This window comes from Rhinoraja longicauda, unplaced genomic scaffold (assembly GCF_053455715.1).
Source record: "Rhinoraja longicauda isolate Sanriku21f unplaced genomic scaffold, sRhiLon1.1 Scf000529, whole genome shotgun sequence".
In the NCBI taxonomy this organism is placed as follows: Eukaryota; Metazoa; Chordata; class Chondrichthyes; order Rajiformes; family Arhynchobatidae; genus Rhinoraja; species Rhinoraja longicauda.
Genome location: NW_027601746.1, coordinates 832 through 71,785, shown reverse-complemented (window position 1 = coordinate 71,785; position 70,954 = coordinate 832). Strand labels below are relative to the sequence as shown.

General features: G+C 47.6%; 3 protein-coding genes across 4 annotated transcripts in view; all 3 read left to right on the top strand.

Annotated features, from left to right (window-relative positions):
* Nucleotides 1-6,713, top strand: part of LOC144591055 (zinc-binding protein A33-like) — a 7,577-nt gene extending 864 nt beyond the window's left edge. Inside the window, exons 3-6 of the mRNA XM_078395389.1 lie at nucleotides 3,299-3,532; nucleotides 4,193-4,215; nucleotides 4,303-4,421; nucleotides 6,018-6,713. Coding sequence (XP_078251515.1) covers nucleotides 3,425-3,532; nucleotides 4,193-4,215; nucleotides 4,303-4,421; nucleotides 6,018-6,553 — 786 coding nt within the window. The 5' untranslated portion in view covers nucleotides 3,299-3,424 and the 3' untranslated portion in view covers nucleotides 6,554-6,713. The remainder of the gene's footprint in view (nucleotides 1-3,298; nucleotides 3,533-4,192; nucleotides 4,216-4,302; nucleotides 4,422-6,017) is intronic.
* Nucleotides 6,714-12,713: 6,000 nt separating this feature from the next.
* Nucleotides 12,714-36,214, top strand: LOC144591054 (zinc-binding protein A33-like). The gene is made up of 7 exons (XM_078395388.1): nucleotides 12,714-12,784; nucleotides 17,456-17,982; nucleotides 18,074-18,169; nucleotides 19,466-19,699; nucleotides 20,860-20,882; nucleotides 20,980-21,098; nucleotides 35,480-36,214. Exons 2-7 carry the CDS (start codon nucleotides 17,572-17,574, stop codon nucleotides 36,010-36,012), a joined length of 1,416 nt encoding a protein of 471 aa, XP_078251514.1. The 5' UTR covers nucleotides 12,714-12,784; nucleotides 17,456-17,571; the 3' UTR covers nucleotides 36,013-36,214.
* Nucleotides 36,215-40,469: 4,255 nt separating this feature from the next.
* LOC144591053 (zinc-binding protein A33-like) lies at nucleotides 40,470-58,607 on the top strand. 2 transcript variants are annotated; one of them, XM_078395387.1, is made up of 7 exons: nucleotides 40,470-40,585; nucleotides 47,135-47,608; nucleotides 47,700-47,795; nucleotides 51,656-51,889; nucleotides 53,067-53,089; nucleotides 53,187-53,305; nucleotides 57,586-58,607. In XM_078395387.1, exons 2-7 carry the CDS (start codon nucleotides 47,165-47,167, stop codon nucleotides 58,116-58,118), a joined length of 1,449 nt encoding a protein of 482 aa, XP_078251513.1. In that variant the 5' UTR covers nucleotides 40,470-40,585; nucleotides 47,135-47,164; the 3' UTR covers nucleotides 58,119-58,607. The 2 variants fall into 2 exon arrangements, with proteins under 2 accessions (XP_078251513.1, XP_078251512.1); XM_078395386.1 differs by having other exon boundaries at nucleotides 40,486-40,585; nucleotides 47,107-47,608.
* The last annotated feature ends 12,347 nt before the right edge of the window (nucleotides 58,608-70,954 follow it).

Genomic DNA, 70,954 nt, shown 5'->3' with positions numbered 1-70,954 from the left:
GATTCCACAGATTCACAACTCTCTGACTGACTGATTCACAACTCTCTGACTGGACGGTGGCGCAGTGGTAGAGTTGCTGCCTTACAGCGAATGCTGCGCCGGAGACTCAGGTTCGATCCTGACTACGGGCGCCGTCTGTACGGAGTTTGACATCTTGTTGTACATCCCCTTTTCCTAACTTGACACCATTCAGATAATAATCTGCCTTCCTAATCTTATCAGCAAAGTGGATAACCTCACACTTATCCACATTAAACTGCATCTGCCATGCATCCGCTCACTCACACAACTTGTCCAAGTCACCCTGCAACCTCATAGCATCTTCCTCACAGTTCACACTGCCACCCAGCTTTGTATCATCTGCAGATTTGGTAATGGTACTTTTAATCCCTTCATCCAAGTCATTGATGTATATTGTAAATAGTTGCGGTCCCAGCACCGAGCCTTGCGGTACCCCACTAGTCACTGCCTGCCATTCTGAAAGGGACCCATTTATCCCCACTCTTTGGTTTCTGTCTGTCAACCAATTTTCTATCCATGTCAGTACCCTACCTCCAATACCATGTGCTCTAATTTTGCCCACCAATCTCCTATGTGGGACCTTGTCGAAGGCTTTCTGAAAGTCGAGGTACACCACATCCACCGGCTCTCCCCCGTCAATTTTCCTAGTTACATCCTCAAAAAATTCCAGTAGATTAGTCAAGCATGATTTCCCCTTCGTAAATCCATGCTGACTCGGAACAAGGGGCCACAGTTTAAGGATAAGGGGGAAGTCTTTTAGGACCGAGATGAGAACGTTTTTTTTCACACAGAGTGGTGAATCTGTGGAATTCTCTGCCACAGAAGGTAGTGGAGGCCAGTTCATTGGCTATATGTAAGAGGGAGTTAGATCTGGCCCTTGTGGCTAAAGGGATCAGGGGCTATGGAGAGAAGGCAGGTACGGGATACTGAGTTGGATGATCAGCCATGATCATATTGAATGGCGGTGCAGGCTCGAAGGGCCGAATGGCCTACTCCTGCACCTATTTTCTATGTTTCTATGATCCTGTTACTGCTATCCAAATGCTCCGCAATTTTTTCTTTTATAATTGACTCCAGCATCTTCCCCACCACTGATGTCAGACTGACTGGTCTGTAATTTCCCATTTTCTCTCTCCCTCCTTTCTTAAAAAGTGGGATAACATTAGCTACCCTCCAATCCACAGGAACTGACCCTGAATCTATAGAACATTGGAAAATGATCACGAATGCATCCACAATATCTAGAGCCACCTCCTTAAGTACCCTGGGATGCAGACCATCAGGCCCTGGGGATTTATCAGCCTTCAGTCTCATTAGTCTACCCAAATCTTTTTCCTGCCTAATGTGGATTTCCTCCAGTTCCTCCGTCACCCTAGAATCTCTGGCCACTAGAACATCTGGGAGATTGTTTGTATCCTCCTTAGTGAAGACAGATCCAATGTACCGGTTCAACTCGTCTGCCATTTCCTTGTTCCCCACAATAAATTCCCCTGCTTCTGTCTTCAAGGAACCCACATTTGCGTTGGCTATTTTTTTTCCTCTTCACATACCTAAAAAAGCTTTTACTATCCTCCTTTTTTATTATTGGCTAGTTTACCCTCGTACCTCATCTTTTCTCCCCTTATTGCCTTTTTAGTTATCTTCTGTTGCTCTTTAAAAGAGTACCAATCCTCTGGCTTCCCACTCTTCTTTACTATGTTATACTTCTCTTTTATTTTTATGCTCTCCTTGACTTCCCTTGTCAACCACAGATGCCTTTTACTCCCGTTTAGAATCTTTCGTCCTCTTTGGGATAAATTGATCCTGCAACATCTGCATTATTGCCAGGAATACTTGCCATTGCTGCTCCACCGTCTTCCCTGCTAGGGCCTCCTTCCAGTCAATTTTGGCCAGATCCTGCCTCATGGCTCTGTAATCCCCATTGTTATACTGTAATACTGACACTTCCGTTTTTCCCTTCTCCCTCTCAATTTGTAGAGTAAAACATCATATTGTGGTCACTGCCTCCTAATGGCTCTTTTAACTCGAATCCCCTTATCAGATCAGGTTCATTACACATCACTACATCCAGAATTGCCTTCTCCCTGGTAGGCTCCAGTATAAGTTGTTCTAAGAATCCATCTCGGAGGCACTCCACAAACTCTCTTTCCTGGGGTCCATTACCAACCTGATTTTCCCAGTCTACCGCATATTGAAATCTCCCATAACCACCGGAGCATTACATTTACGACATGCCAATTTTAGCTCCTTATTCAACTTGCACCCTATGTCGAGGCTACTGTTTGGGGGCCTGTAGATGACTCCCATTAGGGTCTTTTTACCCTTGCAATTCCTCATTTCTATCCATACTGATTATACATCTCCTGATTCTATGTCACCCCTTACAAGGGAGTGAATATCATTCCTCACCAACAGAGCGACCCCACCCCCTCTTCCCACCTGTCTGTCTTTTCTATATGTTGTGTACCCCTGAATATTCAGTTCCCAGCGCTGTTTCTCTTGTAGCCATGTCTCAGTGATTCCCACAACATCATACTTGCCAATGTCCAACTGAGCCTCAAGCTCATCCACTTTATTTTTTCTTATGCGCTTTTCTGACTGACTACTCGCGTCCTCTTGGCGCTCTTTTTAAACTGTCTTTTCACACTGCAATTACCACTTACTTTGCTCTCAGCCAACGGTCGTCCTTGCCCTGCACCCTACCTTTTCTGACTGACAACTCGCGTCCTCTTGGCGCTCTACTGACTACAGTTAAAAAGTCTTTGAACAAATTCTTAGGAGAACTATTTTAGAACTATCTGGGCCAAATGCGGACTGTAGGAAATAGCGCAGATGGGGCGTCTTGGTCGGTATCTAACACCCCTTGCTGTATGACTCTGTGAAGTCTGTCATTCCAAGAGGTGCTGCTGTCTGCCAGTTCTGGTGACCTGGTTCTGTCCAGTGAGGGTTAATGGACACACGGAATGGAACAGGTTGCAGGGAATTGTACTGGGAAAATGGGAATGATGTGCTTGCACATTACTTTCACAAAATATTTCAGAATTATCAAGACGAGCTCTTGAATTGCCGTACATTAGGGAAATGAAAGCTACGGATTAAATAGAAGTAAATGGAGTTAGTGTAGATACCTACAGAGCCCAGCATGGACATGTTAGGGCCGAAGAGCCTATTTCTGCACTGCAGGACTTGACATTGACTAGCCAAATGTCACCTGCCATGCCATGTGGAAACACAGCAGAGTAACACAATATATTGATTCTCATCTTTCATCTGACAGAAAGAGTCACACAACCTTCAGTCACAGATCACATCCCAGTTTGCTGAACTGCACCAGATTCTCACTGAGAAAGAGCAGCGCTTACTGGGAGAGATCCGGGAGGAAGAGAAGAAGCTTGTAAAAACAATGGAGAAAAATCTTCAAGAGATTCAAGAGAATTTAAAGTCCATTCAGGAGGAACTCTCAAAGCTACAGGAACAGATAGATCACAAGGACGACGTGATATTTCTGAAGGTGAGGGGGTTACACTACAGTTTGGCGGTGAAAGTGCACAGTCACAAAATAGTGGGTTACATTTCTGAAATAAATGCCGCATTTACCAGTAATTCAGAACTGGGTCAATGTTCCGTCTGTTCCAACTACTCACCACTTCCGCCAACATTGCCCCAAATTCCAGGAATCCTCATGTATTCATCCCACTTCAACTTAAATTTATCTGCAATATTGTCTTCAGGCCGACCGGTGAGTTCCACGTTCTCTTTGCTGCATTTCTAATGGAATTTGTTAAAACGTCATCTTAAATTTCAGCTTTGATTTTTATTCCCCCCACAAGTAGTGATAATATTTCCATCCCCCACCCATTTAAATCCGACGCTGATCCTAAAATATTTCATCCCATTTTCTCTGACATCTTCTCCAGGTAAAATCCCATGACCTGCTCGGTCTTACTCGTAAGTTGCATGATCGTGCCCATTTTCATCGACACTCCTCATGCTTTGCCCCATGTTCGATGTCTTTACCATAATATCCACTTCCTGTCTGTGTGGCAGGGGCAAAGAGTTGGGAAATAGGAATTATCAGTGGGTTTTTTCCTAGCAATTTGGCGAAATACCCGCTGTCGGGATCATGACGATCCATCTCAGTCTATTAACATTTGTGTTTTGTTTATTTCAGGAGGTAGCTGGTCGCAAGACGAGGTAGGACATGCTTTTGACAGAAACAATGTATGTTTTCAAAGAACAGCTCAAATGCTCAGTTTATAACCAGCTGTTAAATATTTGCAGGTTTAGTGATGAAGCTAAACCAATGTTGGTGGCAGATGAAGCATTGATGATTGAAACGTTTGATCGCACCTTTTTCTACAACATGGCATTGAGAGAAACATCTGATATCATCAAGCGAGGTAAAACTGATACCTCTTCTGAACTCTTTGTGTGAAGAAAACTGCATTCTCCAGAATTGATATCCCCGCATGAAAATAATGTTTCGATGATCCAGCCGAGATCTTGTTGCAAATTTTGACAGACTTCCTCGCAACCCATAACATTTCCCATTCTCCACAAACGTACTATACACACCTCCTACATTCACATGCAAGCCACGAAAATATAAAATAAACAGCAAAGGTTGCAGCATCGATCTGTGATACCGTCGTGGTTACCGGTGTTCAAAAATGAAGCAGATGACACGGAGAATTCTTCAAGAAGTTATAAGCCTTTATTTGCAAACAACGGCTGGAACAATCAGGATGTCAACCATTTGACTGCCCACTTAGTACACCGGGCAGCCTATTTTTATAGGATTTTTCCAGCCTTATCTTCTTTACCTTATCTCGCACATACTCCTTTTTACAGTCATTCATCTCTTTGCAGTCACCCTGTCTACCCTGCCACCATTAAACCTCACTCATTGATGAATGTCTGTATTTATTCACATGTCACCTTTCACCCTGCCACCATTAAACTTCCAAGTAATCACCCCACTCATTGAGGAATGTCTGTATCTCTTCACATTCTGCCACACTTATCTTCTATTTTGGTTCATCCATCATTCCAACTCATATGTTTCTCCTCATCGCTCCACCATTAATTATCCGCCTGAGCAGTTACAGACAAGTGTCAAGGGTAAGGAATGTCTAGAGCGCCTTAATTAGTTACAGAGAGGCGCCTAATGCCTAAGTAGTTACAAACCTTAAACAACAATGTCTAATGTATAAAATAATATCGTAACAATGTCTAATGTATAAAATAATATCGTATGATCTCCCATAATACACACCACCAGTCACAGACCTCCAGGCAGAAAAATCATCCTTCTACCGCTACCTTCCACCTCCAACCACCAAGCCAATTATGGGTCCATTTTACCAACTCATCTTGGATCCCACCTGCCTTCCCTTTCTGGACCAGCCTTACATGTGGAACATTGTCAAGTCCCTCAGTGAAGTTCATATATTGGTTCACAACGAGATCAGAGTGTGCTTGGTTGCACTGACGCATCAAATCCACCCTCCAATAAATAAAGCAAGTAACCAGTAGCAGATTGCCTCATCCGTCCAGTCCACTCCCGTTCAGTGTGATCACGGCAACTCCACCCCACATATCTATCTCCTCTTTAACCATCTCCAATTACCCCTCATACCAGTCTCCTCAATTCCAATCTGCCTCTCCCTCGGAATCTACCGGTAAGATATTTGACTACCCTCCGTATTTCTCCATCCCCACCCGCAATCTCTCGTTCATCCTCACATTGCGCATTCGTTTCCCCGGTCCGTTTTCCCGGTAACCCACGGGATTTCCCCTCTCCAGTTCGGTTAAAAACTCCGGGGGAGATGTCTGTTGCCCACCCGATGTGGTTGTGGGTGAAACCCCGGGCAGGGTTCAGTTGTCCGCCCACCTGTGCCTGAGGCCGAGCGGCCTCTCCCCCGGTCCCGGGGCCGCGCTGCCCGAGTCTCCCCCCGACCCCCGGGGACTCTCTGATTCTCTGCTTCTCCCCCCAGTCTCCGTCACCCTGGATGTGGAAACAGCGGGTCCGGTGCTCGAGGTGTCTGAGGATCGGAAGAGGGTGAGATGGACCTGGACCTGGAGGAGTCTCCCTGACACCGGGAAGAGGTTTACAGGCAGTGTGTGTGTGCTGGGATCGGAGGGATTCACATCGGGGAGACATTACTGGGAGGTGGAGGTGGCGGGGAGTCGGGGCTGGAGTCTGGGAGTCGCCGCAGAGTCTGTGGAGAGAAAGAGACCGGTCACACTGACCCCGGAGACTGGAGTCTGGAGCATTTGTTCGAGTTATGACCAGTTTGATGCACTCACCTCCCCTCCATCCCGTCTCCCCGCCCGTCCCATCCCCGGGAGGGTGGGAGTTTATCTCAGTTACGAGTCCGGGACAGTTTCATTTTACGACGCGGACACCAAGTCCCATCTCCACACCTTCGGTGGGAATAAATTCACGGAGGAACTTTATCCTTTCTTCGGGCCTTATTGGCGTAAAGACCGCTGGCTAATAATCTGCTCCGGTTCCGCTCCGGGTGTGTAAAAGGGTCGGGTCCCGGGACCGGCGTCAGGAGCGGGGCTCAGGGGCTGTGGGGCAGAAACCCGGTGGACAACAGGTCGGCGCTGAACGGCTCCCATTTAATCCCCAAATTCCGGGCCGTAAAAACCCCAGTGAGCGCGGAAATAAAACCAGGGGGAATGTAAATGTGGGAAGAGAGAAATAAACAGCAAGTGGAATCAGAGCTGTCGATCCGTTCATTTCAACGCGTTAACTGCGTCACTTCTTGGTCCCGCCACTAGATGGCAGCAACGCCACGCGGTGCGACCACAGACCAGCTGTAACTTTGAGAATTAACTTTGACAATTGCAGAAACAGCGGGAATCCGATTTAATAAGTGACTTCTGTCACCTGTTACCACACCTGCGGCTCAAACCACATGCATGGCTTAAAATGGGGAATGAAAGCAGAAATTGCCCCAAATACTCAGCAGGTCAGGCAAGGTGAAACAGACTTTATATTTCAGGTCTAATACCGACGACGAATGGTGTTTCCATTTGGATTTTCAGGATCTGTGTTTTTTTTAACTTTATCCAGTTGATTGGGTGATTGGAATGTGTGACTGAGCATAAACTGCCAACAAAAAACTGAAAACATTGTCGGCATTCAGCAGGTTGGGCAGTATACTATGGGCACAGCGCTGTGGAGTTTAAATATAGCACAATGGCCACAGCGCTATGGGTCACAGACTGTTCACGAAAATTCACGTTTAGCAAGGGTGACCATCCCTGTGGGGTGCTGGGGGAATTAGATGCTGACGTTCAGATGAATTGTTAAACTCCAGTGACATCCGCACCATTGGATGAACTTAGTTTCGTATAGTTTAGTTCATTTCAGAGGTGCAGCTCGGAAACAGGCCCTTCAGCCCACCTAGTCCGTGGCAAACCATCAACACTATGACCATTACCATCAACACTATCATACACACTCAGGGGACATTTTAGAATTCGTAACGGAACCAATTAACCTACCAATCTGCACGTTTTTGAAATGTGGATGGATACCAGATCACCTGGAGGAAACCCATGTGGTCACACGGAGAATGTACAAACTGTGCAGACAGCACCCGTAGTCAGGATTGAACCCTGATGCTGTATATCTGAAATTTAAAAGATACTTGGACAGGAACATGGATAGGAAAGGTTTAGAGGGTCGTGGGCCAAATGTGGGGCGGGTAGGACTAGTATAGACGGGGCATGTTGGTTGAGATGGGCAAGTTGGGCTGTTGGGCCCGTTTCCACACTGTATGACTTAATTGGTGCATCAGGCTTGACTTGGTGTAAGGAATATTTGAATAATTGAATAGGCAGCATCACTGGAGAACCTCAATAGGTGATATTTCAGATTGAGTCTGAAACATCGCCTATCCGTGTTCTCCAGAGATGCTGCCTGATGAGCGTTTGACTGTACTGGGCCTGTGCTCGCTGGAGTTTAGAAGAATGCGGGGGGACCTCACCAAAACATACTAAATAATGAAAGGCTTGGATAGAGTGGAGATGATGTTTCCACCAGTGGGAGAGTCTAGGTCTAGAGGTCAATAGACAATAGACAATAGGTGCAGGAATAGGCCATTCAGCCCTTCGAGCCAGCACTGCCATTCAATGCGATCATGGCTGATCACTCTCAATCAGTACCCCGTTCCTGCCTTCTCCCCATACCCCCTCACTCCACTATCCTTAAGAGCTCTATCCAGCTCTCTCTTGAAAGCATCCAACGAACTGGCCTCCACTGCCTTCTGAGGCAGAGAATTACACACATTCACCACTCTCTGACTGAAAAAGTTCTTCCTCATCTCCGTTCTAAATGGCCTACCCCTTATTCTTAAACGGTGGGCCCTTGTTCTGGACTCCCCCAACATTGGGAACATGTTTCCTGCCTCTAATGTGTCCAATCCCCTAATTATCTTATATGTTTCAATAAGATCCCCCCTCATCCTTCTAAATTCCAGTGTATACAAGCCTAATTGCTCCAGCCTTTCAACATACGACTGTCCCGCCATTCCGGGAATCAACCTAGTGAACCTACGCTGCACAGCCTCAATGGCAACAATATCCTTCCTCAAATTTGGAGACCAAAACTGCACACAGTACTCCAGGTGCGGTCTCACCAGGGCCCGGTACAACTGTAGAAGGACCTCTTTGCTCCTATACTCAACTCCTCTTGTTACGAAGGCCAACATTCCATTGGCTTTCTTCACTGCCTGCTGTACCTGCATGCTTCCTTTCAGTGACTGATGCACTAGGACACCCAGATCTCGTTGAACATCCCCTCTTCCTAACTTGACACCATTCAGATAATAATCTGCCTTTCTATTCTTACTTCCAAAGTGAATAACCTCATACTTATCTACATTAAACTGCATCTGCCATGTATCCGCCCACTCACACAACCTGTCCAAGTACCCTGCAGCCTTATTGCATCTTCCTCACAATTCACACTACCCCCCAGCTTAGTATCATCTGCAAATTTGCTAATGGTACTTTTAATCCCTTCATCTAAGTCATTAATGTATATTGTAAATAGCTGGGGTCCCAGCACCGAACCTTGCGGTACTCCACTGGTCACTGCCTGCCATTCCGAAAGGGACCCATTTATCCCCACTCTTTGCTTTCTGTCTGTCAACCAATTTTCTATCCATGTCAGTACCCTACCCCCAATACCATGTGCTCTAATTTTGCCCACTAATCTCCTATGTGGGACCTTGTCGAAGGCTTTCTGAAAGTCGAGGTACACCACATCCACTGACTGTAATTTTCCTAGTTACATCCTCAAAAAATTCCAGTAGATTTGTCAAGCATGATTTCCCCTTCGTAAATCCAGATAGCAAAAGTTTTTTTAGGTACGTGAAGAGGAAAAAAATAGTCAAGGCAAATGTGGGTCCCTTGAAGACAGAAGCAGGGGAATTTATTATGGGGAACAAAGAAATGGCAGACGAGTTAAACCGTTACTTTCGATCTGTCTTCACTGAGGAAGATACACACAATCTCCCAAATGTTCTAGGGTGATGGAGGAACTGAAGGAAATCCACATTAGGCAGGAAATGGTTTTGGGTAGGCTGATGGGACTGAAGGCTGATAAATCCCCAGGGCCTGATGGTCTGCATCCCAGGGTACTTAAGGAGGTGGCTCTAGAAATAGTGGAAGCATTGGAGATCATTTTTCAATGTTCTATAGATTCAGGATCAGTTCCTGTGGATTGGAGGATAGCAAATGTTATCCCACTTTTTAAGAAAGGAGGGAGAGAGAAAACGGGTAATTATAGACCAGTTAGTCTGACATCAGTGGTGGGGAAGATGCTGGAGTCAATTATAAAAGACGAAATTGCTGAGCATTTGGATAGCAGTAACAGGATCATTCCGAGTCAGCATGGATTTACGAAGGGGAAATCATGCTTGACAAATCTACTGGAATTTTTTGAGGATGTAACTAGGAAAATTGACAGGGGAGAGTCAGTGGATGTGGTGTACCTCGACTTTCAGAAAGCCTTCGACAAGGTCCCACATAGGAGATTAGTGGGCAAAATTAGAGCACATGGTATTGGGGGTAGGGTATTGGACACATTAGAGGCAGGAAACATGTTCCCAATGTTGGGGGAGTCCAGAACAAGGGGCCACAGTTTAAGAATAAGGGGTAGGCCATTTAGAACGGAGATGAGGAAGAACTTTTTCAGTCAGAGAGTGGTGAAGGTGTGGAATTCTCTGCCTCAGAAGGCTGTGGAGGCCAGTTCGTTGGATGCTTTCAAGAGAGAGCTGGATAGAGCTCTTAAGGATAGCGGTGAGGGGGTATGGGGAGAAGGCAGGAACGGGGTACTGATTGAGAGTGTTCAGCCATGATCGCATTGAATTGAGGTGCTGGCTCGAAGGGCTGAATGACCTACTCCTGCACCTATTGTCTATTGTCATAGCCTCAGAATTAAAGAATTTTCTTCTGGGAAGGAGATGAGGAGGATTTCCATTTTGCCAGAGGGTAGTGAGTCTGTGGAATTCTTTGCCACACATGGCTGTGGAGGCCATCAGTGGATGTTTTTACGGCAGAAATAGATAGATACTTGATTATTTTGGATATCAGAGGGTATGGGGAGAAGGCAGGAGAACGGGGTTAGGAGGGAGAGAGAGATCAGCCATGATTCAATGGCGGAGTAGACAATGGGCCGAATGGTGGTGCAGTGGTAGAGTTGCTGCCTTACAGCGAATGCAGCGCCGGAGACTCAGGTTTGATCCTGACTACGGGTGCTGTACTAGAAACATAGAAACATAGAAAATAGGTGCAGGAGTAGGTCATTCGGCCCTTCGAGCCTGCACCGCGATTCAATATGATCATGGCTGATCATCCAGCAAAAAGGGCTACATCTAACTCCCTCTTAAATATAGCCAATGAACTGGCCTCAACTACCTTCTGTGGCAGAGAATTCCACAGACTTACCACTCTCTGTGTGAAGAAATGTTTTCTCATCTCGGTCCTAAAAGACTTCCCCCTTATCCTTAAGCTGTGACCCCTGGTTCTGGACTCCCCCAACATCGGGAACAATCTTCCCGCATCTAGCCTCTCGAACCCCTTAAGAATTTTATATGTTTCTATAAGATCCCCCCTCAGTCTTCTAAATTCCAGCGAGTACAAGCCCAATCTATCCAGTCTTTCCTCATATGCAAGTCCCGCCATCCCAGGGATTAATCTGGTGAACCTTCTCTGTACTCCCTCTAAGGCAAGAACGTCTTTCCTCAGGTTAGGAGACCAAAACTGCACACAATACTCCAGGTGTGGTCTCACCAATGCCCTGTACAACTGCAGCAGAACCTCCCTGCTCCTAAACTCAAATCCTCTTGCTATGAATGCCAACATACCATTCGCTTTCTTCACTGCCTGCTGCAACTGCATGCTTGCTTTCAATGACTGGTGCACCATGACACCCAGGTCACGTTGCATCTCCCCTTCTCCCAATCGGTCACCATTCAGGTAATACTCTGCTTTCCTGTTCTTGCCGCCAAAGTGGATAACCTCACATTTATCCACATTATATTGCATCTGCCATGCATTTGCCCACTCGCCTAATCTATCTGTACGGAGTTTGTACGTTCTCCCAGTGCCCTGCGTGGGGTTTCTCCGAGATCTTCGGTTTCCTCCCACACTCCAAAGACGTACGGGTTTGTAGGTTAATTGGCTGGGGAAATGTAAAAGTTGTCCCTAGTGGGTGTAAGAATAGTGTTAATTTGCGGGGATCACTGGGCGGCGCGGAGCCGGTGGGCCGAAGGGCCTGTTTCTGCGCTGTATCTCTAAATCTAAATGTCCCAATTCTGCTCCTATCACTTGTGACCCGCTGAGTTACTCCAGCACTTTGTGTCCTTTTGAACATAATATTCTCCAGTGCAGCCTCACCAATGAGTTGGACAAAGTGAGTGCTGTGGTCTTTGCAGATGGGACACTGAAACATGTGAAGCTCCCACTGTCAGTCCAGGCGTAGGTTGGGTGACCAAGTCAAGGGCTCCCAGGAGAATTTTTAATGAATGAACACGTTTAAACACGGCTGTTTGTCTATCCCTTTTCACTGAACAGAATGATTTAGAAATAAACACAACTGTTTTGTTGAATGGCACTGTGGATAACTTCCTGGAACTTCACTTCTGCAACTTATGTTCATCCCCATGACCAAAGCTTCAAAGAGTTGCCAATCTTTAAAGCCGGGATGAGACTGGGGGAACGGGGGCCCTTGTCACGTGCGGAGGGCAGGACAATGGGAGCGCCCTGAGAAACGTCACTGCTGTCACGTGCCGTGGGTGGGTGGTCGGATGAGCCTGTTGTCACGTGCCGGGGGGGGAAAGGGGTGTGGACGGAGACAACTGTCGGGGGCGGGTTGAATGGAGATTTGGTGTGACGTGTCGGGGGCGGGTTGAATGGAGATCTGCTGTCACGTGTCGGGGCGGGTTGAATGGGGTCTGCTGTCACGTGTCGGGGGAAAGGGGTCTGGTGTCTCGTGTCGGGGACGGGTGAATGGGGGTTTGGTGTCACTTATCGGGGCGGGGAATGGGGGTCTGGTGTCACGTATCGGGGCGGGAGAATGAAGATCTGGTGTCACGTGCCGGGGGCGGTTGAATGAGGTCTGGTGTCACGTGTCCGGGGCGGGTGAATGGCGGCCTTGTGTCACGTCTCGGGGGCGGAATAGCGGCGCCGGCTGGTGACGTGTGGTTGGGCGCGAAACCGGGCGGGCGCCGGAGCAGAGGGGGTGAGTAACAATGACGACCGGAGATGGGGGAGAGGGGGGCAACGGCGGGGCCCGTCTCCATGGAGACGCGGCCTGGTCCCAACCTGGACAGGGAAGAGGGAGGAAAAAGGGGAAGGGCGGGTTATGGGGGAGGGGGTGTTTGGGGAGGAGAAGTGACGGGGAAAATGAGGATGGGGGGTGAGGGGCGGGAAGGGAGGAGGGAGGAGGGGTGGGAAAGGATGGCAGGCAGAAGAGGAGAGGTTGAGGGGAGGGGGACAAGGTGGGATACATTGATAAATAGACAATAGGTGCAGGAGGAGGCCATTCGGCCCTTCGAGCCAGGACCGCCATTCAATGTGGTCATGGCTGATCATCCACAATCAGTGCCCTGTTCCTGCCTTCTCCCCATATCCCTTGGTTCCACGAGCCCCTAGAGCTCTATCTAACTCTCTCTTGGATATATCCGGTGAATCTACAGATTCACAACTCTCTGGGTGAAACGTTTTTCCTCATCTCAGTTCTAAATGGCCGACCCCTTATTCTTAAACTGTGTGTGACCCCTGGTTCTGGACTCCCCCAACACCGGGAACATGTTTCCTGCATCTAGCGTGTCCAATCCCTTCATCATTTTATGTGTTTCTATAAGATCCCCGCTCATCCTTCTAAATCCCAGTGAATACAAGCCCTGCAGCTCCATTCTTTCATCATATGACAGTCCCGCCATCCCGGGAATTAACCTTGTGAACCTGCGCTGCACTCCCTCAATAGGAAGACAGCTCGTTCAACGTACCTACCACCCTTTGTATTAAAAAAGTGACCCCTCAAGTTCCTGTGAAATCTTTCCCCCGTCTCACCTTAAACCTATGTCCTCTGGTTCTTGATTCCTCGACTCTGAGTAAAAGACTCTGTGCCTCTACCCTAGCTATTCCCCTCATGATCGTATACATCATCATAAGGTCACCCCTCAACCTCCTGCGCTCCAAGGAATAAAGTCCGAGCCTGTTCAACCTCAACCTATTGCTCAGGCCCTCAAGTCCTGGCAACATCTTTGTGAAACTTATCTGCAATCTTTCCGGTTTAACGACATGTATACATGAATGACACACAACATTCTACAAGAAGGACTGCTAAAAAGCGAGACTTTTATTCTGCAAATTCTGCAGGGGCATTGTAACTGTTCGTGCCAGCCCCAAACTGTGGTCCCAAATCGCCCCTTCCAGTTTTTAATCGTGTGATTTTTCTATTAACACAAGTTTGCTTGGAATGCAACTATTACATTACAGCAGGAATGTATATTTTAATTTAGTTTATTAATATAAACTGCAGATTCTGTTTCCAATATTGCAGCCATTTCAATGACAATTTTAATGTTCTTTGAAATATTTTTGTGGGTTTTGTTTGAATTATTCATTGGATGCAAATGACACAAAACAGACATCTAAAGAGGGGTATCGACCCAAAACATCACCCATTCCTTCCATCCGGAGATGCCGCCTGTCCCGCTGAGTTACTCCAGCAATTTGTGTCTTTGTTTGGTTTAAAGCAGCATTGTCAGTTCCTTCCTACACACAAACAGTCCATTTGACCCAATCAAGCATTTCTGGTCTTCATGCTCCAGGCAGGCTTCCTCCTCAGTTTAAAACTATCGGCATAACCGCCTATTTTGCTTTTTCCCTCGAGTCCTGCCCGCCCTCTCCCTCCCCCTCCCCCTCCCGAAACCTCACAAAATTCCCTCTCGATCCCGGATAAAAACTCCGGGAGACATGTTCTCCCCTGGTCCCGGGGCCGCGCTGCCCAAGTCTCCCCCTGACCCCCGGGGACTCTCCGATTCTCTGCTTCTCCCCCCAGTCTCCGTCACCCTGGATATGGAAACAGTGGGTCAGCGGCTCGAGGTATTTCAGGATCGGAAGAGGGTGAGATGGACCAGCACCCAGAGGAGTCTCCCTGACACCGGGAAGAGGTTTACAGTCAGTGCGTGTGTGCTGGGATCGGAGGGATTCACATCGGGGAGACATTACTGGGAGGTGGAGGTGGCGGGGAGTCGGGGCTGGAGTCTGGGAGTGGCCGTAGAGTCTGTGGAGAGGAAGAGACCGGTCACACTGACCCCGGAGACTGGAGTCTGGAGCATCAGGCGGGGGTGGGGTGACGAGTTTGATGCACTCACCTCCCCTCCATCCCGTCTCCCCGCCCGTCCCATCCCCGGGAGGGTGGGAGTTTATCTCAGTTACGAGTCCGGGACAGTTTCATTTTACGACGCGGACACCAAGTCCCATCTCCACACCTTCACTGGGAATAAATTCACGGAGAAACTTTATCCTTTCTTCGAGACTTATTGGGATGAAAACACCTGGCTGAGAATCTGCTCCGATTCAGCTCCGGGTGTGTAAAAGTGTCGGGTCCCGGGACCGGCGTCAGGAGCGGGGCTGTGGGGCAGAAACCCGGTGGACAACAGGTCGGCGCTGAACGGCTCCCATTTAATCCCCAAATTCCTCGTTGTAAAACCACAGTGAGCGCGGAAATAAAACCGGGGGAATGTAAATGTGGGAAGAGAGAAATAAACAGCAAGTGGAATCAGAGCTGTCGATTTGTTCATTTCAACGCGTTAACTGCGTCCGTTAACGGAACAGAAATACTTTTTTTGTAATTCTGTGTCTTGTTGCTTTTATTTTTGTATGGCTTTATGGTAATTCGCATATCACTGTACCTTAATTGGTACACGTGACAAAAAAATACATTTGAAACCTATAATCTCTAAAACTTACTGAAGCTTACTTGGAGAATTTAATGCTTTTAAACTAGCTCTTGTTCACACCTTATCTTTTTTTCTGATTATTGTGTAATCAGGATCTGTGATGCCATCTGCCAGCCTGATTCTCTCCTCACTTACACCTCAATCATCCCATCTAACATCTTCAGACTTTAAACTCAAAGCTTGTCACCGACTGATTGCTGAAGATAGACACAAAAGCTGGAGTAACTCAGCGGGACAGGCAGCATCTCTGGAGAGAAGGAATGGGTGACGTTTCGAGTCGAGACCCTTCTTCAGACTCAATCTTCGGTTTAAACCAGCATCTGCAGTTCCTTCCAACGCACGGGTCGATTCTGACCGTTTGAAGATGGGTCTTGACACGAAACGTCACCCATTCCTTCTCTCCAGAGATACTGTTTGTCCTGCTGAGTTACTCCAGCATTTTGTGTCTGTCTTCGGTTTAAACCAGCATCTGCAGTTCCTTCCTACACATACCGACTGATTACTGTTCACTTCAGCTTTATGGCAACCGGTATCATGGAAGCAAGACCCCATGGCGCTGATGGCGGCGGCAACCCGAGACCCGCTGTTGCCGCGGCTCCTCATCCCCCTCCTCCACCCTCTCCCTCTCATCCCCCTCCCTCTCCGCCGGGCCTGCAGCGGCGTACCCGACCCCGACCCCGACCGGCAGCGGCTCCACAAGGAGCGGCTGCGGAGAGAGGCGGCCTTGGAGGCCCGCAGTGGAGGAGGAGAGAGAAATGGAGGGGTGAGGGAGGAGAGAAAAATGGAGGGGTGAGGGAGAGGAGGAAAGGGAAATGGAGGGGTGAGGCGGAGAGGAAGAGGAGGAGGCGAGGGAGAGGAGGGGTGAGGTGAAGGAGAGGGATGAGGGAGAGGTGGAGAGGAAGAGGGGGAGGAGGAGGTGCAGGGAGAGGATGAGAGGGAGAGGAGGAGTGAGGGGGAGGTGGAGCAAGAGGAGGAGGGGTGATTCGGAGGAATCCTCTTTGTTCAGGAAACGGGGCTTCAACTCCACTCCACGTTGTTGTCCAGCCTCACTTACCCCCTCTGGCAGCTTGTTCCAGACACCCACGACCTTCTGTGTGAAAATGTTGTTCTTCAGTTTCTGATTGAATCTTGCACCTCTCCCACAAACCTGTGTCCTCTAGTTCTCGATTCCACTGCTCCGGGTAACAGACTGTGCATTCACCCTGTCTATTCACCACTTGATCTTATGCACTTCAACCTCCTGCGCTCCAATTAATAAATCCTTCCCTGCCCAACCTCTCCCTTTCGCTCTGACCCTCAAATCCTGGCACCATCTTCGTGAATCCACTCTGCAGTTGTTTCCAGCATTTTATCCTGCCTTATACTGTCCCAAGCGCTACTCTCCGCTTCCATCTATATTCAGGACAGTTTAATGTGTAACTGACCCCTCCCTGTGGTAGAGAGCGGGGGAACCCTCCATAGTTTCTGCGGGTGGATTTGTCTCCTTCCTTTAAAATGGTCGTAACGGTGGTGACCCTCGAGTGCTCTGGCCGGCGCTCCTCTTCCCAGAGGAAGGCAGACATTGATGGTGAAACTCACCAGCGTCTTCAGTGCACCTGCACAACCTTTGGCCGTCTGAGGAGAAGACTGTTTGAAGATCAGTACACAATTCGCAAGTCCTCAATCATTTTGTCACACACCTTCTGTCTTTTCATCTCTGGCCTTTGTCCAACCGTCTGACTATCAACTACCTCACCCCCCTCAACTGTGTCAACCTATTGCCAGCCAGGCTTTGTCCTGCCCCCTTCCTCCCATCATTATTCCATCTTCCACCCCCTACAATCAGTCTGAAGAAGGGACCCGACCCGAAACATCTGCTGTCCATGTTCTCCAGATGTGCTGCTTGACTCACTGACTTACTCCAGCACTTTGTACCTTTATTTGTAACCCTGCATCTGCAGTTCCTTGTTTCTGCATCTTCACGTTGAACACTTGCAGCGGAACTACATTAATTCCTCTAGACGGCAGCGTGCGCAGTGGACATGCGTTTTGAACCAGGAAGTGGCAGAGTAAAAAAATGGCTTCGAAAGACAGGTTCGAGAGTTTAACCGAGGAGGCAGTTTGTCCCATCTGTCTGGATTTCTTCACCGATCCGGTAATATTGGACTGTGGGCACAACTTCTGCACTTCCTGTATCACACAGAGTTGGGACAGGGAGGGGAGAAACTCCTGCCCGGAATGTAGAGAGGTGTTTACAGACCGCACCCTCAGGGTGAATCGGGCCTTGGCGAGACTGGCTGAGAAAGCTCGAACACTGAGCCTGAATCGGACGGAGAAGGAAAGTAAACTTCACTGCGAGGAACATCAGGAAGAACTGAAGCTGTTTTGTGAAACTGACAAGAAGCTGATCTGTGTGGTTTGTGCAGGTGGGCGGGAACACAGAGATCACCGCTTCATGCCGGTTAAAGAAGCTGTTGAAAACTACAAGGTAAAAGCAAACCGATTTTGATCGCATCATTGTTTAATTCCGTTTTTATTGTCTAACGCTTTTATTTTCCGATTTTCAAACAAAATCGCAGGGTCAGGTTAAAGCTTCCATCCAGTCTTTCACAAAAGATAAATCAGAGATGCAGCAAATGGAGCAGCAACAGAAAGAGAAGATTTCTGGAGTTCTGGTGAGGCTTTTAAGTTTCGATTTCCTGATCTTGTGCAGGTTTGATCCCTGTGACGCGTGTAATAACAGCGCAGCGCAGTGAACCAAGTAGTGCTGCTGTCTCCTAGCTCTGGTGAGCGGGTTCGATCCTGACCTCGGGTGCTGCATAGAAAATAGGTGCAGGAGTAGGCCGTTCGGCCCTTCGAGCCTGCACCGTCATTCAATATGATAATGGCCTACCCTTTATTCTTAAACTATAACCCCTGGTTCTGGACTCCCACAACATCGGGAACATTTTTCCTGCATGTAGCCTCTCCAATCCCTAAAGAATTTTACATGTTTCCATAAGATCCTATCTCATCTTTCTAAATTCCAGTGACCCTTTCAGAATCAGTCTGAACAGGGTCTCGACCAAAAACGTCACCCATTCCCTCTCTCCTAGATGCTGCCTGATCTGCTGAGTTACTCCAGCAGTTGTGATACATTCTTTCATCATATGTCAGTCCCGCCATCCCGGTAATTAACCTGATGAACCTACACTGCACTCCCACAATAGCAAGAATGTCTTTCCTTAAATTAGGAGATCAAAACAGCACACAATTTTCCAGGTGTGGTCTCAACAGGACCCTGCACAACTGCAGTCGGACCTCCTTGCTCCTAAACTCCAATCCTCTCACAATGAAGGCCAAGATGCCATTAGTTTTCTTCACTGCCTGCTGTACGTGCATGCTTACTTTCATTGACTGGTGTACAAGGACACCCATGTCTCATTGCACCTCCACTTTTCCTAATCTGACACCATTCAGATAATAATCTGCCTTCTTGTTCTTGCTACCAAAGTGGATAACGTCATATTTATTCACATTTTACTGCATCTGCCATGTATCCGCCCACTCACCCAACCTGTCCAACTCACCCTGCAGCCTCACAGCATCCTCCTCGCAGCTCACACTGCCGCCCAGCTTTGTGGCATCCGCAAACTTGGAGATGTTACATTTAATTCCCTCGTCTAAATCGTTAATATATATTGTAAATAAGTGCGGTCCCAGCAATGAGCCTTGCGGCACCCCACTAGGGAGTGGTGGACGGATAAATGGGAATTAACGGACACCTGAAAAGGAATAGGCAGCTGGGAATTGTATTAGGTGTAGAGGATTGAAGGTTATAAGATTACCCTCACAACATTTCAGAAGCATTTAGACAAACTATTGAATTGCCAAAGCAAGTAAAAAAATGCACAGGACAAATGTCACCGTCAACCTCTGAGGGAAACACAATCAGTGACATTACATATTGATCTTCACCTTTCATTTGACAGGAACAGTCACACAACCTTCAGTCCAAGATCGCATCCCAGTTTGCTGAACTGCACCAGATTCTCACTGAGAAAGAGCAGCGCGTACAGGCAGATATCCGGGAGGAAGAGAAGAGGATTCTGAATAGAATGAAGAAAAATCTTGGAGAGATCAAAGAGAATTTAAAATCTATTCAGGAGGAACTCTCTAAGTTGCAGCAGCAGATGGATCAAAAGGACAGTGTGGTGTTTCTGAAGGTGAGGGGTTACACCACAGTCTGGCGAAGTGAAAGTGCAGTCACAAAATGGAGGGGGATATTTCAGAACTACATGCTGCATTTTTTCATCTGTTCCAGCTGTTCTTCCCAAACTAATTGGCCTCCCGCATAATCTATGGGATCTCAGGGCTGCCTGGCCTGAATGTAGAGAGGTGTTTGTATTCTGTGGAGTTGAGAACTACGACGGGTGATCCTATATCTGATCCCAAGGGCCACGAATGAGCAGAGGACAGTAGATCTCTGGGATTCTCCAACCAAGAGACTCTGAGAGGTTTAACCTATTAGACGTATTTATACCAGAGGAAGATAAATTTTCGAAAATTCGGGGAACTGAAATCAAAGGGAATGGGACAAGGCGGAGGAGTTTGTTCCTGGGCTAGATCAGCCATGACCACATTGTGGGGATTAACATTGAAATCTAGAATGTGGCGCACACAGCAGATTGGACATCTATATCCGGTTCCCATCAGCAGTGGGCGGTCACCTTGGGGGAATTTGCTCTGTTTTACCCACCTTTGTTCACCATAGAATTACATCCCATTCTACATAATAGACCAGGCCATTCGGCCCATCCTATCCAGTCAGGATTTCTGCTCCACTCAACATCCCTCCCATCTACTCACCACACCCGGTAACAATACCCCAAATTCCAGGAGTGCTCACGTGTTTATCCCGCTTGCCCTTAAATGTATCTCTGCTGTTGTCTTCATTCCCTCCAATGCTAGCGAGGTCCATGTTCTCATGACTGCATTCCTTTCGGTATTTGTTGAAGACCAGGTTACATTTCAGATTTGATTTTTGCTCTCCCATCGATTAGAGATATTATTTCATCCTCACCCATTTAAATCCACCGATAAATTAAATCCTATCTCATCATTCCTGACATTTTTTCCGGATAAAATCCCACGACCTGCCCAGTCTTTGCATGGAGCTCCATCCTCTCAGTCATGGCATCATTCTCATGAACATTGCTTGTGCTTTTTCCCATCGTTCTATGTCTCGACGGTAATGTCCACTTTCTATCTGCATGGCAGCGGAGATAAGAGTTGGGAAATGGGAATTATCAGAGGGTTGTAGAAATGTGGAGAAATTCCCGCTGTCGGGATGAGTCAATTGAGATTTGTGTTTTATTTCTTTCAGGGGGAAGCTGGTCGCAAGCGAAGGTAGGACATGCTCTTGACGGAAACATTGTAAGTTTTCGTGGAACAGTTCATAACATTTCTAATGCTCAGTTGATAACCAGCTGTTAAATATTCGCAGGGTTCGTGATGAAGCCAAACCACTGTCGGTGGTAGAGGAGGCCTTGCCGATTGAAAAGTTTCATTGCCCTGTTTCATTCAACACAACATTTAAAGACACATCTGATGACTTCAAGCAAGGTAAAGCTTATACCTTTTCCATTGTTCTTGTTTCTGACATCTTGAAGTAAGATGTGTACGAAAGAACTGCAGTTGCAGGTTTAAATCAAAAGTAGACACAAAATGCTGGAGTGACTCAGCGGGACAGGCAGCATCTCAGTCGAGAAGGAATGGGTGACGTTTCAGGTCGAGACCCTTCTTCAGACTGAAGAAGGGTCCAGACCTGAAACATCACCCATTCCTTCTCTCCAGAGCTGCTCCTGTTGTAGTCCGTGGCCTATTAGAAAAAACAGGCAGACAACCGAATTCGTTTAACCTCTTTATTCTATTCACCCAGGTGGGAGAGAGTCTAGAAACCGAAGCGTTTAGAAACGCTTAGGAAGCCAGTGTAGTCTCTCTCCCCGAATGCTAACAATTACACACATTTTATACCCGTAATACATGCGCCAGTACATTTCCGTTGCTACCTTATATGGCAAGTTTTACAATGTCCTATAAATCTTTATGTGCCCTTTAGGACCCCCATGTCCTCCGTGTCCTGTGTGACCTACATGTCCTCGGTATTCCCAGGACCAAAGAGCAGGCTATATGGCCAAATGTTCCCCTTAACCATCAAAGGATGGTTAACCATCAAAGCCTTAAAGCCAGTTGCCCATATCAAAGGATACACTTAGCCATAAACCGCACTTCCATGCTGACAACAGGATGTCCTGGCAACATAATCGAGCTAGAGCTTTCACACCCCTTTTACACCCCTGCAATAAAACCCACATGGCTACATTCGTAATGTGAGCCCTTACATTCCCCTCTTTGATTATGCTATAATCACTATAATTATGCTATAATTATGCTATAGTCTTTTAAAGTGGCCGATTGACAATAGACAATAGGTGCAGGAGTAGGCCATTCAGCCCTTCGAGCCAGCACCGCCATTCAATGCGATCATGGCTGATCACTCTCAATCAGTACCCCATTCCTGCCTTCTCCCCATACCCCCTCACTCCGCTATCCTTAAGAGCTCTATCCAGCTCTCTCTTGAAAGCATCCAACGAACTGGCCTCCACTGCCTTCTGAGGTAGAGAATTCCACACCTTCACCACTCTCTGACTGAAAAAGTTCTTCCTCATCTCCGTTCTAAATGGCCTACCCCTTATTCTTAAACTGTGGCCCCTCGTTCTGGACTCCCCCAACATTGGGAACATGTTTCCTGCCTCTAATATGTCCAATCCCCTAATTATCTTATATGTTTCAATAAGATCCCCCCTCATCCTTCTAAATTCCAGTGTATACAAGCCTAATTGCTCCAGCCTTTCAACATACGACAGTCCCGCCATTCCGGGAATTAACCTAGTGAACCTACGCTGCACGCCCTCAATAGCAAGAATATCCTTCCTCAAATTTGGAGACCAAAACTGCACACAGTACTCCAGGTGTGGTCTCACCAGGGCCCGGTACAACTGTAGAAGGACCTCTTTGCTCCTATACTCAACTCCTCTTGTTATGAAGGCCAACATTCCATTGGCTTTCTTCACTGCCTGCTGTACCTGCATACTTCCTTTCATTGACTGATGCACGAGGACACCCAGATCTCGTTGAACTCCCCCTCCTCCTAACTTGACACCATTCAGATAATAATCTGCCTTTCTATTCTTACTTCCAAAGTGAATAACCTCACACTTATCTACATTAAACTGCATCTGCCATGTATCCGCCCACTCACTCAACCTGTCCAAGTCACCCTGCAGCCTTATTGCATCTTCCTCACAATTCACACTACCCCCCAGCTTAGTATCATCTGCAAATTTGCTAATGGTACTTTTAATCCCTTCATCTAAGGCATTAATGTATATCGTAAATAGCTGGGGTCCCAGCACCGAACCTTGCGGTACCCCACTGGTCACTGCCTGCCATTCCGAAAGGGACCCATTTATCCCCACTCTTTGCTTTCTGTCTGTCAACCAATTTTCTATCCATGTCAGTACCCTACCCCCAATACCATGTGCTCGAAGGCTTTCTGAAAGTCGAGGTACACCACATCCACTGACTCTCCCCTGTCAATTTTCCTAGTTACATCCTCAAAAAATTCCAGTAGATTTGTCAAGCATGATTTCCCCTTCGTAAATCCATGCTGACTCGGAATGATCCTGTTACTGCTATCCAAATGCTCAGCAATTTCGTCTTTTATAATTGACTCCAGCATCTTCCCCACCACTGATGTCAGACTAACTGGTCTATAATTACCCGTTTTCTCTCTCCCTCCTTTCTTAAAAAGTGGGATAACATTTGCTATCCTCCAATCCACAGGAAATGATCCTGAATCTATAGAACATTGAAAAATGATCTCCAATGCTTCCACTATTTCTAGAGCCACCTCCTTAAGTACCCTGGGATGCAGACCATCAGGCCCTGGGGATTTATCAGCCTTCAGTCCCATCAGTCTACCCAAAACCATTTCCTGCCTAATGTGGATTTCCTTCAGTTCCTCCATCACCCTAGGTTCTCCGGCCCCTAGAACATTTGGGAGATTGTGTGTATCTTCCTCAGTGAAGACAGATCCAAAGTAACGGTTTAACTCGTCTGCCATTTCTTTGTTCCCCATAATAAATTCCCCTGCTTCTGTCTTCATGGGACCCACATTTGCCTTGACTATTTTTTTCCTCTTCACGTACCTAAAATTTTTTTTGCTATCCTCCTTTATATTATTGGCTAGTTTACCCTCGTACCTCATCTTTTCTCCCCGTATTGCCTTTTTAGTTAACTTTTGTTCCTCTTTAAAAGAGTCCCAATCCTCTGTCTTCCCACTCTAATGGGAGTTATCTATAGGCCCCCAAACAGTAGCCTCGACTTAGGGTGCAAGTTAAATCAGGAGATAAAATTGGCGTGTCAAAAATGTAATGCTACGGTGGTTATGGGAGATTTCAACATGCAGGTAGACTGGGAAAATCAGGTTGGAAATGGACCCCAGGAAAGAGAGTTTGTAGAGTGCCTTCGAGATGGATTCTTAGAACAGCTTGTACTGGAGCCTACCAGGGAGAAGGCAATTCTGGATTTAGTGTTGTGTAATGATCCTGATCTGATAAGGGGACTAGAGGTAAAAGAGCCATTAGGAGGCAGTGATCACAACATGATAAGTTTTACTCTGCAAATGGAAAGGCAGAAGGGAAAATCGGAAGTGTCGGTATTACAGTATAGCAAAGGGGATTACAGAGGCATGAGGCGGGAGCTGGCCAAAATTGATTGGAAGGAGGCCCTAGCAGGGAAGATGGTAGAACAGCAATGGCAGGTATTCCTGGGAATAATGCAGAGGTTGCAGGATCAATTTATTCCAAAGAGGTGGAAAGACTCTAAGGGGAGTAAGAGACACCTGTGGCTGACAAGGGAAGTCAAGGACAGCATAAAAATTAAGGAGAGGAAGTATAACATAGCAAAGAAGAGTGGGAAGACAGAGGATTGGGACTCTTTTAAAGAGCAACAAAAGTTAACTAAAAAGGCAATACGAGGAGAAAAGATGAGGTACGAGGGTAAACTAGCCAATAATATAAAGGAGGATAGCAAAAGTTTTTTTAGGTACGTGAAGAGGAAAAAAATAGTCAAGGCAAATGTGGGTCCCTTGAAGACAGAAGCAGGGGAATTTATTATGGGGAACAAAGAAATGGCAGACGAGTTAAACCGTTACTTTGGATCTGTCTTCACTGAGGAAGATACACACAATCTCCCAAATGTTCTAGGGGCTGGAGAACCTAGGGTGATGGAGGAACTGAAGGAAATCCACATTAGGCAGGAAATGGTTTTGGGTAGACTGATGGGACTGAAGGCTGATAAATCCCCAGGGCCTGATGGTCTGCATCCCAGAGTACTTAAGGAGGTGGCTCTAGAAATAGTGGAAGCATTGGAGATCATTTTTCAATGTTCTATAGATTCAGGATCAGTTCCTGTGGATTGGAGAATAGCAAATGTTATCCCACTTTTTAAGAAAGGAGGGAGAGAGAAAACGGGTAATTATAGACCAGTTAGTCTGACATCAGTAGTGGGGAAAATGCTGGAGTCAATTATAAAAGACGAAATTGCTGAGCATTTGGATAGCAGTAACGGGATCATTCCGAGTCAGCATGGATTTACGAAGGGGAAATCATGCTTGACAAATCTACTGGAATTTTTTGAGGATGTAACTAGGAAAATTGACAAGGGAGAGTCAGTGGATGTGGTGTACCTCGACTTTCAGAAAGCCTTCGACAAGGTCCCACATAGGAGACTAGTGGGCAAAATTAGGGCACATGGTATTGGGGGTAGGGTACTGACATGGATAGAAAATTGGTTAACAGACAGAAAGCAAAGAGTGGGGATAAATGGGTCCCTTTCGGAATGGCAGGCAGTGACCAGTGGGGTACCGCAAGGTTCGGTGCTGGGACCCCAGCTATTTACGATATACATTAATGACTTAGACGAAGGGATTAAAAGTACCATTAGCAAATTTGCAGATGATACTAAGTTGGGGGGTAGTGTGAATTGTGAGGAAGATGCAATAAGGCTGCAGGGTGACTTGGACAGGTTGTGTGAGTGGGCGGATACATGGCAGATGCAGTTTAATGTAGATAAGTGTGAGGTTATTCACTTTGGAAGTAAGAATAGAAAGGCAGATTATTATCTGAATGGTGTCAAGTTAGGAGGAGGGGGAGTTCAACGAGATCTGGGTGTCCTAGTGCATCAGTCAATGAAAGGAAGCATGCAGGTTCAGCAGGCAGTGAAGAAAGCCAATGGAATGTTGGCCTTCGTAACAAGAGGAGTTGAGTATAGGAGCAAAGAGGTCCTTCTACTGTTGTACCGGGCCCTGGTGAGACCGCACCTGGAGTACTGTGTGCAGTTTTGGTCTCCAAATTTGAGGAAGGATATTCTTGCTATGGAGGGCGTGCAGCGTAGGTTCACTAGATTAATTCCCGGAATGGCGGGACTGTCGTATGTTGAAAGGCTGGAGCGATTGGGCTTGTATACACTGGAATTTAGAAGGATGAGGGGGGATCTTATTGAAACATATAAGATAATTAGGGGATTGGACACATTAGAGGCAGATAACATGTTCCCAATGTTGGGGGAGTCCAGAACAAGGGGCCACAGTTTGAGAATAAGGGGTAGGCCATTTAGAACGGAGATGAGGAAGAACTTTTTCAGTCAGAGGGTGGTGAAGGTGTGGAATTCTCTGCCTCAGAAGGCAGTGGAGGCCAGTTCGTTGGATGCTTTCAAGAGAGAGCTGGATAGAGCTCTTAAGGATAGCGGAGTGAGGGGGTATGGGGAGAAGGCAGGAACGGGGTACTGATTGATAGTGATCAGCCATGATCGCATTGAATGGCGGTGCTGGCTCGAAGGGCTGAATGGCCTACTCCTGCACCTATTGTCTATTGTCTATTGTCTTCTTTGCTATGTTATACTTCCTCTCCTTAATTTTTATGCTGTCCTTGACTTCCCTTGTCAGCCGCAGGTGTCTCTTACTCCCCTTAGAGTCTTTCCGCCTCTTTGGGATAAATTGATCTTGCAACCTCTGCATTATTCCCAGGAATACCTGCCATTGCTGTTCTACCGTCTTCCCTGCTAGGGCCTCCTTCCAGTCAATTTTGGCCAGCTCCTGCCTCATGCCTCTGTAATCCCCTTTGCTATACTGTAATACTGACACTTCCGATTTTCCCTTCTGCCTTTCCATTTGCAGAGTAAAACTTATCATGTTGTGATCACTGCCTCCTAATGGCTCTTTTACCTCTAGTCCCCTTATCAGATCAGGATCATTACACAACACTAAATCCAGAATTGCCTTCTCCCTGGTAGGCTCCAGTACAAGCTGTTCTAAGAATCCATCTCGAAGGCACTCTACAAACTCTCTGTTCTGATTCAATAAAATCAATTTGTAAACCCCAATGTATTTTGGGGTGATACCATTTAGCATTTATTACATCCAACATTCCCCTCTTACCAGCATAGGTAAGAGAGTGCACATAATGCAACAAAACAGGTAAAAGCACGTTAGGGACACAAACTTTGCCAGAGGCAGTAACCCAAAGCGAGTCAGATTCGCGAGGGGAACACCCATCCTGGCTCCACTGGTGTCTCTCAGCCTCGGGGGCGTCCCCCTGAAGCTGGCAGAGGTCCGAAACACTGGGCATAGCGGTAGTTGCAGAAAACTGTTGTTGTTCACCTGAAGAAACTAAAATGGTAGGGGTCAGGGCCTCTGTGCGTGCCAATGTGTCAGCCAATGCATTCCCGAAAGAAATGGGATCCTTGACAGATGTATGCGAATTTCATTTAATGACAGCCAAGGTTTCCGGGAGTGTTAAACCCGCTAGTAGATTTCGGACAAACAGGGCATTTTTAATAGGAGTGCCTGCTGCAGTCAAAAAGCCCTTGTGCTGCCACAGGGTACCAAAATCATGTGCAAACCCAAAAGCATATTGTGAGTCGGTGTAAATATTAGCACATTGGTCAACGCAAAGGTGGCAGGCCCGTATGAGGGCAAATAATTCAGCCTGCTGGGCAGCATGAGGTGTACTGAAAAAGGCGAGGGTAGGCAGTATCCTCAATCTCTAGCGCCGATTGTGCGGATTCTTGTTCATGGCGCAACTTAACCCTTTCACCAACGGTTGTCTGGGACCTATCCATATTCCCTGATGCTGCCTCATAATTGGGGGGGTAGTCCCGAATATCCTGGCGGGAGGGTAGAACCGGGACTGGCACCACCGCAGCCGGTGGCTCTGCCTGTGGGGCTGTGGGGACCGGACACATCCAGGGTTCTTCGTCACTCTCGGATTCCTGATTACCTAATAAAGCCGCTATAGACTCCAGTGGTTCGGATTCTGACTTTTGTTGTTGTTGGGCGGGATATATCCCTTTGGTACCGGTTTTAAATTCATCTCGAGCTCGGGTAGCACAGTCAAGTCTTAGATCAGCGGAGTGAGGGGGTATGGGGAGAAGGCAGGAACGGGGTACTGATTGAGAGTGATCAGCCATGATCGCATTGAATGGCGGTGCTGGCTCGAAGGGCTGAATGGCCTACTCCTGCACCTATCGTCTATTGTTTATTGTCTGTCATACACCTTACATTCCGCTTGCAAAATATCGCATGTTTTCGGTATTCCCAACCTATCACACACTGATATCCCTCTACTACTTGCATTTTCCCTCCAAATTCGCTCCCTCGACTCCTGATGGCGCTTCTGCACCCCCTCTCTCCATTCTTTAATCCTCTTTGAGAGTCTCTACATTCCATTTACCTCCCACTGGCCAGGCCTCGTTTCCCAATCTTTTCATTAACGAAGCAAATAAATAAATAACACACGTGTTGCACCGGGGCACCGCCATCACTCTTATCCAAAGACTGTCCCATATGTCTGATTGCCAATTATCCGAAATTATGCTACCAATAAATACTACCAATAAATATTACCAAACGATCAATTTCATCCAGACCAAGACAATGACAACAAGAGTGACCGCCCCTTACCTTCCAAATCCGGAACCTTATCCTTGTCCTTATCCTTGTCCTTTTCCTTATCGGTTCGTCTGTGAATCTCAGTTGCACACGAGATCAACCCCAAACGAGGGACTTCAGTGTCTGAAAGACGTCAACGTCCGGGGTCTCGAACAACGGTCGAGAAGTGCACTCTGTCCCCTTCGGACGTGTTTCAGTCACCGCTGCCTCTTAGTCGTTCGTGGTTGACGATGCCAAAGAGATCCTGCCGACTACGCCAAATGTTGTAGTCCGTGGCCTATTAGAAAAAACAGGCAGACAACCGAATTCGTTTAACCTCTTTATTCTACTCACCCAGGTGGGAGAGAGTCTAGAAACCGAAGCGTTTAGAAACGCTTAGGAAGCCAGTGTAGTTTCTCTCTCCGAATGCTAACAATTACACACATTTTATACCCGTAATACATGTGCCAGTACATTTCCGTTGCTACATTATATGGCAAGTTTTAAAATGTCCTATAAATCTTTATGTGCCCTTTAGGACCCCCATGTCCTCCGTGTCCTGTGTGACCTACATGTCCTCGGTATTCCCAGGACCAAAGAGCAGTCTATATGGCCAAATGTTCCCCTTAACCATCAAAGGGTGGTTAACCATCAAAGCCTTAAAGCCAGTTGCCCATATCAAAGGATACACTTAGCCATAAACCGCACTTCCATGCTGACAACAGGATGTCCTGGCAACATAATCAAGCTGGAGCTTTCACACCCCTTTTACACCCCTGCAATAAAACCCACATGGCTACATTCGTAATGTGAGCCCTGACACTCCCTGTCCCGCTGAGTTACTCTAGCATTTTGTGTCTACCATTGATTGGTCTATCTTTAAGTAATGCTAAGATGCAAAGATTAATGTTATTTTGAACTGAAGGGAAACTGAAGATTTGATCTCCCACCTGCTCATCTGCTGGGAAGCATCACTGAGTCAGAGAGGTTTGTAGCACAGCAACAGGCCCTTTGACTCGACTCGACCATGCCAACCACGTTGCCCAACCAACTTGCCTGAGTCTGGCTCATATCCTTCCAAGTCTTTCTTATCCACGTATCTACCCAATTCTCTGTGAACTGTTGTAATTGTACCTGCCTCGCCCACTTCCTCTGTCAGATCGTTCCACATCTACACTACCCACTGACTGAAAAACCTGCTCCTCGGGTCCTTTTTATTGTTTCCACTCTCACCTTAAACTGATGTGCTCGAGGTTTAGACACTCCGACCTTGGGTAAAGTATTGCGGCTAATCACCTTGTCTGTGCATCTTATACACATCTATAATGTCACTCTGACAGGCCCCCAAGAAAAAATGTCCCAGTCTGAATAGGCTCTTTCAGGAGTGAGTGGATGAATCTATGATGAGCGTTTGTCGGCATTGGGCCTGTACTCGCTGTTGCTTAGAGGAATGAGGGGGGATCTCATTGAAAAATACAGAATAGTGAAAGGTTTGGATAGAATGGACGTGGAGAGGATGTTTCCATTAGTGAGCGAGTCTAGGACTAGATATTTATTTACAAAAATGCTGGAGTAACTCAGCAGGTCAGGCAGCATCTCAGGAGAGAATGAAAGGGTGACGTTTCGGGTGGGACAAAGGAAGGATGTAGGTGGAGACAGGAAGACAGAGGGAGAACTGGGAATGGGAGGGGAAGAGAGGGACAGAGGAACTATCTAAAGACAATAGACAATAGGTGCAGGAGGAGGCCATTCAGCCCTTCGAGCCAGCACCGCCATTCAATGTGATCATGGCTGATCATTCTCAATCAGTATCCCGTTCCTGCCTTCTCCCCATACTCCCTGACTCCGCTATCCTTAAGAGCTCTATCCAGCTCTCTCTTTAATGCATTCAGAGAATTGGCCTCCACTGCCTTCTGAGGCAGAGAATTCCACAGATTCACAACTCTCTGACTGAAAAAGTTTTTCCCCATCTCAGTTCTAAATGGCTTATTCTTAAACTCTGTTCTGGACTCCCCCAACATTGGGAACATGTTTCCTGCCTCTAACGTGCCCAACCCCTTAATAATCTTATACGTTTCGATAAGATCTCCTCTCATCCTTCTAAATTCCAGTGTATACAAGCCTAGTCGCTCCAGTCTTTCAACATATGAAAGTCCCGCCATTCCGGGAATTAACCTAGTAAACCTACGCTGCACGCCCTCAATAGCAAGAATATCCTTCCTCAAATTTGGAGACCAAAGCTGCACACAGTATTCCAGGTGCGGTCTCACTAGGGCCCTGTACAACTGTAGAAGGACCTCTTTGCTCCTATACTCAACTCCTCTTGTTATGAAGGCCAACATTCCATTGGCTTTCTTCACTGCCTGCTGCACCTGCATGCTTCCTTTCAGTGACTGATGCACTAGGACACCCAGATCTCGTTGTACGTCCAATGTTCCTAACTTGACACCATTCAGATAATACTCTGCCTTCCTATTCTTACAACCAAAGTGGATAACCTCACACTTATCCTCATTAAACTGCATCTGCCATGCATCCGCCCACTCACACAACCTGTCCAAGTCACCCTGCAAACTCATAGCATCTTTCTCACAGTTCACACTACCACCCAGCTTTGTATCATCTGCAAATTTGCTAATGGTACTTTTAATCCCTTCATCCAAGTCATTAATATACATTGTAAATAGCTGTGGTCAATAGACAATAGGTGCAGGAGTAGGCCATTCAGCCCTTCGAGCCAGCACCGCCATTCAATGTGATCATGGCTGATCACTCTCAATCAGTACCCCGTTCCTGCCTTCTCCCCATACCCCCTCACTCCGCTATCCTTAAGAGCTCTATCCAGCTCTCTCTTGAAAGCATCCAACGAACTTGCCTCCACTGCCTTCTGAGGCAGAGAATTCCACACCTTCACCACTCTCTGACTGAAAAAGTTCTTCCTCATCTCCGTTCTAAATGGCCTACCCCTTATTCTTAAACTGCGGCCCCTTGTTCTGGACTCCCCCAACATTGGGAACATGTTTCCTGCCTCTAATGTGTCCAATCCCCTAATTATCTTATATGTTTCAATAAGATCCCCCCTCATCCTTCTAAATTCCAGTGTATACAAGCCTAATTGCTCCAGCCTTTCAACATATGACAGCCCCGCCATTCCGGGAATTAACCTAGTGAACCTACGCTGCATGCCCTCAATAGCAAGAATATCCTTCCTCAAATTTGGAGACCAAAATTGCACACAGTACTCCAGGTGCGGTCTCACCAGGGCCCGGTACAACTGTAGAAGGACCTCTTTGCTCCTATACTCAACTCCTCTTGTTATGAAGGCCAACATTCCATTGGCTTTCTTCACTGCCTGCTGTACCTGCATGCTTCCTTTCAGTGACTGATGCACTAGGACACCCAGATCTCGTTGAACATCCCCTCTTCCTAACTTGACACCATTCAGATAATAATCTGCCTTTCTATTCTTACTTCCAAAGTGAATAACCTCACACTTATCTACATTAAACTGCATCTGCCATGTATCCGCCCACTCACACAACCTGTCCAAGTCACCCTGCAGCCTTATTGCATCTTCCTCACAATTCACACTACCCCCCAGCTTAGTATCATCTGCAAATTTGCTAATGGTACTTTTAATCCCTTCACCTAAGTCATTAATGTATATCGTAAATAGCTGGGGTCCCAGCATCGAACCTTGCGGTACCCCACTGGTCACTGCCTGCCATTCCGAAAGGGACCCATTTATCCCCACTCTTTGCTTTCTGTCTGTCAACCAATTTTCTATCCATGTCAGTACCCTACCCCCAATACCATGTGCTCTAATTTTGCCCACTAATCTCCTATGTGGGACCTTGTCGAAGGCTTTCTGAAAGTCGAGGTACACCACATCCACTGACTCTCCCCTGTCAATTTTCCTAGTTACATCCTCAAAAAATTCCAGTAGATTTGTCAAGCATGATTTCCCCTTCGTAAATCCATGCTGACTCGGAATGATCCTGTTACTGCTATCCAAATGCTCAGCAATTTCGTCTTTTATAATTGACTCCAGCATCTTCCCCACCACTGATGTCAGACTAACTGGTCTATAATTACCCGTTTTCTCTCTCCCTCCTTTCATAAAAAGTGGGATAACATTTGCTATCCTCCAATCCACAGGAACTGATCCTGAATCTATAGAACATTGAAAAATGATCTCCAATGCTTCCACTATTTCTAGAGCCACCTCCTTAAGTACCCTGGGATGCAGACCATCAGGCCCTGGGGATTTATCAGCCTTCAGTCCCATCAGTCTACCCAAAACCATTTCCTGCCTAATGTGGATTTCCTTCAGTTCCTCCATCACCCTAGGTTCTCCGGCCCCTAGAACATTTGGGAGATTGTGTGTATCTTCCTCAGTGAAGACAGATCGAAAGTAACGGTTTAACTCGTCTGCCATTTCTTTGTTCCCCATAATAAATTCCCCTGCTTCTGTCTTCAAGGGACCCACATTTGCCTTGACTCTTTTTTTCCTCTTCACGTACCTAAAAAAACTTTTGCTATCCTCCTTTATATTATTGGCTAGTTTACCCTCGTACCTCATCTTTTCTCCCCGTATTGCCTTTTTAGTTAACTTTTGTTCCTCTTTAAAAGAGTCCCAATCCTCTGTCTTCCCACTCTTCTTTGCTATGTTATACTTCCTCTCCTTAATTTTTATGCTGTCCTTGACTTCCCTTGTCAGCCACAGGTGTCTCTTACTCCCCTTAGAGTCTTTCCGCCTCTTTGGGATAAATTGATCCTGCAACCTCTGCATTATTCCCAGGAATACCTGCCATTGCTGTTCTACCGTCTTCCCTGCTAGGGCCTCCTTCCAGTCAATTTTGGCCAGCTCCTGCCTCATGCCTCTGTAATCCCCTTTGCTATACTGTAATACTGACAAGGTCCCAGCACCGAGCCTTGCGGTACTTCACTAGTTACCTCCTGCCATTCTGAAAGGGACGCATTTATCCCCACTCTTTCTGTCTGTCAACCAATTTTCTATCCATGTCGGTACCCTACCTCCAATACCATGTGCTTTAATTTTGCCCACTAATCTCCTATGTGGAACCTTGTCAAAGGCTTTCTGAAAGTCAAGGTGCACCACATCCACCGGCTCTCCCCTGTCAATTTTCCTGGTTACATCCTCAAAGAATCCCAGAAGATTAGTCAAGCATGATTTCCCCCTCGTAAATCCATGCTGACTCGGAACAATCCTGTTACTACTATCCAAATGCTCCGCAATTTTGTCTTTTATAATTGACTCCAGCATCTTCCCCACCACTGATGTCATACTAACTGGTCTATAATTTCCCGTTTTCTCTCTCCCTCCTTTCTTACATAGTGGGACAACATTAGCTAACCTCCAATCCACAGGAACTGATCCTGAATCTATAGATCATTGGAAAAAGATCACCAATGCGTCCACAATTTCTAGCGCCACCTCCTTAAATACTCTGGGATGCAGACCATCAGGCTACCCAACACCATTCCTGCCGAATGTGGATTTACTTCAGTTCCTCCGTCACCCTAGGATCTCTGCCCACTAGAACATCTGGGAGATTGCTTGTACCTTCCTTAGTGAAGACAGATCCAAAGTACCGGTTCAACTCGTCTGCCATTTCCTTGTTTCCCATAATAAATTCTCCCTCTTCTGTCTTCAAGGGACCCACATTTGCCTTGACTATTTTTTTCCTCTTTACATACCTAAAAAGGCTTTTACTATGCTCCTTTATATTATTGGCTAGTTTACCCTCGTACCTCATCTTTTCTCCACGTATTGCCTTCTTAGTCATCTTCTGTTGCTCTTTAAAAGAGTCCCAATCCTCTGGCTTCCCACTCTTCTTTGCTTTGTTGTACTTCTGCTCTTTTATTTTTATGCTGTCCTTGACTTCCCTTGTCAGCCACGGGTGTCTCTTACTCCCCTTGGAATCTTTCCTCCTCTTTGGGATAAATTGGATGGAGTTGAGGGGGGAGGTAAAGGGACAGGTGTTGCATCTCCTGCGGTTGCAGGGGAATGTGCCCGGGGATGGGGTGGTTTGGGCAGGAAGGGACGAAAGGTCAGAGCCTCAGAATTAAAGGATGTTCCGTTGGGAAGGAGATGAGGGGAAATGCTTTTAATCAGAGGGTGTTGAATTTGTGGAATTCATTGCCACAAAAGGCTGTGGAGGCCAAGTCGGTGGATATTTTTAAGGCAGAGATAGCTGGATTCTTGATTAGTATGGATGTCAGAGGTTATGGGGAGAAGACAGGAGAATGGGGTTAGGAGGGAGAGATAGATCAGCCATGATTGAACGGTGGAGTAGAATTGAAGGGCCGAATGGCCTAATTCTAATACTTTCATTGATGACATTATGACCTGATGACTGTCCAACTTCACCTGATAACCCAGCCCTTCAGACCTGATGAAGTTGTTGTAAACCCTTTTGCACCCACTCCAATTGACTAACAAACCCACCCTTCCCTTTGTCTCACCCTCCACTCAAAAAACACAGGAGCAGGTCATCTGGCCCCTCGTGTCTGCCCCCTTTCACTGTGATCATGACGACCCCACCACACACCTCTACCTCCTCTTTAACATCCTCAAATTACCGCTAACCTCAATATCCACCTGCTCCAATCTGCCTCCATATCTGAATAACCCGCTTCATTCCTCCATCCCCACCGCAATCTCGCAATCCTCCTCACTCTCCGCACTCGTCCTCCCCGTCCACCCTCCCCCACCTCACGAAATTCCCCTCTCCATCCCTGGATAAAAACTCCGGGAGAGATGTCTGTTGTCCACCCGCTGTTGTCGGGGTGAATCCCCGGGCAAGGTTTCAGTTGTCCGCCCGCCTGTGCCTGAGGCCGAGCGGCCTCTCCCCCGGTCCCGGGGCCGCGCTGCCCGAGTCTCCCCCCGACCCCCGGGGACTCTCTGATTCTCTGCTTCTCCCCCCAGTCTCCGTCACCCTGGATGTGGAAACAGCGGCTCCGCGGCTCGAGGTGTCTGAGGATCGGAAGAGGGTGAGATGGACCCGGACCTGGAGGAGACTCCCTGACACCGGGAAGAGGTTTACAGGCAGCGAGTGTGTGCTGGGATCGGAGGGATTCACATCGGGGAGACATTACTGGGAGGTGGAGGTGGCGGGGAGTCGGCACTGGAGTCTGGGAGTCGCCGCAGAGTCTGTGGAGAGAAAGAGAGAGGTCACACTGACCCCGGAGACTGGAGTCTGGAGCATCAGGCGGGGGGGTGACGGGTTTGATGCACTCACCTCCCCTCCATCCCGTCTCCCCGCCCGTCCCATCCCCGGGAGGGTGGGAGTTTATCTCAGTTACGAGTCCGGGACAGTTTCATTTTACGACGCGGACACCAAGTCCCATCTCCACACCTTCACTGGGAATAAATTCACGGAGAAACTTTATCCTTTCTTCGGGCCTTATTGGGGTGGAAACTGGCTGAGGATCTGCTCCGGTTCCGCTCCGGGTGTGTAAAAGGGTCGGGTCCCGGGACCGGCGTCAGGAGCGGGGCTCAGGGGCTGTGGGGCAGAAACCCGGTGGACAACAGGTCGGCGCTGAACGGCTCCCATTTAATCCCCAAACTCCGCATCGTAAAACTCCAGTGAGCGCGGAAATAAAACCAGGGGGAATGTAAATGTGGGAAGAGAGAAATAAACAGCAAGTGGAATCAGAGCTGTCGATCCGTTCATTTCAACGCGTTAACCGCGTCACTTCTTGGTCCCGCCACTAGATGGCAGCAACGCCACGCGGTGCGACCACAGACCAGCTGTAACTTTGAGAATTAACTTTGACAATTGCAGAAACAGCGGGAATCTGATTTAATAAGTGACTTTTGTCACCTGTTACCATACCTGCGGCCCAAACAACGTGCATGGCTTAAAATGTGGAAGAATGCGGGGGGACCTCATCAAAACATACTAAATAATGAAAGGCTTGGATAGAGTGGAGATGATGTTTCCACCAGTGGGAGAGTCTAGGTCTAGAGGTCAGATAGAAAAAGTTTTTTTAGGCAGACGATACAAGGCCTTCTATGCCCGCACCTCCAGACTCAGGAACAGCTTCATCCCCAGGGCCATAGCTGCTATGAACCGGTCCTGCTGAGCCGGATGGCCACAACGCATAGATCAACTTGCACTTTACCCTGTCCAAAACTGTTACAACTGTTCGTTTCGTTGGGTTGCTGCTGTCTAAATTACCTAAATTATTGCATCGTATGGGAGGCGCATTCCCAATCTCGTTGTACCCCTGGGTACAATGACAATAAAGATATATTGTATTGTATTGTATTGTATTGTGAAGAGGAAAAAAATAGTCAAGGCAAATGTGGGTCCCTTGAAGACAGAAGCAGGGGAATTTATTATGGGGAACAAAGAAATGGCAGATGAGTTAAACCGTTACTTTGGATCTGTCTTCACTGAGGAAGATACACACAATCTCCCAAATGTTCTAGGGGCCGGAGAACCTAGGGTGATTTAGGAACTGAAGGAAATCCACATTAGGCAGGAAATGGTTTTGGGTAGACTGATGTAACTAGGAAAATTGACAGGGGAGTGTCAGTGGATGTGGTGTACCTCGACTTTCAGAAAGCCTTCGACAAGGTCCCACATAGGAGATTAGTGGGCAAAATTAGAGCACATGGTATTGGGGGTAGGGTACTGACATGGATAGAAAATTGGTTGACAGACAGAAAGCAAAGAGTGGGGATAAATGGGTCCCTTTCCGAAAGGCAGGCAGTGACCAGTGGGGTACCGTAAGGTTCGGTGCTGGGACCCCAGCTATTTACGATATACATTAACGACTTAGATGAAGGGATTAAAAGTACCATTAGCAAATTTGAAGATGATACTAAGGTGGGGGGTAGTGTGAATTGTGAGGAAGATGCAATAAGGCCGCAGGGTGACTTGGACAGGTTGTGTGAGTGGGTGGATACATGGCAGATGCAGTTTAATGTAGATAAGTGTGAGGTTATTCACTTTGGAAGTAAGAATAGAAAGGCAGATTATTATCTGAATGGTGTTAAGTTAGGAAGAGGGGATGTTCAACGAGATCTGGGTGTCCTAGTGCATCAGTCACTGAAAGGAAGCATGCAGGTACAGCAGGCAGTGAAGAAAGCCAATGGAATGTTGGCCTTCATAACAAGAGGAGTTGAGTATAGGAGCAAAGAGGTCCTTCTACAGTTGTACCGGGCCCTGGTGAGACCGCACCTGGAGTACTGTGTGCAGTTTTGGTCTCCAAATTTGAGGAAGGATATTGTTGCTATTGAGGGCGTGCAGCGTAGGTTCACTAGGTTAATTCCCGGAATGGCGGGACTGTCCTATGTTGAAAGGCTGGAGCAATTAGGCTTGTATACACTGGAATTTAGAAGGATGAGGGGGGATCTTATTGAAACATATAAGATAATTAGGGGATTGGACACATTAGAGGCAGGAAACATGTTCCCAATGTTGGGGGAGTCCAGAACAAGGGGCCACAGTTTAAAAATAAGGGGTAGGCCATTTAGAACGGAGATGAGGAAGAACTTTTTCAGTCAGAGAGTGGTGAAGGTGTGGAATTCTCTGCCTCAGAAGGCTGTGGAGGCCAGTTCGTTGGATGCTTTCAAGAGAGAGCTGGATAGAGCTCTTAAGGATAGCGGAGTGAGGGGGTATGGGGAGAAGGCAGGAACGGGGTACTGATTGAGAGTGATCAGCCATGATCGCATTGAATGGCGGTGCTGGCTCGAAGGGCTGAATGGCCTACTCCTGCACCTATTGTCTATTGTCACAGCCTCAGAATTAAAGACTGTTTTTTTGGGAAGGAGATGAGGAGGATTTCCATTTTGCCAGAGGGTCGTGAGTCTGTGGAATTCTTTGCCACACATGGCTGTGGAGGCCATCAGTGGATGTTTTTACGGCAGAAATAGATAGATTCTTGATTATTTTGGATATCAGAGGTTATGGGGAGAAGGCAGGAGAATGGGGTTAGGAGGGAGAGAGAGATCAGCCGTGATTGAATGGCGGAGTAGACAATGGGCCGAATGGTGGCGCAGCGGTAGAGTTGCTGCCTTACAGCGAATGCAGCGCCGGAGACTCAGGTTTGATCCTGACTATGGGTACTCTACTAGAAACATAGAAAATAGGTGCAGGTGTAGGCCATTCGGCCCTTCGAGCCTGCACTGCCATTCAATATGATCATGGCTGATCATCCAGCTCAGTAGCCTGTACCTGCCTTCTCTCCATACCCCCTGATCCCTTTAGCAAAAAGGGCTACATCTAACTCCCTCTTAAATATAGCCAATGAACTGGCCTCAACTACCTTCTGTGGCAGAGAATTCCACAGACTCACCACTCTCTGTGTGAAGAAATGTTTTCTCATCTCGGTCCTAAAAGACTTCCCCCTTATCCTTAAGCTGTGACCCCTGGTTCTGGACTCCCCCAACATCGGGAACAATCTTCCCGCATCTAGCCTCTCCAACCCCTTAAGAATTTTATATGTTTCTATAAGATCCCCCCTCAGTCTTCTAAATTCCAGCGAGTACAAGCCTAGTCTATCCAGTCTTTCTTCATAAGAAAGTCTCGCCATCCCAGGGATCAATCTAGTGAACCTTCTCTGTACTCCCTCTAAGGCAAGAACGTCTTTCCTCAGGTTAGGAGACCAAAACTGCACACAATACTCCAGGTGCGGTCTCACCAAGGCCCTGTACAACTGCAGCAGAACCTCCCTGCTCCTAAACTCAAATCCTCTTGCTATGAATGCCAACATACCATTCGCTTTCTTCACTGCCTGCTGCACCTGCATACTTGCTTTCAATGACTGGTGCACCATGACACCCAGGTCACGTTGCATCTCCCCTTCTCCCAATCGGTCACCATTCAGGTAATACTCTGCTTTCCTGTTCTTGCCGCCAAAGTGGATAACCTCACATTTATCCACATTATATTGCATCTGCCATGCATTTGCCCACTCGCCTAATCTATCTGTACGGAGTTTGTACGTTCTCCCAGTGCCCTGCGTGGGGTTTCTCCGAGATCTTCGGTTTCCTCCCACACTCCAAAGACGTACGGGTTTGTAGGTTAATTGGCTGGGCGAATGTAAAAGTTGTCCCTAGTGGATCACTGGGCGGCGCGGAGCCGGTGGGCCGAAGGGCCTGTTTCTGCGCTGTATCTCTAAATCTAAATGTCCCAATTCTGCTCCTATCACTTGTGACGACCCGTTGAGTTACTCCAGCACTTTGTGTCCTTTTGAACATAATATTCTCCAGTGCAGCCTCACCAATGAGTTGGACAAAGTGAGTGCTGTGGTCTTTGCAGATGGGACACTGAAACATGTGAAGCTCCGACTGTCAGTCCATGCGTAGGTTGGGTGACCAAGTCAAGGGCTCCCAGGAGAATTTTTAATGAATGAACACGTTTAAACACGGCTGTTTGTCTATCCCTTTTCACTGAACAGAATGATTTAGAAATAAACACAACTGTTTTGTTGACTGGCACTGTGGATAACTTCCTGGAACTTCACTTCTGCAACTTATGTTCATCCCCATGACCAAAGCTTCAAAGAGTTGCCAATCTTTAAAGCCAGGATGAGACTGGGGGAACGGGGGCCCTTGTCACGTGCGGAGGGCAGGACAATGGGAGCGCCCTGAGTTACGTCACTCTGGTGTCACGTGCCGTGGGTGGGTGGTCGGATGAGCCTATTGTCAGGTGCCGGGGGGAAAGGGGTGTGGACGGAGACAACTGTCGAGGGCGGGTTGAATGGAGATCTGGTGTCACGTGTTGGGGCGGGTTGAATGGTAATCTGGTGTCACGTGTCGGGGCTAGTGAATGGGGTCTGCTGTCACGTGTCGGGAGAAAGGGGTCTGGTGTCTCGTGTCCGGGACGGGTGAATGGGGATTGGTGTCACGTTTCGGGGCGAGAGAATGAAGATCTGGTGTCACGTGCCGGGGGCGGTTGAATGAAGTCACGTGTCCGGGGCGGGACAATGTCGACCTTTTGTCACGTGTCGGGGGCGGAATAGCGGCGCCGGCTGGTGACGTGTAGATGGGCGCGCAGGCGCCGGAGCCGGAGCAGAGGGGGTGAGTAACAATGGCGACCGGAGATGGGGGGAGAGGGGGGGCAACGGCGGGGCCCGTCTCCATGGAGACGCGGCCTGGTCCCAACCTGGAGAGGGAAGAGGGAGGAAAAAGGGGAAGGGCGGGTTATGGGGAGGGGGGGGAGGGAGGTGTTTGGGGAGGAGAAGTGAAGGGGAAAAAGAGGAGGGGGGGTGAGGGGCGGGAAGGGAGGAGGGAGGAGGGGTGGGAAAGGAGGGCAGGCAGAAGAGGAGATGTTGAGGGGAGGGGGACAAGATGGGACACATAGATAAATAGACAATAGGTGCAGGAGGAGGCCATTTGGCCCTTCGAGCCAGGACCGCCATTCAGTGTGGTATGGCTGATCATCCACAATCAGTGCCCTGTTCCTGCCTTCTCCCCATATCCCTTGGTTCCACGAGCCCCTAGAGCTCTATCTAACTCTCTCTTGGATATATCCAGTGAATCCACAGATTCACAACTCTCTGGGTGAAAAGTTTTTCGTCATCTCAGTTCTAAATGGCTGACCCCTTATTCTTAAACTGTGTGTGACCCCTGGTTCTGGACTCCCCCAACACCGGGAACATGTTTCCTGCATCCAGCGTGTCCAATCCCTTCATCATTTTATGTGTTTCTATAAGATCCCCACTCATCCTTCTAAATCCCAGTGAATACAAGCCCTGCAGCTCCATTCTTTCATCATATGACAGTCCCGCCATCCCGGGAATTAACCTTGTGAACCCGCGTTGCACTCCCTCAATAGGAAGACAGCCCGTTCCACGTACCTACCACCCTTTGTATTAAAAAAGTGACCCCTCATGTTCCTGTGAAATCTTTCCCCCGTCTCACCTTAAACCTATGTCCTCTGGTTCTTGATTCCCCGACTCTGAGTAAAAGACTCTGTGCCTCTACCCTAGCTATTCACTTCAGGATCGTATACATCATCATAAGGTGACCCCTCATCCTCCTGCGCTCCAAGGAATAAAGTCCGAGCCTGTTCAACCTCTCCCTATTGCTCAGGCCCTCAAGTCCTGGCAACATCTTTGTAAAACTTCTCTGTAATCTTTCCAGTTTAACGACATGTATACATGAATGACACACAACATTCTACAAGAAGGACTGTGCGAAAAAGCGAGACTTTTATTCTGCAAATCCTGCAGGGGCATTGTAACTGTTCGTGCCAGCCCCAAACTGTGGTCCCAAATCGCCCCTTCCAGTTTTTAATCGTGTGATTTTTCTATTAACACAAGTTTGCTAGGAATGCAACTATTACATTACAGCAGGAATGTATATTTAAATTTAGATTATTAATATAAACTGCAGATTCTGTTTCTAATATTGCAGCCTTTTCAATGACAATTTTAATGTTCTTTGAAATATTTTTGTGGGTTTGTTTGAATTATTCATTGGATGCAAATGACACAAACAGACATCTAAAGAGGGGTCTCGACCCAAAACCTCACCCATTCCTTCCATTCGGAGATGCCGCCTGTCCCGCTGAGTTACTCCAGCAATTTGTGTCTATGTTTGGTTTAAAGCAGCATTTGCAGTTCCTTCCGACACACAAACAGACCATTTGGCCCAATCAAGTATTTCTGGTCTTCATGCTCCAGGCACGCTTCCTCCTCGGTTTAAAACTATCGGCATAACCCCCTTTTTTGCTTTTTCCCTCGGGTGGCACAGTGGCCTAGATGGTAGAGCCGCTGCCCCACGGTGCCAGATACCAGGGTTTCCATCCTGACCTCGGGTACTGTCCGTGTGGAGTTTGCACATTCTCCCTGTGACTACATGGGTTTCCTCCAGGTGCTCCGGTTTCCTCCCATATCCCAAAGACGTGTGGGTTCGTAAATGGAGGGGTGAGGGAGAGGAGGAGAGAGAAATGGAGCGCAAAATGGAAGGGTGAGGAGGTGAAGAAGAGGAGTCGAGGGAGAGGAGGGGAAGGAGAGGGATGAGGAAGAGGTGGAGAGGAAGAGGGGTGAGGAGGAGGAGAGGTGAAGGAGAGGAAGAGGAGGGGTATGGAGGAGAGGTGGAGGAGAGGATGACGGGGGGGGCTTGTGAGGAGGTGCTGCGGGGAGAGGGAGAGGATGAGGATGAGGGTGTGGTGGAGAGGGAGAGGAGGAGGGATGAAGGAGAGGAAGGGGATGGTTGAGCGGGAGGAGGAGCAAAAGGAGGAGGGTTGATATTCACTGCCCTCTGAGAGATGCAACCTCTACACACCGCGTGGGAGGCCGCTCTGGAAGGTTGGATCTCATGGAATCCGGGGTGAACTAGCCGATGGAACACAACATTACCTGAAGGTCACAGACAGAGGATGTTGGTAGTGGGTTGTTTTTCAGACTGGAGACAGAGTCCACTGTTGTTCCTTATTTATATACACGATTGGGTGTGTATGTAGGTTGCACGGTTAGTCAGTTTGCAGATGAAACAAAAATTGGTGACATTGTGGAGAGTGAAGAAGGTTACCTGAGAGTAAATGGGATCCCTGTGAACTGGGCCAATGGGCTCAGGAACGGCAGGTGGGATTTATTCATGTGAAGGTGAGCCGATGCAGATTGCTGAGACAAACCAGGGCAGGACATAGACAGTAAACGGGGAGCTTTATAGAACGGAGAGATGTCGGGGTGCAGGTACACAGTGCCATGGAAGATGCAACGGTGACAGGCAGGGAGGTGAAGAATGTGTTTGTTGCTCATTCTTTCAAACGTCAAGATATTAAAGACAGCGTTTGACACAATGAGGTTGTTGGCAAACTGGAGAGAGTGCAAGAAGATTTACGAGGACTCTGTCGGGTCTGGAAGGGTTGATTATCAGGAGAGTTTGCGCAGGTGGGGACATTTGACGTGCCGTGGAGCTGCAGGGAGACCCTTTGCCTCACAGGGCCACAGACCAGAGTTCAAACCTGACCTCTGTTGCAGTCTGTTTGGAGTTTGCACGTTTTCCCTGTGACCACGTGGGTTTCCTGCAGGTGCTGCGGGTTTCTCCCACCTCCAAAAGGCAAGCGGGTGTGTTGGTTAATTGGCCTCGGTAAATTGCCCTCAGTGTTGCAACATTTAGCACAGTGGCATCTGCTTATAATGTGCATTGGGACAGTGGGCTGGGGCTCAGATTGAACCACGACAAGACTATTGCATTGTTCTTCCTGTATTCTGTGCCAAATCATGCCGTGGAACTTGTGGAGGTGATTATTGCCGCGGCTCCTCATCCCCCTCCTCCACCCTCTCCGCCGGGCCTATAGCGGCGGCTCCGACCCCGACCGGCAGCGGCTCCACAAGGAGCGGCGGCGGCTGCGGAGAGAGGCGGCCATGGAGGCCCGGAGTGGAGGAGGAGAGAGAAATGGAGGGGTGAGGGAGAGGAGGAGAGGGAAATGGAGGGGTGAGGGAGAGGAGGAGAGGGAGTGGAGGAGAGGGAGAGGAGGAGGGGTGAAGGAGAGGAAGAGGAGGGGTAAGGGAGAGGTGGAGCAAGAGGAGGAGGGGTGACTCGGAGGTGTCCTCTTTGTTCAGGAAACGGGGCTTCAACCCCACTCCACGATGTTGTCCAGCCTTACTTACCCCCTCTGGCAGCTTGTTCCAGACACCCACGACCTTCTGTGTGAAAATGTTGTTCCTCAGCTTCCGATTAAATCTTGCACCTCTCACCACAAACCTGTATCCTCTAGTTCTCGATTCCACTGCTCCGGGTAACAGACTGTGCATTCACCCTGTCTATTCACCTCTTGATCTTATGCACTTCAGCTTCCTGCACTCCAATTAATAAATCCTTCCCTGCCCACGGTAGAACAGCAATGGCAGGTATTCCTGAGAATAATGCAGAGGTTGCAGGATCAATTTATCCCAAAGAGGCGGAAAGACTCTAAGAGACACCTGTGGCTGACAAGGGAAGTCAAGGACAGCATAAAAATTAAGGAGAGGAAGTATAACATAGCAAAGAGAAGTGGGAAGACAGAGGATTGGGACTCTTTTAAAGAGCAACAAAAGTTAACTAAAAAGGCAATATGGGGAGAAAAGATGAGGTACGAGGGTAAACTAGCCAATAATATAAAGGAGGATAGCAAAAGTTTTTTTTAGGTAGGTGAAGAGGAAAAAAATAGTCAAGGCAAATGTGGGTCCCTTGAAGACAGAAGCAGGGGAATTTATTATGGGGAACAAAGAAATGGTAGACGAGTTAAACCGTTACTTTGGATCTGTCTTCACTGAGGAAGATACACACAATCTCCCAAATGTTCTAGGGGCCGGAGAACCTAGGGTGATGGAGGAACTGAAGGAAATCCACATTAGGCAGGAAATGGTTTTGGGTAGACTGATGGGACTGAAGGCTGATAAATCCCCAGGGCCTGATGGTCTGCATCCCAGGGTACTTAAGGAGGTGGCTCTAGAAATAGTGGAAGCATTGGAGATCATTTTTCAATGTTCTATAGATTCAGGATCAGTTCCTGTGGATTGGAGGTTAGCAAATGTTATCCCACTTTTTAAGAAAGGAGGGAGAGAGAAAACGGGTAATTCTAGATCAGTTAGTCTGACATCAGTGGTGGGGAAGATGCTGGAGTCAATTATAAAAGACGAAATTGCTGAGCATTTGGATAGCAGTAACAGGATCATTCCGAGTCAGCATGGATTTACGAAGGGGAAATCATGCTTGACAAATCTACTGGAATTTTTTGAGGATGTAACTAGGAAAATTGACAGGGGAGAGTCAGTGGATGTGGTGTACCTCGACTTTCAGAAAGCCTTCGACAAGGTCCCACATAGGAGATTAGTGGGAAAATTAGAGCACATGGTATTGGGGGTAGGGTACTGACATGGATAGAAAATTGGATGACAGACAGAAAGCAAAGAGTGGGGATAAATGGGTCCCTTTTGGAATGGCAGGCAGTGACCAGTGGGGTACCGCAAGGTTCGGTGCTGGGACCCCAGCTGTTTACGATATACATTAATGACTTAGATGAAGGGATTAAAAGTACCATTAGCAAATTTGCAGATGATACTAAGCTGGGGGGTAGTGTGAATTGTGAGGAAGATGCAATAAGGCTGCAGGGTGACTTGGACAGGTTGTGTGAGTGGGCGGATACATGGCAGATGCAGTTTAATGTAGATAAGTGTGAGGTTATTCACTTTGGAAGTAAGAATAGAAAGGCAGATTATTATCTGAATGGTGTCAAGTTAGGAAGAGGGGATGTTCAACGAGATCTGGGTGTCCTAGTGCATCAGTCACTGAAAGGAAGCATGCAGGTACAGCAGGCAGTGAAGAAAGCCAATGGAATGTTGGCCTTCATAACAAGAGGAGTTGAGTATAGGAGCAAAGAGGTCCTTCTACAGTTGTACCGGGTCCTGGTGAGACCGCACCTGGAGTACTGTGTGCAGTTTTGGTCTCCAAATTTGAGGAGGATATTGTTGCTATTGAGGGCGTGCAGCGTAGGTTCACTAGGTTAATTCCCGGAATGGCGGGACTGTCATATGTTGAAAGGCTGGAGCAATTAGGCTTGTATACACTGGAATTTAGAAGGATGAGGGGGGATCTTATTGAAACATATAAGATAATTAGGGGATTGGACACATTAGAGGCAGGAAACATGTTCCCAATGTTGGGGGAGTCCAGAACAAGGGGCCACAGTTTAAGAATAAGGGGTAGGCCATTTAGAACGGAGATGAGGAAGAACTTTTTCAGTCAGAGAGTGGTGAAGGTGTGGAATTCTCTGCCTCAGAAGGCAGTGGAGGCTAGTTCGTTGGATGTTTTCAAGAGAGAGCTGGATAGAGCTCTTAAGGATAGCGGAGTGAGGGGGTATGGGGAGAAGGCAGGAACGGGGTACTGATTGAGAGTGATCAGCCACGATCGCATTGAATGGCGGTGCTGGCTCGAGGGGCTGAATGGCCTACTTCTGCACCTATTGTCTATTGTCAACCTCTCCCTTTCGCTCTGACCCTCAAATCCTGGCACCATCTTCGTGAATCCACTCTGCAGTTGTTTCCAACATTTTACCCTGCCTTACACTGTCCCAAGCGCTCCTCTCCGCTTCCGTCTATATTCAGGACAGTTTAATGTGTAACTGACCCCCTCCCTGTGTTAGAGAGCGGGGGAACCCTCCATAGTTTCCGCGGGTGGATTTGTCTCCTACCTTTAAAATGGTCGTAACGATGGTGACCCTCGGGTGCTCTGGCCGGCGTTCCTCTTCCCAGAGGAAGGCAGACATTGATGGTGAAACTCACCAGCGCCTTCAGTGCACCTGCACAACCTTTGGCCGTCTGAGGAGAAGACTGTTTGAAGATCAGGACACAATTCGCAAGTCCTCAATCATTTTGTCACACACCTTCTGTCTTCTCATCTCTGGCCTTTGTCCAACCATCTGCCTATCAACGGCAAGACCCGCCTCAAGTAGTGTAATCAGTGTTTTGGGGAACAGTATGTGTGATGATGCCAGTAAAATGCAGAATATATCTCATCTATCAATTCACAGATTTTAGCTATTTTTCTTTTTAAATGTTTCTGCAAGTTTCTGCTACTAAAATGCCGCCATGACCTACTACGGTTTCAAGGGTCGAGTGGTCTATCTTTCTCCTCTAGTATCTTTGATCAGCAGCTGCGCGAAAGAGAATGCATTTTGAACCAGGAAGAGGCGGAGTTAAAATGGCTTCGAAAGACCAGTTCGAGAGTTTAACCGAGGAGGCAGTTTGTCCCATCTGCCTGGATTTCTTCACCGATCCGGTGTCACTGGAGTGTGGGCACAACTTCTGCCGCTCCTGTATCACACAGAGTTGGGACAGGGAGGAGAGAAACTCCTGCCCGGAATGTAGAGAGGAGTTTACAGACCGCACCCTCAGGGTGAGTCGGGCCTTGGCGAGACTGGCTGAGAAAGCTCGAACACTGAGCCTGAATTGGACAGAGAAGGAAAGTAAACTTCACTGCGAGGAACATCAGGAAGAACTGAAGCTGTTTTGTGAAACTGACAAGAAGCTGATCTGCCTGGTTTGTGAAGCTGGGCGGGAACACAGAGATCACCGCTTCATGCCGGTTAAAGAAGCTGTTGAAAACTACAAGGTAAAAGCAAACCGATTTTGATCGCATCATTGTTTAATTCCGTTTTTATTGTCTAACACTTTTATTCTCCGATTTTCAAACACAATCGCAGGGTCAGGTTAAAGCTTCCATCCAGTCTCTCACAAAAGATAAATCAGGGATCCTGCAAATGGAGCAGCAACAGAAAGAGAAGATGTCTGGAGTTCTGGTGAGGCTTTTAAGTTTCGATTTCCTGATCTTGTGCAGGTTTGATCCCTGTGACGGGTATAATAACAGGGCAGCGCAGTGACACAAAAAGTGCTGCTGTCTCCTAGTTCTGGTGAGCGGGTTCGATCCTGACCTCGGGTGCTGCATAGAAAATAGGTGCAGGAGTAGGCCGTTCGGCCCTTCGAGCCAGCACCGTCATTCAATATGATCACGGCCTACTTTTTATTCTTAAACTATAACCCCTGGTTCTGACTCCCCCAATATCGGGAACAATTTTCCTGCACCTAACCTCTCCAATCCCTAAAGAATTTTACATGTTTCTATAAGATCCTATCAAATTCCAGTGAATACAAGCCCAGTCGACCCATTCAGAATCAGGCTGAAGAAGGGTCTCGACCCGAAACGTCACCCATTCCCTCTCTCCTAGATGCTGCCTGACCTGCTGAGTTACTCCAGCATTTTGTGATACATTCTTTCATCATATGTCAGTCCCGCCATCCCGGTAATTAACCTGATGAACCTACACTGCACTCCCTCAAGAATGTCCTTCCTTAAATTAGGAGAACAAACAGCACACAATTTTCCAGGTGTGGCCTGAACAGGACCCTGCACAACTGCAGTCGGACCTCCTTGCTCCTAAACTCAAATCCTCTCACAATGAAGGTCAACATGCCATTGGTTTTCTTCACTGCCTGCTGTTCCTGCATGCTTACTTTCATTGACTGATGTACAAGGATACCCAGGTCTTGTTGTACCCCTCTTATCCTAACCTGACACCATTCAGATAATAATCTGCCTTCTTGTTCTTGCCACCAAAGTGGATAACGTCATATTTATTCACATTTTACTGCATCTGCCATGCATCTGCCCACTCACCCAACCTGTCCAACTCACCCTGCAGCCTCACAACATCCTCCTCGCAGCTCACACTGCCGCCCAGCTTTGTGGCATCCGCAAACTTGGAGATGTTACATTTACTTCCCTCAGAAGGCAGTTGTGAGGTTGGGGATGGCATCAAACAGGAAATTAGAAATGCGTGCACTAAAGGTGCAGCAGTTATAATGGGTGACTTCAATTTACATATAGATTAGGTGAACCAAATTGGCTGGGGTGCTGAGGAAGAGGATTTCTTGGAATGTTTGCGAGATGGTTTTCTAAACCAACATGTCGAGGAACCAACGAGAGAGCAGGCCATTCTAGACTAGGTATTGAGTAATGGGGAAGGGTTAGTTAGCAGTCTTGTTGTGCGAGGCCCCTTAGGCAAAAGTGACCATAATATGGTGGAGTTCTTCATTAGGATGGAGAGTGACAAAGTCAATTCAGAAACAAGTGTTCTGAACTTAAAGAAAGGTACGTTCGAGGGTATGAGACGTGAATTGTCCAAGATAGACTGGCAATTTATACTTAAAGGGTTGACGGTAGACATGCAATGGAAGGCATTTAAAGATTGCATGGATGAACTACAACAATTGTTCATCCCAGTTTGGCAAAAGAACAAACCAGGAAAGGTAGTGCATCCGTGGCTAACAGGGGAAATCAAGGATAGTATTAAAAGAAAAGATGGAGCATATAAATTAGCCAGAAAAAGTATCATACCAGAGGACTGGGAGAAATTCAGAGTCCAGCAGAGGAGGACAAAGGGCTAATTAGGAAAGGGAAAATAGATTATGAGAGAAAACTGGCAGGGAACATAAAAACTGACTGCAAAAGCTTTTATAGATATGTGAAGAGAAAAAGACTAGTTAAGACAAATGTAGGTCCCTGGCAGTCGGAAACAGATGAATTGATCATAGGGAACAAGGAGATGGCAGACCAATTGAACAACTACTTTGGTTCTGTCTTCACTAGGGAAGACATAAACAATCTGCCGGAAATAGCAGGGAACCGGGGGTCTAACGAGATGGAGGAACTGAGGGTAATCCAGGTTAGTCGGGAAGTGGTGTTAAGTAAATTAAATGGATTAAAGGCCGATAAATCCCCAGGGCCAGATAGGCTGCATCCCAGAGTGCTTAAGGAAGTAGCCTCAGAAATAGTGGATGCATTAGTGATAATTTTTCAAAACTCTTTAGGTTCTGGAGTAGTTCCTGAGGATTGGAGGGTAGCTAATGTAACCCCACTTTTTAAAAAGGGAGGGAGAGAGAAAACGGGGAATTATAGACCAGTTAGCCTAACATCGGTAGTGGGGAAAATGCTAGAGTCGGTTATTAAAGATGTGATAGCATCACATTTGGAAAGTGGTGAAATCATCGGACAAAGTCAGCATGGATTTATGAAAGGCAAATCATGCCTGACGAAACTTATAGAATTTTTTGAGGATGTAACTAGTAGAGTGGATAAGGGAGAACGAGTCGATGTGTTATATCTGGACTTTCAGAAGGCCTTCGACAAGGTCTCACATAGGAGATTGGGGTACAAACTTAAAGCACACGGTATTGGGGGTTCAGTGTTGAAATGGATAGAGAATTCGTTGGTGGACAGGAAGCAAAGAGTAGGAATAAACGGGACCTTTTCGGAATGGCAGGCAGTGACTAGTGGGGTACCGCAAGGCTCAGTGCTGGGACCCCAGTTATTTACAATATATATTAATGATTTGGACGAGGGAATTGAATGCAACATCTCTAAGTTTGCGGATGACATGAAGCTGGGTGGCAGTGTTAGCTGCGAGGAGGATGCTAGGAGGCTGCAGAGTGACTTGGATAGATTAGGAGAGTGGGCAAATGCATGGCAGATGCAATATAATGTGGATAAATGTGAGGTTATCCATTTTGCCGGCAAGAACAGGAAAGCAGAGTATTACCTGAATGGTGGCCAATTAGGAAAAGGGGAGATGCAACGTGACCTGGGTGTCATGGTGCACCAGTCATTGAAAGCAAGCGTGCAGGTGCAGCAGGTAGTGAAGAAAGTGAATGGTATGTTAGCATTCATAGCAAGAGGATTTGAGTATAGGAGCAAGGAGGTTCTGCTGCAGTTGTACAGGGCCTTGGTGAGACCGCACCTGGAGTATTGTGTACAGTTTTGGTCTCCTAATCTGAGGAAAGACATCCTAGCCTTAGAGGGAGTACAGAGAAGATTCACCAGATTAATCCCTGGGATGGCAGGACTTTCATATGAAGAAAGACTGGATAGACTAGGCTTATACTCGCTGGGATTTAGGAGACTGAGGGGGGATCTTATTGAAACATATAAAATTCTTAAGGGGTTGGAGAGGCTAGATGCAGGAAGATTGTTCCCGATGTTGGGGAAGTCCAGAACCAGGGGTCACAGCTTAAGGATAAGGGGGAAGTCTTTTAGGACCGAGATGAGAAAACATTTCTTCACACAGAGAGTGGTGAGTCTGTGGAATTCTCTGCCACAGAAGGTAGTTGAGGCCAGTTCATTGGCTATATTTAAGAGGGAGTTAGATGTGGCCCTTATGGCTAAAGGGATCAGGGGGTATGGAGAGAAGGCAGGTCCAGGTTACTGAGCTGGATGATCAGCCATGATCATATTGAATGGCGGTGCAGGCTCGAAGGGCCTAATGGCCTACTCCTGCACCTTTTTTCTATGTTTCTTCTGAATCATTAATATATATTGTAAATAACTGCGGTCCCAGCAATGAGGCTTGCGGCACCCCACTAGGGGGTGGTGGACGGATAAATGGGAATTAATGGGCACTTGAAAAGGACAAGGCAGCTGGGAATTGCATTAGGGGTAAAGGATTGATGGGTTATCAGATTACCCTCACAAAATTTCAGAAGCATTTAGACAAACTATTGAAATGCCAAAGCAAATAAAAAATGCACAGGATAAATGTCACCGTCAACGTCTGAGGGAAACACAATCAGTGACATTACATATTGATCTTCACCTTTCATTTCACAGGAACAGTCACACAACCTTCAGTCCAAGATCACATCCCAGTTTGCTGAACTGCACCAGATTCTCACTGAGAAAGAGCAGCGCGTACTGGCAGATATCCGGGAGGAAGAGAAGAGGATTCTGAATAGAATGAAGAAAAATCTTGGAGAGATCGAAGAGAATTTAAAATCTATTCAGGAGGAACTCTCTAAGTTGCAGCAGCAGATGGAACAAAAGGACAGTGTGGTGTTACTGAAGGTGAGGGGTTACACCACAGTCTGGCGAAGTGAAAGTGCAGTCACAAAATGGAGGGGGATATTTCAGAAATACATGCTGCATTTACCAGTAATTCAGAACTGGGTAAATGTTTCATCTGTTCCAGCTGTTGTTCCCAAACTAATTGGCCTCCTGCATAATCTATGGGATCTCAGGACTGCCTGGCCGGAATGTAGAGAGGTGTTTGTATTCTGTGGAGTTCAGAACTACGACGGGTGATCCTATATCTGATCCCAAGGGCCACGAATGGACAGAGGGCAGTAGATCTCTGGGATTCTCCAACCAAGAGACTCTGAGAGGTTTAACCTGTTAGACGTATTTATACCAGAGGAAGATACATTTTTGAAAATTTGGGGAACTGAAATGAAAGGGAATGGGACAAAGCGGAGGAGTTCAGTCCTGGGCTAGATCAGCCATGACCACATTGTGGGGATTAACATTGAAATCTAGAATGTGGCGCACACAGCAGATTGATCATCTATATCGGGTTCCCATCAGCAGTGGGTGGTCACCTTGGGGGAATTTGCTCTGTTTGTTTTACCCACCTTTGTTCACCATAGAATGACATCCCATTCTACATCATAGACCAGGCCATTCGGCCCATCCTATCTAGCCAAGATTTCTGCTCCACTCAACATCCCTCCCATCTACTCACCACACCCGGTAACAATACCCCGAATTCCAGGAGTGCTCACGTGTTTATCCCGCTTGCCCTTAAATGTATCTCTGCTGTTGGCTTCAGTCCCTCCAATGCAAGTGAGGTCCATGTTCTCATGACTGCATTCCTTTCGGTATTTGTTGAAGTCCACGTTACATTTCAGCTTTGATTTTTGCTCTCCCATCGATTAGAGCTATTATTTCATCCTCACCCATTTAAATCCACCGATAAACTTAAATCCTATCTCATCATTCTTCAGATAAAATCCCACGACCTGCCCTGTCTTTGCATTGAGCACCATCCTCTCAGATATGGCGTCATTATCATGAACATTCCTTGTGCTTTTCCCCGGTAATGTCCACTTTCTATCTGCATGGCAGCGGCGATAAGAGTTGGGAAATGGGAATTATCAGAGGGTTGTAGAAATGTGGACAAATTCCCGCTGTCGGGATGAGGACGGTCCATCTCAGTCAATTGAGATTTGTGTTTTATTTCTTTCAGGGGGAAGCTGGTCGCAAGCGAAGGTAGGACATGCTCTTGACGGAAACATTGTAAGTTCTTGTGGAACAGTACAAAACATTTCTAATGCTCAGTTGATAACCGGCTGTTAAATATTCGCAGGGTTCGTGATGAAGCCAAACCACTGTCGGTGGTCGAGGAGGCCTTGCCGATTGAAAAGTTTCATTGCCCTGTTTCATTCAACACAACATTTAAAGAAACATCTGATGACTTCAAGCAAGGTAAAGCTTATACCTTTTCCATTGTTCTTGTTTCTGCCATCTTGAAGTAAGATGTGTACGAAAGAACTGCAGTTGCAGGTTTAAATCGAATGTAGACACAAAATGCTGGAGCGACTCAGCGGGACAGGCAGCATCTTCAGTCTGAAGAAGGGTCTCGACCCGAAACGTCACCCATTCCTTCTCTCCAGAGCTGCTCCCTGTCCCGCTGAGTTACTCCAGCATTTTGTGTCTACCTTTGATTGGTCTATCTTTAAGTTATACAAAGATGCAAAGATTAATGTTATTTTGAACTGAAGTGAAATTGAAGATTTGATCTCCCACCTGCTCATCTGCTGGGAAGCATCACAGAGTCAGAGAGCTTTGTAGCACAGCAACAGGCCCTTGGACTCGACTCGACGATGCCAACCACGTTGCCCAACCAAGCTAGCCCCACTTGCCTGAGTCTGGCTCATATCCTTCCAAGTCTTTCTTATCCACGTATCTACCCAATTCTCTGTGAACTGTTGTAATTGTACCTGCCTCGCCCACTTCCTCTGTCAGATCGTTCCACATCTACACTGACTGAAAAACCTGCTCCTCGGGTCCTTTTTATTGTTTCCACTCTCACCTTAAACTGATGCACTCGAGGTTTAGACTCTCCGACCTTGGGTAAAGTATTGTGGCTAATCACCTTGTCTGTGCATCTTATACACATCTATAATGTCTCTCTGACAGGCTCCCAAGAAAAAATGTCCCAGTCTGAATAGTCTCTTTCAGGAATGAGTAGATTAACCTATGATGAGCGTTTGTCGGCATTGGGCCTGTACTCGCTGTTGCTCAAAGGAATGAGGGGGGATCTCATTGAAAAATACAGAATAGTGAAAGGTTTGGATAGAATGGACGTGGAGAGGATGTTTCCATTAGTGAGCGAGTCTAGGACTAGATATTTATTTACAAAAATGCTGGAGTAACTCAGCAGGTCAGGCAGCATCTCAGGAGAAAAGGAAAGGGTGACGTTTCGGGTGGGACTAAGGAAGGATGTAGGTGGAGACAGGAAGACAGAGGGAGAACTGGAAGGGGAGGGGAAGAGAGGGACAGAGGAACAATCTAAAGACAATAGACAATAGGTGCAGGAGGAGGCCATTCGGCCCTTCGAGCCAGCACCGCCATTCAATGTGATCATGGCTGATCATTCTCAATCAGTACCCCGTTCCTGCCTTCTCCCCATACCCCCTGACTCCGCTATCCTTAAGAGCTCTATCCAGCTCTCTCTTGAATGCATTCAGAGAATTGGCCTCCACTGCCTTCTGATGCAGAGAATTCCACAGATTCACAACTCTGACTGAAAAAGTTTTTCCTCATCTCAGTTCTAAATGGCTTATTCTTATACTGTGTTCTGGACTCCCCCAACATTGGGAACATGTTTCCTGCCTCTAACGTGTCCAACCCCTTAATAATCTTATACGTTTCGATAATATCTCCTCTCATCCTTCTAAATTCCAGTGTATACAAGCCTAGTCGCTCCAGTCTTTCAACATTTGAAAGTCCCGCCATTTCGGGAATTAATCTGGTAAACCTACGCTGCACGCCCTCAATAGCAAGAATATCCTTCCTCAAATTTGGAGACCAAAGCTGCACACAGTATTCCAAGTGTGGTCTCACTAGGGCCCTGTACAACTGCAGAAAGACCTCTTTGCTCCTATACTCAACTCCTCTTGTTATGAAGGCCAACATTCTATTGGCTTTCTTCACTGCCTGCTTTACCTGCATGCTTCCTTTCAGTGACTGATGCACTAGGACACCCAGATCTCGTTGTACGTCCCCTGTTCCTAACTTGACACCATTCAGATAATATTCTGCCTTCCTATTCTTACAACCAAAGTGGGTAACCTCACACTTATCCACATTAAACTGCATCTGCCATGCATCCCGCCCACTCACACAACCTGTCCAAGTCACCCTGCAACCTGATAGCATCTTCCTCACAGTTCACACTACCACCCAGCTTTGTATCATCTGCAAATTTGCTAATGGTACTTTTAATCCCTTCATCCAAGTCATTAATGTATATTGTAAATAACTGCGGTCCCAGCACCGAGCCTTGCTGTACTCCACTAGTTACTACCTGCCATTCTGAAAGGGACCCATTTATCCCCACTCTTTGCTTTCTGTCTGTCAACCAATTTTCTATCCATGTCAGTACCCTACCTCCAATACCATGTGCTCTAATTTTGCCCACTAATCTCCTATGTGGAACCTTGTCAAAGGCTTTCTGAAAGTCAAGGTACACCACATCCACCGGCTCTCCCCTGTCAATTTTCCTGGTTACATCCTCGAAGAATTCCAGAAGATTAGTCAAGCATGATTTCCCCATCGTAAATCCATACTGACTCGGAACAATCCTGTTACTACTATCCAAATGCTCCGCAATTTTGTCTTTTATAATTGACTCCAGCATCTTCCCCACCACTGATGTCAGTTTAACTGGTCTATAATTTCCCGTTTTCTCTCTCCCTCCTTTCTTAAAAAGTGGGACAACATTAGTTATCTCCAATCCACAGGAACTGATACTGAATCTATAGAAAATTGGAAAATGATCACCAGTGCGTCCACAATTTCTAGCGCCACCTCCTTAAGTACTCCTGGATGCAGACCATCAGGCCCTGGGAATTTATCAGCCTTGAGTCCCATCAGTCTACCCAAAACCATTTCCTGCTTAATGTGGATTTCCTTCAGTTCCTCCGTCACCCTAGGATCTCTGCCCACTAGAACACCTGGGAGATTGCTTGTATCTTCCTTAGTGAAGACAATAGACAGTAGACAATAGACAATAGGTGCAGGAGTAGGCCATTCAGCCCTTCGAGCCAGCACCGCCATTCAATGCGATCATGGCTGATCACTCTCAATCAGTACCCCGTTCCTGCCTTCTCCCCATACCCCCTCACTCCGCTAGACAGATCCAAAGTACCGGTTCAACTCGTCTGCCATTTCCTTGTTTCCCATAATAAATTCTCCCGCTTCTGTCTTCAAGGGACCCACATTTGCCTTGACTATTTTTTTCCTCTTTACATACCTAAAAAAGCTTTTACTATCCTCCTTTATATTATTAGCTAGTTTACCCTCGTACCTCATCTTTTCTCCACGTATTGCCTTAGTCATCTTCTGTTGCTCTTTAAAAGAGTCCCAATCCTCTGGCTTCCCACTCTTCTTTGCTTTGTTGTACTTCTGTTCTTTTATTTTTATGCTGTCCTTGACTTCCCTTGTCAGCCACGGGTGTCATTTACTCCCCTTGGAATCTTTCCTCCTCTTTGGGATAAATTGGATGGAGTTGAGGGGGGAGGTAAAGGGACAGGTGTTGCATCTCCTGCGGTTGCAGGGGAATGTGTCCGGGGATGGGGTGGTTTGGGCAGGAAGGGACGAAAGGTCAGAGCCTCAGAATTAAAGGATGTTCCGTTAGGAAGGAGATGAGGGGAAATGCTTTTAATCAGAGGGTGGTAAATTTGTGGAATTCATTGCCACAGAAGGCTGTGGAGGCCAAGTCGATGGATATTTTTAAGGCAGAGATAGCTGGATTCTTGATTAGTATAGATGTCAGAGGTTATGGGGAGAAGACAGGAGAATGGGGTTAGGAGGAAGAGGTAGATCAGCCATGATTGAATGGTGGAGTAGAATTGAAGGGCCGAATGGCCTAATTCTAATACTTTCACTGATGACATTACGACCTGATGACGGTCCAACTTCACCTGATAACCTAGCCCTTCAGACCTGATGAAGTTGTTGTAAACCCTTTTGCACCCACTCCAATTGACTAACAAACCCACCCTTCCCTTTGTCTCACCCTCCACTCAAAAAACACAGGAGCAGGTCATCTGGCCCCTCGTGTCTGCCCCCTTTCACTGTGATGATGACGACCCCACCACACACCTCTACCTCCTCTTTAACAACCTCAAATTACCGCTAACCTCAATATCCACCTGCTCCGATCTGCCTCCATATCTGAATAACCCGCTTCATTCCTCCATCCCCTCCGCAATCTCGCAAACCTCCTCACTCTCCGCACTCGTCCTCCCCGTCCACCCTCCCCCACCTCACGAAATTCCCCTCTCCATCCCCGGATTAAAACTCCGGGGGAGATGTCTGTTGTCCACCCGATGTAGTCGGGGTGAAACCCCGGGCAAGGTTTCAGTTGTCCGCCCGCCTGTGCCTGAGGCCGAGCGGCCTCTCCCCCGGTCCCGGGGCCGCGCTGCCCGAGTCTCCCCCCGACCCCCGGGGACTCTCTGATTCTCTGCTTCTCCCCCCAGTCTCCGTCACCCTGGATGTGGAAACAGCGGGTCCGTGGTTCGAGGTGTCTGAGGATCGGAAGAGGGTGAGATGGACCGGGACCGGGAGGAGTCTCCCTGACACCGGGAAGAGGTTTACAGGCAGTCCGTGTGTGCTGGGATCGGAGGGATTGACATCGGGGAGACATTACTGGGAGGTGGAGGTGGCGGGGAGTCGGGGCTGGAGTCTGGGAGTCGCCGCAGAGTCTGTGGAGAGGAAGGGATGGGTCACACTGACCCCGGAGACTGGAGTCTGGAGCATCAGGCGGTGGTATGACGGGTTTGATGCAGTCACCTCCCCTCCATCCCGTCTCCCCGCCCGTCCCATCCCCGGGAGGGTGGGAGTTTATCTCAGTTACGAGTCCGGGACAGTTTCATTTTACGACGCGGACACCAAGTCCCATCTCCACACCTTCACTGGGAATAAATTCACGGAGAAACTTTATCCTTTCTTCGGGCCTCATTGGGATGGAAACTGGCTGAGGATCTGCTCCGGTTCCGCTCCGGGTGTGTGAAAGGGTGGGGTCCCAGGACCGGCGTCAGGAGCGGGGCTCAGGGGCTGTGGGGCAGAAACCCGGTGGACAACAGGTCGGCGCTGAACGGCTCCCATTTAATCCCCAAATTCCGCGTCGTAAAACCCCAGTGAGCGCGGAAATAAAACCAGGGGGAATGTAAATATGGGAACAGAGTAATAAACAGCAAGTGGAATCAGAGCTGTCGGATCCGTTCATTTCAACGCGTTAACTGCGTCCGTCAACGGAACAGAAACACTTTTTTGTAATTCTGTGTCTTGTTGCTTTTATTTTCGTATGGGTTTATGGTAATTCGCATATCACTGTACCTTAATTGGTACACGTGACAAAAAAAAACCTTTTATACCCATATCTCTAAAACTTTCGAAAGCTTGCTTGGAGAATTTAATGCTTTTAAACTAGCTCTTGTTCACAGCTTGTTTTTGTTTCTGATTATTGTGGAATCAGGATCTGTGCTGAATGAATGAATGAATGAATGAATAAAACTTTACTTTCATTCAAAACTATACAGACGAGTGCATATTTGAACGAAATTCCGTTGCAACTGGCTTCATATCATATCATATCATATATATACAGCCGGAAACAGGCCTTTTCGGCCCTCCAAGTCCGTGCCGCCCAGTGATCCCCGTACATTAACACTATCCTACACCCACTAGGGACAATTTTTACATTTACCCAGCCAATTAACCTACATACCTGTACGTCTTTGGAGTGTGGGAGGAAACCGAAGATCTCGGAGAAAACCCACGCAGGTCACGGGGAGAACGTACAAACTCCTTACAGTGCAGCACCCGTAGTCAGGATCGAACCTGAGTCGACGGCGCTGCATTCGCTGTAAAGCAGCAACTCTACCGCTGCGCTACCGTGCCGGTAACACAAAATAATAAAAATTGATTAAAGAAAAATAAATAAATAAGTGACTCGCATATAAAATAATGGCGGTGGATCATTGTGAATTCAAGAGTCTGATGGCTTGGGGGAAGAAGCTATTGCAGAACCTGGCTGTTCTGCTCCGTATCCAGCAGTACCTTTGACCAGAGGGCAGGAGGGTGAACAGTCCGTGATGGAGATGGGTGGGGTCTTTAATAATGTTGTTGGCCTTGGACAAGCAGCGTTTGTGTGCAATGTCCTGGATGGAAGGAAGTCAAGCCCCGATGATTTTCTCAGCCGTCCTCACCACTCTCTGCACGGACTTCCAGTCTGAGGCTTTGCAGTCCCCAGACCAGACAGAGATGCAGTTGGTCAGTATGCTCTCTATGGTGCCCCTGTAGAACGTGGTGAGGATGGGATGGGTGAGGTGTGCTCTTGTCATCCGGCCCAGAAAGTGCAAACGCTGCTAGGCTCTCTTGACTAGAGCTGCAGTGTTTAGGGACCAGGTCAGACTGTCTGTGATCTGCACCCCCAGGAACTTAGTGCTACTGACTACCGCCACCGCAGTGTCACTGATGTGGAGTGGTGTGTGCCTGCAACGTTTTCTCCTGAAGTCAACGATGATCTCCTTTGTTTTTGCGACATTCAGGACCAGATTACTCATGTTGCACCAGTCCACCAGTTGTTTCACCTCCTCCCTGTAAGCCAGTTCATTGTCGTCCCGGAGAAGGCCCAGCACTGTTGTGTCATCCGCGAACCTCATGATGTGGTTTGTACTGAACCTGGCACAACAGTCGTGGGTCATCAGGGTAAACAGCAGTGGACTCAGGACACAGCCCTGAGGGGAACCGGTGCTCAGAGAGATGATGTTGGTGATGTTGTTTCCAACCCGCAGACTGGGGTCTGTCAGTGAGGAAGTCCAGTAGCCAGTTACACAAGGGGGTGCTAAGGCCCAGTGGACCCAATTTGCTTACCAAGTGCTGAGGGATGATCGTGTTGAATGCTGAACTGAAGTCCAAGAACAGCATTCGCACATCTGTGTTCTTGTCCTCCAGATGTGCCAGGCTCAGGTAGAGTGCAGAGGATATGGAGTCCTCTGTGGAACGGTTTGTCCGGTAAGCAAACTGGAACGGGTCAAGTGTGGGGGGGGGGGAGTCTGGAGATGATATGGTCCTTGACCAGCCTCTCGAAGCACTTCATCATTATGGGAGTGAGTGCTACAGGGCGGTAATCATTGAGACAAGTGATTGTGGATTTTGTTTGGCACTGGTATGATGGTAGCAGTCTTGAAGCACGATGGGACAATAGCGTGGATCAGCGAGGTGTTGAAGATGTGAGTGAGGACATGTGCCAGCTGATCAGCACATTCCCTGAGCACCCGGCCTGGTATGTTATCAGGGCCTGCCGCCTTCCGTGCACTGACTCTTCTTAGGGTCCTCCGGACATCTGCTGTGTTGAGACTGAGTGCCTTGTCATCATGGTGAGGAATAGCTTTCCTCGCAGGTGTGTTGTTGAGTGCCTCGAACCGTCCAAAATATTTATTGAGTTCATTGAGAAAGTTTGTGCTGTCTTCACAGGGCGGTGGAGCAGTCTTATAGCCTGTGATGGTTTGGATTCCCTGCCACATGGGCCTGGTGTTCATGGGGTCATGAAAGAGACTCTGGATTTCCTGACCATGGGCACGCTTTGCTCGCCTGATGACTCGGTTCAGGCTGGCTCTTGCTGATCTGAGTGCCACCATGTCGCCGGATTTAAATGCCGCATTTCCTGCTCTCAGCATTGCACGTGCCTCGCTGGTCATCCAGGGCTTCTGGTTGGCCCGTATAGTGATGATCCCGGTGACACAGACATCCTCTATGCACTTGTCCATGTACGCAGACACACACGCAGCGTACTCCTCCAGGCTGGTGTGTTGATTGTCAGTCGCAGCCTTCTTGAACATGTCCCAGTCAGTGCACTCAAAGCAGTCCTTAAATGCTGACATAGCTCCCTCTGGCCAGACCCTAACCTGCTTCACAGTGGGGTTTTCTCTGGTGAGCAGGGGCCTGTATGCAGGAATTAGCATCACAGAGAGATGGTCTGAAGAGCCAAGGTGGGGGCGGGGGACTGCCTTGAATGCCTTCTTGATGTTTGTATAGGCTAGGCCTAGTGTGTTCACTCCCCTGGTTGCAAAGTCCACATGCTGGTGGTAATGAGGGAGAATTGTCTTCATGTTGGCCTGGTTGAAGTCCCCAGCAACAATAAAAATACCGTCGGGAGGTGTAGTTTGCAGGTCACTGATGGAGCGATAAAGGACATTCAGGGCCTCCTTAGTGTTTGCACTGGGGGGATGTACACGGCTGTGATGGTTATGATAGTAAATTCCCTGGGCAGATAGAAGGGTCTACGTTTTATTGTCAAAAACTCAATGACTTGTGACCACTGTGGCATTATTACACCAGCTGTTATTAGTGTAAATGCACACACCACCGCCCCGGGATTTACCACTGAGATCGCAGCTCCTGTCCGACCGGAATGTTGTTCGCCCTCCACGCTGATAGCGACGTTGGGAACGGAGGAGTTTAACCACGTCTCTGTCAAGATCAGGGCGCAGCAGTCTCTCATCTCCCGTTTGGTTATTAAACCCAACTTCAGATAGTCCAGTTTATTCTCCAAGGGGCGGACGTGAGCGAGCAGAATAGATGGAAGGGGCGTTCTGCAGGGGGGTTCTCCTTTAGCTTCGCTGTTAGCCCTCCCCGAGTGCCGCACTTCTGCCTCATGTCGCACCGCCTCCGTCTCCTCCGACAGCGGCTCGAGCTGGGAGGAGACTCGGCAGCTTTGTCGGCCACCGGTACCAGCCGACGTAGCAGTCCCAGGCTCCGTAGAGTGGCCAGAGTGGTCGGATCCACGGTTGCTGAACTGCTAGATGGACGGATTTCTAGCACAAGCTGACAATCATATACTAGTTGTACTTTGGTACACTGAACATTTACTCCTGAAATCTCTGGTCTAAGTGAGTTATTTACTGCTAAATCAGGATGCTGTCTGCCAGCCTGATTCTCTCCTCACTGAAACCTCAATCATCCCCTCTGACATCTTCAGACTTCAAAAAGAGCTTGTCACCGACTGCTTGCTGAAGATAGACACAAAAGGCTGGAGTAACTCAGCTGGAAAGGCAGCATCTCTGGAGAGAAGGAATGGGTGACGTTTCGGGTCGAGACCCTTCAGACTCAATCTTCGGTTGAAACCAGCATCTGCAGTTCCTTCCTACACATACCGACTGATTACTGTTCACTTCAGCTTTGATGGCAACCGGTATTGTGGAAGCAAGACCCCATGGCGCTGATGGCGGCGGCAACCCGAGACCCGCTGTTGCCGCGGCTCCTCATCCCCCTCCTCCACCCTCTCCTCCTCATCCCCCTCCCTCTCCGCCGGGCCTGCAGCGGCGGCCCCGACCCCGACCCCGCCCGGCAGCGGCTCCACAAGGAGCGGCGGCGGCTACGGAGAGAGGCGGCCATGGAGGCCCGGAGTGGAGGAGGAGAGAGAAATGGAGGGGTGAGGTAGAGGAGGAGAGAGAAATGGAGGGGTGAGGGAGAGGAAGAGGCGAGGGAGAGGAAGAGGCGAGGGAGAGGAGGGGTGACGGGAAGGAGGGGGATGAGGGAGAGGTGGAGAAGAAGAGGGGGAGGAGGTGGAGGTGCAGGGAGAGGAAGAGAATGAGAGGGAGTGGAGCTAACATTACTCCAGCACATAGCCCAGTCCAGTTAAGTGGAAGTGTATTTCTGGGGCTGCCTCCGCACATCCAAAATCTGTCCGCTTTGGCTACATCTGCCATCAAGATAGCCCTACAATTTGGCAGTAAAGTATCACCAACCTTTAGTGGCCAGTCTCGGGCTGACTGATGCGGATCTTGCTGATTGCATCTCCAGATCCTGGTACATTTACCTGGGAATTTCCCTACTGGATGCATGCCATTCACTGCATAATAGCACTCATATTGCTCCGTACTTTTGATCTTAATCCCTTGTGGTGGCTTGGGGTAGGGTTTTCTTACCTGTGTGAAATTCCATAATGCACAGTGCTCTGCTGAGAGCGTTACTTGTGTTGATCCTGCTGCATTTAGACACTGTATTGGGCAGTAAGACATAACTGACCAGTGTTTTATGTCTTGCAAAAATTCTGTACAATGCGTATAGTTATGAGGATCTGGTATAGCCAGTAATGGTTCCCTGGCTTTGGCGCATATGACGCATTGTGTTAGCTTCATAGTTTGTGCCGTGTATTGCGCCCACTTATACCAATCATTAGTGGCCGCCATGAGCCACGTAACCGAGTCATAGCCATACCTATTCCTAATGTCCCTTCGATCCCGCACCTGCTCCCCTAACCCTAGCAGGGCAACGTTAGGACCTGCCTGGTTCAGCCAAGTCCAAACCTGCACAGTCGATGACTTCCAGGTCTGAGTTGGAAGGGGCAATAGTGGCCTCCCCCCTGTCGCCTCCGCCCATATTGTCGCGAGGAGGACCGGCGCCCACGACCTCATCTTCAACAACCTCAGAATCACTAATGTCTCCCAAGACTTCCTTTATGAGCTGGGCAACGCTTGGTCCTTCCCCTGCGTTTTCGTTCTCACGCTCGCTTACCTCGAGGTTATTCACAGGTTGTGCCTGTGGGACAGTCCTTGTACAATGATTGAGGTGGTACCATGTAGACCGGCCTTCTACCTGGACAGTAGTCGGTGAGGCTTTAGTTACCATGAACGGGCCTTCCCTTCTTGGCTCATTCCACCTTCGTCGAAAGGCTCGCACATAGACCTGATCTCCGGGTTTAATAAGTCCTTCTTCCTAGTCCGCCTCTGGTTCTCTTTGCTTTTCCTGTGTATAAATAGACTTGTGTATCATAGTTAACTGTTGCATGTACTGTTTAAGTTCCACCTCTAATTGTTCCAAGCTTGGTCCCTTGCAAGGACCTCTCCATTTGGGGATTGGCATGGGTCTGCCAGTGAGCATCTCATGTGGTGTTAAATGAGTTATTCGATTAGTTTGCATGCGACAGCTCATTAATGCCAGTGGCAGGGTATCGGTCCAGTTTAACTTTGTGGTTGCACAAATCTTATTCAGCTTGGCCTTCAATGTTCCATTAACCCTTTCTACCATGCCCTGAGATTGAGGGTGGTACACGCACCCAAATCTTTGTTTCACTCTGAGGGCTTGCAACACCAGCTTGACTGTTTTTTGGATAAAAGTCCCTCCATTGTCGGAGCTGATTTTGGTCGGTATGCCGAATCGTGGGATGACCTCGTTAGTCAGAAACTTGACTACAGTTCCTGCACCCAAGTCTTTAGATGGTACCGCCTCCACCCACCTGCTAAATCTATCAATTACTACCAGCATGTATCTTTTCCCTCTTACCGTTTTCAGCATGTCCACAGAGTCGATCACCAAGTGTCTAAATGGTCCTACAGGCACAGGTATATGACGTATAGGTGTTATTAACATATCGGTAATACTATTTCTCTATTGCTTATTTTCAAACTTATGGGGGTTGTGCATCGTGTTAACTGTGTTTTTCCCGGGAACCCTACAGTTTTAACAAATTTCCCTGACATGGGAAGGTGGGAGGCATACTGCAGCTGCACACAAGTATATGTGGCTCCAGTGTCTATCATCATAGGTGTTAACCGTCCTCCCAAAATTACCTGAACCATGGGTTCTTCTTCTGCCTCTCGCGTTATCATTGGGTAAAGTCCCTTTCCATCCGGGTTCTCTGGGCACCCCTAATATCTAGCATAGGGGTTCATGAGTCCAGTTGGGCCTCCAGTCAGGCCCGTTGGGGCCGAGCCTGGGTTAAAACACTGCTCATCCCCTGTGGGTTCATGTTGGTATGGACCGGGACACGGACAGTGTGGGCAGTCCCTCCTCAGGTGCCCTACCTGATTACATCCCCAACATGTTTTATCAACTATCAGTCTACTTACTGGCCTTCCTCGTCCCCTCCCTTGTGTCCCCCCTTGGGGGCCCCAGTCCTGTCGGGGCTGATTTCCTGATTTATTTTGTCCCTGATAGGGCATTTGAGGAAATGTTCCCCCAAAGACATTTATTATTGGCATGGGATTCTCTGGCCTCTGCCTGGCACTGTCATGGGACCCACAATGCATTGTTCATTTCTGCTGTTTCAGCCGGGTCTGTTGTTACTGCCAGCATTTTCTTTCCTTTTTCACGTTCTTTCTTTTTCAGTTCTTCTAGTTGCATTTGCATCACTTTTCTCTGCACCTCTTCATGCTGGTCCACCTGTCTTTGTCTATCCATACGATATTTGTCAACTGCATGAACCAGGTGGTCCCTGAACTGGGAGTGGGGCATGGTTGTCAATCCCACCACTTCCTTCAGTCTGGACTTAACCGGAGGGGGCGTGGCATCCACAACAGCAGTCCGAAACAAAGTGGTCATTAACTCACTACCGTCTATTTGTTGTTCGGTTTCAAGTCTCCACTTTTTCAGTTGCTCCTCCAGATAAGCTGCTGGGTTCTCCGTGTCCCCCAGCGGGTCTCCCCTCAATGTCTTTGGTCCACCTTGAGCGGGTAACAGTCTCTGAGGGTCTGCCATACCCTCCGTCTGACTATGTTAAATGACTGGCCATCAATCATCGGGTCATTTGCGTTTTTTACCCCAGCCATTTCAAATAGTTCTACTAGATTTGTGGTTCCTATTACTTTCACCAGTAGTGCCTTCAAATCTCCCATAGCCAATAACCGTCCTGTAGTTTCCTCCTCAAAGGTTCTTATCCATTTTCCTGCCCCGTCATATATGTTGGGCAGGGCATTTTTCAGCCCTTCTCGGTCTCGGGTCGCCCAAGGGATATACTGGGTTTGTCCTGCCTTTTTCAAAAGTAATGGCATCATTCCACCCCTCAGTTCCTGTCTCCCGCTTGCCATCCCCTGTTGTGGTTCTACCTGTATGCTTTCCCACCTCATTCCTTCCTGGGCGTACAGCTGGCTTTCCTTTCTTTCTCCCTCTAGTTTTTTCCAACTCCCTTATCTCTATCTCTAAGCGCTTCATGGATGCCTCTATTTCCCTTCTACACTCCCTTGTTCTTTCCCCATCACTTTCTAATTCTGCTTCATTCTCACAGTTTTGCCTTCTCTCTGATGCCTGCTGATTACTCGCCTGCGATTCCGTGTTGCTGCCTCCCTCATACCCCTCATTTACTGCCTGATGGGTCTCATAAATCTTTCTGTCCCTGAGGTCCTGCAGCCTTCTGATGTCTGCTTCTAGTTCCCGTGCTTCTTGCTTCATCCTTTCCTTTTCTCGCTGCCCCCTTCTCTGTCTATATTCCTTTATGTCTTGCTCATCATTCCAAGTTGTGACTTCTCCCTCTATCTCCACTATTCCCTTCAGCAAAGGACACTGCTTTATTCCGTCCTGGCCGGAATAGGGAGGGGGATACCCAGGGTCTCTTAGGCTGGGGTACAGAGTTGATTTTTTTCTCCTGAAGCTCCTGACTTTCATGCTGTTTTTCGGGTTTTTCACCCTTGTTTGGGGTGGTATTCTTTTCCTGGTATGCTTTCCTCAGCCTTTCTCCTATTCTAAACAATTTAAGCACGTCTAGTTCTTTTTCCTTTTTCATTACTCGGGTTTCTGATTTATCCTTAGGCTTATTGTTCTTAATTAACACTTCCATTTCATCACACATATTTATATCAAACGTCTTTCTTGGGCCATTTCGTAACCAATTTTTTCGTCCTTTTTTCCCATTTTCCAGAGTGTTTTTTAATATCCCCTTTGGATACGGGGAATTTCTTGCTTAATAGTTCAATTGCAGTTATCTTATTCATTGTACTCGTCTTATTTTAGTGCACTTGGTCAGTCAGTTTAAATGCAGTCCTTGTTCTCACTCCGTTCCGTCTCTATGGTCACTATACTACCTATTATGCTATTCTATCTTCTACAGTTCTAATATATTCATTTAATATTTTGCAATTTTTATGTTATCCAATTATTCCAATTCTTATTCTGCCCGTACAGATCCCTACTCACTTAGGGCGGTATCCACAGATCATCTGATCCTGCCCGTACAGACCCCTAGCTAACCACAGTGGTATCCACAGGACGTCTTATCTTACCCGTGTAGATCCCTAGTTAACTAGAGCGGTATCCACAGGATGTCTTATCCTGCCTGTACAGACCCCTAGCCACCCAGAGTGGTATCCACAGGATGTCTTATATTGCCCGTGCAGATCCCTAGTTGACTAGAGCGCTATCCACAGGACGCCTTGTCTATACAGTTCCCTACCTATCCTCTTAGGGCGGTATCCACGAGGTCTTATTCACATCACGCACAAGATCTTACTCAACTATTATCCACTTACCCCACTGCGCAGCCTTCTCCAGCAATCCTCCGGGTCTCCGTTTTAGAATAATTTTGCGATAGGTTCTGTTGGATCGGAGAGGCCCTTGGACCGCCTGGGTGCTCCTGTGTCACCAGAGGTCCCCCGTTTTCAACAGGCTGTTAGTCCAAATAAAGTGGAAAACCGCCTACCTTTTTTGCGGGTGGCCACCCTTTACCTGTTGAACCGGGGAGCCCCTGGAGGTCTTGGAAGCGCCTTTAGCTTGTCGTCCGTTATCGAACGGGCCTCTTTCCGACCCTGCTCGCTGCGCCAATTTTGTTGTGGTTCCCTGATCCCCGAAATTAAGACAGACGACACGGAGAATTCTTCGAGAAGTTTAAAGCCTTTATTTGCAAACAACGGCTGGAACAATCAGGAAGCCAACCACCTGACTGCCCCCTTAGTACATCGGGCAGTCTATATTTATAGGATTATTCCAAACCTTATCTTCTTTACATTACCTCATACCCATACTCCTTTCTTCAGTCATTCATTTCTTTGCAGTCACCCGTCTGTCCCGCCACCATTAAATCCCATTCACTAATATATCCTGATCTCAATGCTCACATCCCTTCATACTTTGCCTCCCTTATTTCCCTGCTAGTCCATCCCTCACATCCATCCATCACCCCAAGGCCTATGTCTTTCCTTATCTCGCCACCATTATCTTTCATCCAAATGTAACAAGGTTACAGACAGTTGCAATGTACTAAAGTATAAAGCATGCCTACGCTGTTAATTTTAAATTGCTAATAATGATTACAGCAGTTACAATGTAACAAAATAATATACAAAATACAACAAAAGAGCTTTGTAGCACAGCAACAGGCCCTTTGACTCGACTCGTCCATGCCAACCACGTTGCCCAACCAAGCTAGCCCCACTTGCCTGAGTCTGGCTCATATCCTTCCAAGTCTTTCTTATCCACGTATCTACCCAATTCTCTGTGAACTGTTGTAATTGTACCTGCCTCGACCACTTCCTCTGTCAGATCGTTCCACATCTACACTACCCACTGACTGAAAAACCTGCTCCTCTGGTCCTTTTTATTGTTTCCACTCTCACCTTAAACTGATGCGCTCGAGGGTTAGACTCTCCGACCTTGGGTAAAGTATTGTGGCGAATCACCTTATCTGTGCATCTTATACACATCTACAATGTCTCTCTGACAGGCTCCCAAGAAAAAACGTCCCAGTCTGAATAGTCTGTTCCAGGAATGAGTAGATTAACCTACGATGAGCGTTTGTCATCATTGGGCCTGTACTCAATAGAGTTCAGAAGATTGAGAGGGGACCTCATCGAAAAATACAGAATAGTGAAAGGCTTGGATAGAATGGACTTGGAGAGGATGTTTCCATTAGTGAGAGAGTCTAGGACTAGAGGTCATAGCCTCAGAATTAAAGGATGTTCTGTTAGGAAGGAGATGAGGGGAAATGCTTTTAATCAGAGGGCGGAGAATTTGTGGAATTCATTGCCACAGAAGGCTGTGGAGGCCAAGTCGGTGGATATTTTTAAGGCAGAGAAAGCTGGATTCTTGATTAGTATGGATGTCAGAGTTTATGGGGAGAAGGCAGGAGAAAGAGGTTAGGAGGGAGAGAAAGATCAGCCATGATTGAATGGTGGAGTAAACATGATGGGCCGAATGGCCTAATTCTAATACTTTCACTTCGGACATTATGACCTGATAACTGTCCAACTTCACCTAATAACCCAGCCCTACAGACCTGATGAAGTTGTTGTAAACCCTTTTGCACCCACTCCAATTGACTAACAAACCCACCCTTCCCTTTGTCTCACCCTCCACTCAAAAAACACAGGAGCAGGTCATCTGGCCCCTCGTGTCTGCCCCCTATCACTGTGATCATGACGACCCCACCACACACCTCTACCTTCTCTTTAACAACCTCAAATTACTGCTAACCTCAATATCCTCCTGCTCCGATCTGCCTCCATATCTGAATAACCCGCTTCATTCCTCCATCCCCACCGCAATCGGGAAAATAGCCGTGAATCATTCCATCCCGAGAGCAACCCGGCGGGGGGCAGCTGAGAACGAAGGGGGTCCCGGCGCTGGGGGCGCCTGCTGCCTCGTGCGGCTGGGCCTGGTTCGCCGCTGCGGGGAAATACAGACTGTTCCATGAACTTCTCGCAACTTTGTCGGCGCCAGAAACGTGGCCACTCTTTCTGCACCGCCCGGGTGAGGTCTGTATTTTACCGGATTGCATGCAAAAGCAAAGCATTGCACCGTCCCTCGGTACCTGTGACAATAGAGTATAATTGAATCATTGAGTTGAATTCAAGTTTGCACATGAGACTGTTAAATAAAATGATAGTGTGTAGGAAGGAACTGCCGATGCTGGTTTAAACCGAAGACAGACACAAAATGCTGGAGTAACTCAGCGGGACAGGCAGCATCTCTGGAGAGAAGGAATGGGTGACATTTCGGATCGAGACCCTTCTTCATTTCAGAAAAATAACTGCAGATGCTGATACTAATCGAAGGTATCACAAAATGAGTTATTCCAGCATTTTGTGATCCCTTCTTCATTACAGTGTTTGCAGGTGAAGTAATGTTATTGTGCAGCCTATTATAATGAAACGTGGCAACTCTCTCTGTACCGCCCAGGTGAGGTCTGTATTTTACCGGATTGCATGCAAAAGCAAAGCATTTCACCGTCCCGAGGTACATGTGACAACAGAGTATAATTGAATCATTGAGTTGAATTCAAGTTTGCACATGAGACTGTTAAATAAAATAACAGTGTTTGCTGTAGAAGTAATGTTATTGTGCAGCCTAATATAATGAACAATTCACGATGGGAAACACTGATGTGTTGAGTTTAAGGGAATAAAATTTACCCGCAGCTGATTGCAAATGACATCCACTTTGTGGTCAGGGCTGTGATTGACGGGGCTGAGCTCCGCCTCCCCTCAGCCGTGCCCCGCCCCGCTCATTGACCGCGGGTTCAGCAGCAGCCGCGGCGGCGGCTCCACAGCTCCGGGTCCCCCCGGGTCCTAAAGCCCGCCGCCACGTTATTGTCCAGCCTCACTTACCCCCTCTGTCCCAAATACTCAGCAGGTCAGGCCGCATTTGCAAGGTGAAACAGACCTGACATTTCAGATCTAATACTGATGATGAATGGTGTTTCCATTTGCATTTTCAGCATCTGCGTGTTTTTTTTTCGTTTTTCCTGTTGATTGGGTGATTGGAATGTGAGTCTGACCATAAACAGCCAACAAAAAAACAGAAAACGTTGTCGGCATTCAGCAGGTTGGGCAGTATACAGTGTCTGGAAAGGGAAGGGTTAATATTTCTGAGGTGCTGTGGAGCTGCAGGCAGAGCCTTTGCCTCATTGGGCCATAGTTCAAACATGACCTCTGTTGCAGTCTGTTCGGAGTTTGCACGTTTTCCCTGTGACCACGTGGGTTTCCTGCAGGTTAGAAGGATGAGAGGGGATCTTATCGAAACGTATCAGATTGTTAAGGGGTTGGACACGTTAGAGGCAGGAAACATGTTCCCAATGTTGGGGGAAGTCCAGAACAAGGAGCCACAGTTTAAGAATAAGGGGTAGGCCATTTAGAA

Coding starts and splice junctions, on each gene's coding strand:
- LOC144591054 (XM_078395388.1), top strand. CDS start 17,572: ATGGCTTCGAAAGACAGGTTCGAGAGTTTAACCGAGGAGGCAGTTTGT. Junction 17,983..18,073: donor AAGCTGTTGAAAACTACAAG/GTAAAAGCAAAC, acceptor ACAAAATCGCAG/GGTCAGGTTAAAGCTTCCAT. Junction 20,883..20,979: donor GAAGCTGGTCGCAAGCGAAG/GTAGGACATGCT, acceptor AAATATTCGCAG/GGTTCGTGATGAAGCCAAAC.
- LOC144591053 (XM_078395387.1), top strand. CDS start 47,165: ATGCATTTTGAACCAGGAAGAGGCGGAGTTAAAATGGCTTCGAAAGAC. Junction 47,796..51,655: donor AGAAGATGTCTGGAGTTCTG/GTGAGGCTTTTA, acceptor TTCATTTCACAG/GAACAGTCACACAACCTTCA. Junction 51,890..53,066: donor ACAGTGTGGTGTTACTGAAG/GTGAGGGGTTAC, acceptor TATTTCTTTCAG/GGGGAAGCTGGTCGCAAGCG.